This window comes from Triturus cristatus, chromosome 2_2 (genome assembly GCF_964204655.1).
Source record: "Triturus cristatus chromosome 2_2, aTriCri1.1, whole genome shotgun sequence".
Classification (NCBI taxonomy): Eukaryota; Metazoa; Chordata; class Amphibia; order Caudata; family Salamandridae; genus Triturus; species Triturus cristatus.
Window position 1 is genome coordinate 1,254,119,403 of NC_140582.1, and position 72,089 is coordinate 1,254,191,491.

General features: G+C 47.5%; 1 protein-coding gene across 1 annotated transcript; it reads left to right on the forward strand.

The window, feature by feature from the left end:
- Positions 1-27,373: 27,373 nt before the first annotated feature.
- On the forward strand, positions 27,374-31,861 carry PDCL (phosducin like). Its single transcript, XM_085642987.1, has one exon. It carries the CDS (start codon positions 28,249-28,251, stop codon positions 29,158-29,160), a length of 912 nt encoding a protein of 303 aa, XP_085499113.1. The 5' UTR covers positions 27,374-28,248; the 3' UTR covers positions 29,161-31,861.
- Positions 31,862-72,089: the final 40,228 nt, after the last annotated feature.

Here is a 72,089-nt window from a genome sequence, read left to right on the forward strand (position 1 = left end):
ACTTCACCCCTTCTCCTCACTCTTCTCAGTGGTGGTGTTCCTTGGGGATGCCTGTTATGCCAGCTCACCAGACTCTTGTTTGTTTTCTACCTGTGTCCATCCATCACTTGATTAACTGCTTTGGGTCATTATTTCACCATTTTGCAACCAATACTTTATCTTCAACTTTTTACTTTTGGCCAAATATTCTCCTGCCAAACTCCATGCATACCCACCTCTTAATTGTTTTACTCATCAACTCATTACCAGGACATGAGCAGTCACTCTGGGTTACTCTGTAATCAGCAGGTCTCCCCGCCTTCCCTATAAAGATAAAAGGTCCACAGAGAACAAAAATAGAGCCTCTTATCTAATTCACATTGAAGATGATAATGTCATTAGTGAAAGACCTGCCGATGTAGTACGTTCAAATGTGTCTAATGGTTTAAGTCAAGACGAGTTGGAAAAACATTTATAAAAAAATATAATATTCTCAAAACAGCTAAAGATTATATAAAGAATGGATGGCCTAAATTGAAACCTGAAATTGAATAACCTAAAACTATGTGGGACTCAAAGGCTGAAATGAGTGTGCAGGTGGACAAGGTACTTACAGGTTCCAAGATTATACCAGCGTTAGGTCTCAATAGTAAGACTGTAGATTTAGCCCATGAAGGGCATCTTGGTAGAGGCTTGATGAAGAGTCGAGTAAGGGAACACTATTGGTGGCCAGGCACGAACACCACTATTGAGTTAAAAGTAAGTACTTGTTGGGAATGTGCATCTAGTAACAAAGTCAATGTTACCTACAAATAAAGTATTGCTTTTACCAGATAAGCCCTGGTGAAAACCTGTATGGGACATTATAGGATGTAAGGTGCAGGGGTGGATGGGAAATGTATGTGGAGCTTAATTGATTATCATACTTGATGGATTATTACTCGCATTGTTCAGAATACCACAACACAAGCAGTTGATTTTTTGACTTACATATGTAATGATGAAGCATTCCTGCAATATTAGTAACTGACAACAGAGTAAAATTTACATACAAAATTATGAAAGCGTTTCCACAAAACACATTGAATTGTTCACCGTTAGACAGCATCAGACTCCATCAGAGCTAAGGGTCTTGTGGAAAGAATACATAGACTAATAAAAGAATGGTTACAACTGCAAAGAATCAAAGGTAGACCAGAGAAAAAGCTTTATCTGACATGTGGGCTTACAGAACAACACCTCATTCAATCACAGAGGTTTCTCCTTTTGCATCCCTAAAAGGGAGATATCCTGGTGCCAAATTGATGGCTTCTTAGTTATTGCTTGAACAAAAAGTACTTACTAACACAGGCCTCAAAAATCATTAAAATGTTGCTAGACTTGCAGGTCTAGTGAGGTGACTAATCTACTTGACCTAACTGTAATGTACTTGACCCCTAATCAATTAATCAATCAATCATAGAATTTGTAGAGCGCACTATTTACCCATGAGGGTCTCAAGGCGCTGGGGAACAAAAGGGGGGGGGGATGCCGCTACTGGTCGAACAGCCAGGTCTTGAGTAGCCTCCTAAAGGTCAGCAGATCTTGGGTCTGTCGTAGGCTCAGTGGGAGGGTGTTTCATGTCTTGGCGGTGAGGTGGGAGAAGGATCTCCCGCCGGTGGTTGTTCTTCAGATGCGCGGGACAGTGGCGAGTGAGAGGTCGGCAGAGCGTAGCTGGCGGTTGGGGATGTAGAAGGAGAGCCGTCTGTTGAGGAAGGCTGGGCCGCTCTTGTGCAGTGCCTTGTGTGCGTGGATGAGGAGTTTGAAGGAGATTCTCCTGTCGACCGGGAGCCAGTGCAGGCTTCTCAGGTGGGGGGTGATGTGGCCGTGGCATGGTACGTCGAGGATGAGGCGTGCAGAGGCGTTTTTAATGCATTGAAATCGTTTGATGGGCTTGGCCAGGGCTCCCGCGTAGAGGGCATTTCCATAGTCGAGTCTGCTGCTGACGAGGGCCCGGGTGACTGTTCTTCTAGTATCTGTTGGGAGCCACCTGTAGATCCTGCGTAGCATGCGGAGGGTGTTGAAGCAGGAGCAGGAGACGGCGTTGACTTTCTTGGTCATTGAGAGCGTTGAGTCAAGGATGATTCCCAGGTTGCGTGCGTGGTAGGTGGGTGTCGGGGCTGTCCCCAGTGCCGTCGGCCACCAGGAGTCGTCCCAGGCTGATGGGTTGGAGCCGAGGATGAGGACCTCCGTCTTGTCCGTGTTCAGCTTTAGTCGGCTGCTCTCCATCCAGTCGGCGACGGCCTTCATTCCTTCTTACTGGTTGGGTTTGGTGGTGAGGGGGTCCTTGGTGAAGGAGAGGATCAGTCGGGTGTCGTCGGCGTAGGAGATTATGTTGAGGTCGTGCTGTCGGGCGATGCGTGCGAGCGGAGCCATGTAAATGTTGAATAGTGTCGGGCTGAGGGAAGAACCCTGGGGTACGCCGCAGATGATCTTGGAGGCTTCGGATCGGAATGGGGGGTGGCGGATATCTGGGTTCTTCCGGAGAGGAAGGAGGTACTCCATTCCAGGGCCTTGTCTTGGATCCCTGCGTTATGGAGGTGTGCGCGTAGGATACGGTGGCAGACCGTGTCGAAGGCAGCAGAGAGGTCCAGCAGGATGAGGGCTGCGGTCTCGCCGTTGTCCATCAGGGTCCTGATGTCGTTGGTGGCCGCGATGAGGGCAGTCTCTGTGCTGTGTTTGCTGCAGGAACCCTGCCTGGGATGGGTCCAGGATGCTGTTTTCTTTGAGGTATCGTGTTAGCTGTCTGTTGACTATCTTCTCGATGACCTTGGCTGGGAACGGGAGCAGGGAGATGGGCCGGAAGTTCTTGAGGTCCCTCGGGTCCACCTTGGGTTTCTTGAGTAGGGCGTTGATCTCGGCGTGCTTCCAGCTCTCTGGGAAGGTCGCGGTCTCGAAGGAAAGGTTGATGACGTTGCGTAGGTGGGGAGCGATGGAGCTGCTGGCTTTGTTAAAGATGTGGTGCGGGAAAGGGTCTGACGGGGAGCCGGAGTGGATTGTGCTCATGGTCTTGATGGTGTCATCAATGTTCACGTTGGTCCATGCTGTCAGGGGGGTCGTGGTCGATGATGAGTGGCGAGTCCGGTGTGTCGGTGTCTGTTGGGACTGTCTGGGTGTTGAAGCTGTTGTGGATGTCGGCGATCTTGCGGTGGAAGAAGGTGGCGAGTGAGTCGCACAGGGCTTGCGACGGCGGGATGTTGTTGGTGTTGGAGCTGGGGTTGGAGAGTTCCTTCACGATGTTGAAGAGCTCCTTGCTGTTGTGTGCGTTGTTGTCAAGGCGGTCTTTGAAGGAGATCCTCTTGGCGGACCTGATGAGGTGATGGTGGTTGCGGACGGCGTCTTTGTGGGCTGCGTGGCTGTCCGGTGTCTTTTCGCTGTGCTATTTTTTCTCTAGTTTCCGGCAGGTACGCTTGGATGCTATGTTCGCTTGGATGCTAGGAGTTCTAATCTGGTCTCAAATTCAGTGATTCTAGCAAATATTTTATTTTACAGAGCACTTTTTTCTTTAATATAGCATATGAGAGCACCTTCAAATATACAAGATCAGTATTTTTGTGGTACAAATAATTATTTTCTTTAATTTAATAGACAAAATGTTTGCTCCCTATATAATAAGAATCAAGCCCACATATAGGGTACACATATCCCCACACCTGCCTCTTAATTCATTAATAGCATTGTCATCAGGCCACGGGGGGCTAGGAATATTTCACTTTTAATAAATGTATGATTGAAGCATTGATTTGGTAGCGCACTGTAATTTACAAACTGCATATTTTTCATTGAAATGGTCACAAACGTTCCCACTAACATGCAGTTTTACTGATAAAACTATTTAGTCTATAATCAATAATCTGTGGAAAATGGTTTTCAGCAAAATTGTTGATCATGTCCACATCACCAAGTACAGTGTTCTGATTTGTTCATCTGTTTTCATCCAATTAAAATCGTTTTTTCATCACCCAGAATTACAAAACAGTGATTTTATAACTACTCACTACTAAAATATATTTTGAAGTGTTTGTACAGTTCATTTCAAATCTATTTCAATGTTGTGCCCGACATCCTAGAGCCCTTCATTTCCCAATCTTTGTACAGCACGATCGTCGGACAGTTCACTTCCTAATCTTCTAACTTAGCTGCTTATTTTATCCCGGGGGCTGTGTTTACTATTCTTTCTCTGACTGCAAATTGCAAAACATAAGCTGACATTTGACCTCTGTCTCTGAACGCAGAGCAAATGTGACGAGATAAAAGCAATATTTAAAGGCATCTTTATTGCTCATTCACGTTCCGAGAGAACAGAACACCTGATCTTTATCAGCTCGCCAGAATGGGCTAGTAGCCTTGATAAAATCTGGCTTGCCGTAACGAGCGGGCGAGTAGATTTCTTGAGGCCTGTAACAGAAACACTTTAATTGAAAAAATAAGTAGAAATCAAAAACAATATACTGCCATGTACAATGCAGGATATGGTGCAAAAAGCAGAGAACGGAAGGTTGGGGATATCGTGGGATATCGTGCAAATTAAGTGGACTTTTAAGCATGATATGGAATTATTGGTTTACTTTTCAACAAGAAGGATTGTAGAAGGTAGAAGAAATGTGGTGAAATTAGACAATGGACAAAAATGGAGGGTCCAAGAAAAAAAGTGATTTTGCTAAAACAAATAAAGTACACAGAGCAGTGAGTGCTATTAGGAAGTCAAATAGAATAACGAAACCACCAAAATGGTTGGATGAATATACGTCATAATTCCACTGTACTTCGGGTGTGGGGTGTTTCATCCTATACTGCTTATGATTGATTCAGTTCACACTTGTACAATTTTAATTGTCTCATTTACACTTCTAGTTTCATTCTACTATATACATCAACATTCTAGAATTGCTATACATTGAATTTGTTCAGTATATGTATACCTTGTTAATTGTTGCATAATTTTAAAGTTAGTGTCATACCTTTCATATTTATTGTATATATTGATTTACTGTATTACCTCCTTTGTTTATTTTATCCATAGGAAGGAGATGTGTTATGTTCTATTGTATTTGCCATGAAATGTTTACTTGTATAGCTGGATTCCACTCTACATGTATGCTACCGTCACCCTTAGAACTCTGTGTACCTGGAGATCTAAATGTGACGGTTGGAGCGGGAGGCTGCTGGGAATGGGAACTTTTATGCACACCTGATGTCGTGTTTTCTACTTAAATAAATCTACTTTTAAAGACTGACTTAAACTAGGAACGTATTTTTATAGCACTAAGAGATAATATGAAGCCCTATAAAAAATGATTCACTCTTCACAGTATGTGTATAAAACGTGTTTTCTGTCATAACCTCATAACGTTTTGTAGCCATTAGCTCTTTCAACTGTGGTTGCTGTAGTTTTAAATTGATACATTTTAAATATGTATTTCCAGTAAAGTGGAAATGGGTAAAGGAAAGACTAATGGAATTACTGTCCTAGAAGCCAACATGCCACCATATCTTGCAGCTCACCCTAAACACATTTCATAAACAAAAGTAAGTGACACAGCGGCCATCTTTTCAGTGAGCTTTTGTGTGACATTTAACTGCCACAGGTGAAACTCAATGAATGATAATTTTATTTTAAATAAAAGGAATTATGATCAGGCTACACTTGCATCACCTTCTGTGTAACATGGACAAAAAGCTCCTTTATTTGGGATTTTTTAGCCTGACTGGTGGTCTAGCTGTTGGCCTCATAGAGGTCCTTCTCCGCATTCTCCTTCGGTGATGGATAAAAACCATGGGGTCAAATTTGATGATCAGTTGTCTCCTCTACCCTAGGTGTCTGCAGTGGTTGGACCCTCTTTTGGTCTGTTGTGCTCATAACCCTATTACATCCAGGCTGGAAATGCCAATGTTCTCTACCTGGGCCTTCCAGATTACTTGATTAAGCATTTCCAGACTGTCATAATGCTGTTGCTCGGCTCATTCTCAAACTTCCTTTTAGGACACCGGTTTCCGCTTATCTAAGCTCTTTGCACTGACTACCTGTAAAAAAGCATATTCTTTTGAAATCTTTGGTACTGGCCTACAGGGACTTTTTGTTTGATTGATTGGAACCCTATATTCAGGCTAGAGATGAGGGCTCGGCTCTCCTCTGCTGGGGTGCTGAGAATTAGGCAGGTTGGAAGGGTTGTTTGCACCTTCTTCCTTCTTGTTGCTCTTGCTTGGAGCAAGCCCCCACTTGAGCTTCATTCACTCTCTTCGGAGCCTTCTTTCAGGAAAAAACTCAAGACTTGGCTTTTTGGGCAGCCATAACTGCAATTCCTCTTATCTATTAGTCTTCTAGCGCTAGGATACTCTTCAGAGCGGCTGTGCGCTATATAAGATCCTTTGATGATGATCATGCATGTAATCGGACAGATTTCACATTTTGGTCCCTTTTCAGGTCTCGCCTAGGCAGCGCTTGCGCTGTCTCTGCGAGACATGCTGTATTCAGGATATGGACATTTAGCTCCGCCTATTTTTGAGGACTTGCCATTTTACATGTGTTGTTACTCAGCCAGTTTGTGAGCACTATTTTCTTCTCTAAGTGAAGCACTCCAGACCAGTGCTCATGGTTCACAGAGCTCTGTTGTAAACAGGGCTGTTAATCTGGTTCAGCTTGGCCTCTCAATTAATCTCTCAATCTCCCACATCCACCCTTGACACCACTACCAGGTCGTTGTTTGTTTGCGACATTTTATTCAGCTTTAGCCCCGCTGTGCTGCTGTTAATCTCACTGTGCCATTCCCCAAACCACCTAACCCCATTAAGCGTGTCTTTATGTATTTTTACGGCGCCTCTTTCACTTTAAGCGTATCATTATTTATTTACCAACGGCGCAGCTTTCACTTTAAATTTAAGCTGATGAGCACCGCCCTTCAATACACGCTTTCATTTCTGCACGACACCGTGCAACTCCTCTCATGCCGTGACTGCTGCCTTCTATCCGCTCCTTAATTGTGGCTACATTGGTAATATTCAAAAGGTGACGTCACCCGCGCCACCAGCATTGCCTTGTTCAAAGTGGGAAAAGGTTGTGGCCGCTTTTGTTCTAAATTTGGTAACGACTGGAAGATTAAAATGCCAGACATGGCCATTTAAAAACAGCGAGGTGACACCCTATGATGGACAGACTTTGCTGCAACATTTTCACCTCCTCAAACAGCAGGCTAGGAAAAACTACTGGCGTAAACAGTTAATGCGAGCCTACTGATCAGGGGCCACCCAATTATAATTAGCTCGAAAGGTCATCCAGGAAAGTTAATTTGGTCAAAATTGTGATCTTGCTTGGGCGAGGATCCTGAAGACAAAAGGCAGCTCGACGGAACAGTTTAACCTTCATCTGCAAATGTGAAAAAATATATGCGAACAAACTTGAAATCAGCGTGTCGCTTTACAAAACAGGTAGAAATTGTTATGAATATCTGTAGATCTGGATGCGATTATTTAACACACTTAGAAACCTATTTATGGCACAACGCGAAGACTGTTTACCACTATCCAATTCAATGGCACTCATTTTGTTATTCACAGAAGAGCGAAAACCTGCAATAGCTCAAGTTTTGCAGGTTATATCCAGACGTTGCAGCGCATGCACAATGTGCTAACCATTTTACAAGGTTTGACCATAGGACCGGCAGGCAGCACAAAAATATTTGTAACGCTCACTTTGACCCACTGAGCTAGATTACTGGAACACAAGCATGTGCCTTAGAGGTTGTACAATGTTCTGCAAGGTTATATTCCATATAGGTACCCTGATATAGGCCCAGGTAACATAGTAAGCCTTCACCTATATTCTTCCCTACATTACACTTATAACAGATTACAGGGACTGACCTTTTACCTAGATAAGACACTGCATTCAGAACGCAGGTTTTTACCTAGTTTGAAAATCTCACACATTATGCATGAAGGTTCTTGGAAGCGCAGCAAGACTACCCTCTCCTGTATAATATCTATGTATAAAGTTCATGGCCGACGTCATCCTTAGGCCAACACAGTAATACAGCGAGGTAGGACACCTGGGGAGACCTATGGGTATATATACATCACATCTAGCTAAGATAGACAAAGGAGACCAGGACTTCCAGGCCAACACACTGACGTGAGACGCTGAGGTTCCTGTATGCAGATACTCCAGCTCACAGTGGTCTAACATCGCTTGCGGGGTGTCCAACCCAAGACCTGGACGGGGTCCCACAGTCTCTCACTTCAGGTAATGGGGTTGACTTTATCCTAGAGGGATTTTTGGCGTAACACCTACATATATGCTAGGTACAATTAGGTACATCTAGTTAGGGAGGAATCGTAGGAGTACGCATCTTTTTATCATGTATTTTATATTCTTGTATGTATCCATGATTACTGCAAGATGGTAGAACTCTACCATCTGTTTACTTTCATAATACTGCTAATAATTTATATCTTTTCCTGTCTAACAGTTGTTGCAGCTCATCTATTGTACACCAGAATAACAACTGTTCAATAAATACTTCTTGAAAACGCCCAGACTGTTTATTCTGTGCATCTCTCTGAGACAGACTAAGTAAGCACAAGTGACTGAGCGAAAAGTAGTACATTGGTCCTAAGGGATCAGGGTTGTCATGTTCGATGGTTGCCAAGGTAAGAGGAGATTATAGTGGCACTGTGAGCTAGCTGATACAAGAGGCCAACATACTCGGTGGGGGTGTTCAGAATCCTACAGTGTATGCTGTCCGAACGCGCAGATACTGTATAGTTTTATAGGAACTACACAACAGCAGCACTCATGTTCACTCGAAGATTTTTTATGATTCACAGCTATAACTAGAGCCGACAGACACATCTCTGCAGCAAATCTCTCAAAACATTCTCTTTGTTATCTGTATTATTTCTGAAATGAGCTTCCTTTTTTCATACGAGTGACAGGAATTTGGGCCCGAAATAGAATCAAAGACAGAACAGCAAAGATATTCTAGGCGCTGCTATATACCTGTCTCTGTGAACTACTTGGGCTGGAGTTCCTTGCAACTCCTCTCTTGATTACATTTTTGAACACCAAGAGGAAAGAAATTTGAGTCTGGAAAGTCTGTGACCCATGGTAAAACAGGAGCTGCTCTGGGTTTACTCTCACCTGCTGAGCCCTGTAGAAATATTTCCCTCTTCACTGCTCCTTTTTAATTCTTCTTCAGCGTTGGACTGTCCCTTTGGGCAGAATTTGATTTGATTTGATTGTGGAATTTATATAGTGCACAATTGCCCGGGGCGTCTAGGCGCTTTGTGGAGGAAATTGCCGGTGATGGTATATTTTAGTTTGAAAAGAGCCATGTCTTTAGTAATTTTCTTAAACCAAGCAGTGTTGGGCAGCTTTTGATATTTAACAGAAGCAGGTTCCACAGCCTCACATTACCCAGCTCACTTTCTTGAATTTTGGTGTCTTGAGGAGTTTGCCTTGTGCTGAGCGTAGGTGCCTTAACGGATGGTACCAGGTGATGCGTTGCTTGAAGAATGCTGGTCCGTTTCTGTGAACAGTGTTGTATGCTAGACACAGGGCTTTAAAGTCTATTCTTTTCTTCATAGGAAACCAATGGAGCTTTGTCAAGCCTTCAGAGATGGGCTGGAATTTGGGAACGTCTTGCAGCAATCTGGCGGCAGCGTTTTGTGCTCGCTGAAGTTTAACCATGTCCTCTTTCTGAATGCCTAAGTGTAGTGCATTTCCGTAGTCCAGTCCAGCCATAGCTAGGACCGTCACTAGAGTTTTTACTGCTTCAGGGGGAATGAAGGAGCGCACTTTGCAGATTGATTTTAAAGTGAGAAACACTAATGAGACAACTTTGTTGACCTGGTGTTGGAAGGTCAGTCTGTCATAAAAAACGACACTCCTCAATTTATGGACTGGGGTAGGTGAGCACCCATCCTGGAAGACCACCAGTTCTGTGACCAGAAGGATGTGTCAGAGCCCAATAAGAGGACCTCAGTTTTGGTTCCGTTAAGCTTTAGACAGTTTGTTCCCATCTATTGGTTTATGTGGGACATGCACTGGTTAAAATGCTCAGCTGTTTCCTCGGGCTTGCTAGAGATGGACACCACTATTTGGGTGTCATCAGCGTAAGATATGAGTGTAAAACCGAATTGCCTGTTGACCTTAGCTAAAGGGGTCACATAAAGGGTGAACAGGGTGGGTCTTAAAGAGGAGCACCGCAGCACCCCACGGGGCAGCGTACACTGTTCTGAGCAGGAGTCCTATATCTGAACACATTGGTATCTGTTGTTCAGGAAGGATTTGAGCAGTTTTTGAGCAGAGCCTTCTGATTAGAATGTCATGGTCCACGGTGTCAAAGGCTGCTGACAGATCTAACAGGATCAAGGCGGCCCTGGCTCCCATGTCCAGTATTGCCCGCATCTGCTCTGCTGCCATGATCAGGGCGGTTTCAGTGCCATGTCCTTGTCGGAAACCATACTGCGAGGAATCCAGCAGGTCTGCCGAGGAGGTGAAGGTCGTGAATTAGGAGTTCAAAATGTTTTCAAGGTTCTTGGCCGGAAAGGGGATCCTTGCTATTGGTCTGTAACTGCTGTTTTCAATGGGGTCTAAACTGGGTTTTTTCAATAATGGGAGAATGGGTATTGTCTTCCATGCATCTGGAAAGACACCTGAGCTAATTATTTCTTTTAAAAGTATGCTAAGTTGTTCACTGATTATAGTCGGAGCCACATGAAATATGTTGGGAGGACGGGGGTCTGATGGTGCTCCTGATCTTATTGATTCAATTGCCTGCTCTACCTGGTCTATGTTTGGTGGCACGAACGAATCCAAGACATTGGTAGGGCATGGCGAGATTGAGGCGGGAGTGACTACCATGTCGTCGTCCCGGTCTGAGAGGGATTCGAAAATTGGTGTACTTTGTCCTTAAAATGCCCTGCTAGTTGGTTGCAGAAAGCCACGCTAATGTCCGTTTTTTTGGTTCGAGAAGCTTGACTAGCTTCTTCAATGTTGAAAATAGTGCTTTGCTGGAGTTGGCTGCCTGCTGGAGTTTGCCTGAAAAGTAGCTACTTTTCTTGTCCAGTAACATCTTTTTAATGATGCTCAAGGATTGGGAATATAGAGTTTTATCGGCTATTGAGTAGTTGCTTCTCCAGCGTCTCTCTGCCTTTCTGCAAAGTTGTTTCTGTGTGCGCAGGGCATCACAGAACCAGGGCTCGGATTGCTTCGTGCGCTCGCCAGTGATGCTTTTTTCGGAAAACAGTCAAAATATCGAGAAAAAAATATCGACTGGACAGAATATCGAGTTTTTAATATAGAATGGACAGAATATCGAATTGCCAAAATATAGTAGTGAAGAATATCGAAAATCAGGTAAGAAATATCGATTTAAATAATATCGAAGAAAGTAATATCGACAGTCATAATATAGTTGTTAAAAATATCGAAATTTTTTATAGTGTTTTAAGTGTTAGTATATGTGTTAAAAGTATGTATTAATTTTGGAATGTATGTTTGAATATTTTTAAAGTAATGAATTTTATGTTATTTAATTATTTTGAAATTTAATTCCGTAGCGGGTTGTGGGTTTGTAGGGGATTAGGGTGGGAAGTAATTTAATTATAGTACAATAAATAAAATATTTTAGGAATTATTAATTATTTGTAATTTATTTTTGTATTTTACTTCTGTAGCGGGTTGTGGGTTTATAGGGGAATAGGGTGGGAAGTAATTTAATTGTTATTAAGTAATTATTAATTGGTAATAACTAATTTATTGTAATTAATTATTCATTGGTAATTAATTTGTATTAATTGGTTAATTGATAATTATGTTAATTGTACTAATTTATTATTCGGAGCGGGTTGTGGGTTTAGAGGGTAATATGGTGGGAAGTAATTTAATTATAATTAAGTAATTATTGAAAATATTTTTGTGTATTGATAATTAATTTACTGTTAATTATTAATTGGTATTTTTTATTATTTATCAATTTTTGGTATTGAAAATTAATTGGTTGTTGATTAATTATTAATTGGTAATTAATGTGTATTAATTGGTAATTAATTTCTATAAATTGTTTAATTGCTAATTATGTTAATTGTATTAATGTATTATTTGTAGTGGGTTGTGGGTTTATAGGGGAATATGGTGGGAAGTAATTTAATTGTAAATAATTATTTATTGAAATTATTTTTGTATATTGATAATTAACTTATTATTAATTAATTATGAATTTGTATTTGTATTTATTAATTTTTTTGTATTGAAAATTAATTGGTTGTTAAATAATTATTGATAGGTGATTAATTAAAAAAAATATTTATTGGTATTTATAAATAATTAATTATTAAAGGTTGTGTGATTGGTAAATAATTTTAATACATTATTTTATTACTACTAATAATTAATTTATTTTTAATAAAATATTACATTATCATTTTTCCTACTATTGCACTCACTGGAGTAGGAATAGTAATTGTTACCCCTACGCTATCCAACGCTTTCCCTACTATTGCACTCACTGGAGTGGGAATAGTAATTTTTACCCCTACGCTATCCAACGCTTTCCCTACTGTTGCACTCTTTGGAGTGGGAATAGTAATTTGTACCCCTATGCTATCCAATGCTTTCCCTACTGTTGCACTCACTCGAGTGGGAATAGTAAATTTTACCCTCCCGCTATCCAATGCTTTCCCTACTGTTGCACTCTCTGGAGTGGGAATAGTAATTTTTTCCCCTACGATATCAAACGCTTTCCCTACTGTGGCACTCTTTGGGGTGGGAATAGTAATTTTTACCCCTACACCATCTGATGTATTCCCTACTGTTGCACTCACTGGAGTGGGAAAATAGTAAATTTTGCCCTCCCGCTATCCAACGCTTTCCCTACTGTTGCACTCTCTGGAGTGGGAATAGTAATTTTTACCCCTACGCTATCCAACGCTTTCCCTACTGTTGCACTCTTTGTAGTGGGAATAGTAATTTTTACCCCTTCGCTATCCAACACTTTCTCTACTGTTGCACTCTCTGGAGTGGGAATAGTAATTTTTACCCCTACTCTATCCAACGCTTTTCCTACTGTTGCACTCTTTGGAGTGGGAATAGTAATTTTTACCCCTACGCTATCCAACGCTTTCCCTACTGTTGCACTCTTTGTAGTGGGAATAGTAATTTTTACCCCTTTGCTATCCAACGCTTTCTCTACTGTTGCACTCTCTGGAGTGGGAATAGTATTTTTTACCCCTACTCTATCCAACGCTTTCCCTACTGTTGCACTCTTTGGAGTGGGAACAGTAATTTTTACCCCTACGCTATCCAACGCTTTCCCTACTGTTGCACTCACTGGAGTGGGAATAGTATTTTTTACCCCTACTCTATCCAACGCTTTCCCTACTGTTGCACTCTTTGGAGTGGGAATAGTAATTTGTACCCCTACGCTATCCAACGCTTTCCCTACTGTTGCACTCTTTGTAGTGGGAATAGTAATTTTTACCCCTTCGCTATCCAACGCTTTCTCTACTGTTGCACTCTCTGGAGTGGGAATAGTATTTTTTACCCCTACTCTATCCAACGCTTTCCCTACTGTTGCACTCTTTGGAGTGGGAATAGTAATTTTTACCCCTACGCTATCCAACGCTTTCCCTACTGTTGCACTCACTGGAGTGGGAATAGTATTTTTTACCCCTACTCTATCCAACGCTTTCCCTACAGTTGCACTCTTTGGAGTGGGAATAGTAATTTTTACCCCTACGCTATCCAACGCTTTCCCTACTGTTGCACTCACTGGAGTGGGAATAGTAAATTTTACCCTCCCGCTATCCAGCGCTTTCCCTACTGTTGCACTCTCTGGAGTGGGAATAGTAATTTTTACCATCCCGCTATCCAATGCTTTCCCTACTGTTGGACTTACTGGAGTGGTAATAGTAAATTTGACCCGCCCGCTATCCTACGCTAAAAATATAGAATATTTTTTATTAATATTACGTTAATATGTATAGGTATTAAATTATTTTTTTTTAACTTACATTAATTATTTATTAATTGTAAAGTTATTTAAGTATTTGTAAGTATGTTTTAGTTAATTATATTTATTATTTCATTAATTTTACATTACTTTTAAGACATTTAAAAAATTCGATATTTTGACCAACTATATTTTTTACAACGATATTTTGGAATCGATATTTTTGTACTTACCTGTTTGTAGATAGGGATTCGATATTTTGGCATTCTATATTTTTTCCTCGATATTTTTGTAGGTCGATATTCTTCTCCTCGATATTCTGTCAGTGATCCGCTTTTTTCTGGTGCCAATAGGTTCACTGCATCTTTAACCCAGTTGGCAAAATTACCTGTCGCTTGATTTGCCTCATATTTTAGGTCAGGTTTAGAGGATGATGGAGTGTATTGCACCTGCTGGGGGCCAATATTCCTCCAGTTGCGTCCTTTAATTATCTTATGGGGTATGTGCGCGCTGGAGATGTGATGAGTGGTGGTTATTGTGAACAGGATGGCTCTATGGTCTGACCATGGAATTGGCAGAATTTCTTGTATTTTAAGGTGGGCATTAGATGTGAAAAGTCCATCCAGAGTGTGACCAGCATCATGTGTGGGGTGCAATACTTTCTGTTCCAGCGAAGCTTTAGACATCATCTCTATTAGTGATGCTGAATTATGGTCTTCTAAATCCTTAAGGTGGTAGTTAAAATCACCTAATATACAGTAGTCCTCTGAGTTGGTGCTTGATTCTATTACTGGGCTGATAATTTCCTCGAATTTGCTTTTGCCTTTCGAGCTGGGAGGTCTATACAGTAGTGTTGCCATTGAAGGTGCAGTTAGTACTCAGGGTGATTCTGAAGGAAAGTAGTGCGCAATCAGGGCTACTTTCTGCCGGGGACCCTTTTAGTTCCAGGGAGTTATTGACTATGATCGCTAGTCCGCCTCCCCGTCTGTCTTGTCTATCATTTTTGATAATTGAGAATCCTTGAGGTATAGCTAGGGCCAGGTCAAAATCAGAGGTGCTATTTGATCAGGTTTCGGTTACGAAGGCCATATCTACTTTGTGAGCGGTCAATAGTTCTGCAAATTCTAAGCTGTGTTTTATTAGGGAGCGGCTATTAAGGAGCAAGCCTGTAACTGTCTTGGGGTCTGGTGATTGCCCACATGGGACTTATTTTTCTGTGGAACATGCCTTAGTTTTCGTAAAGAGAAACTTTGCGTTACAATGGGGGCATGACTTGGGATCATTGGATAGGTTGAGCTGAAGGCAGGGGGCTTTAAGATATGTTTTATTGAGGTTCATAAGAGTATCATTGGAGTACGTCAGTCTTGTCCCTGCTTTTGGAGTGTGGCGGACAGGGGTCGTGGGCCTGGGCCCGGTCAAGGCACGGACGCGCGTAGACGGGCTTGACTTAGGCGTGTCTGCTGCTGCATCCTGTATTTATGCAAAATGTGGCAGGGAAATTGGCGCGCACAGTCAGTCAGTCAGGAATTTCCGGTTCGTCTGCCCTCCACTGCAAAGGGCACCAGCCGCGGTGGAATGGGGCACAGAACACAGGAAATCAGGTAATTGCAATTCGCGCCAGCGTCACAATTAAGATAAAGAAAACAATTAAAAGCATTTTAAGAACATTTAAAAGCTTTACAATGGGGTCCAGCTTGTTGCTAAAGAACTTGGTGCAAATCGTGCTAGCGTCGCAATTAAAAACAGTTAAAAGCTATTTCGGGAGCAGTTTAAAGCTTTACTACAAGAGTCCTGGTTGTTGCTCAAGTGCTTAGTGCAGTTTATTTAAAAAACAATGGCAGCATGCGCTTGAGAGCATGAGCGTGCGGCATAGACCTACCGCTGATATTGCTTTATGTATGGCTAATAAGCTGTCATCAGCCAGGCTATCTTGAATCCAGTGGCAAAGTGAGCAAGGGACCGACGTCTGGGCATACCCTGCCAACTTAGGGTGAACAAAGCGATTCCAAAGGGGATGATGGACGGAGTGTTGAACATTGCAAGCACTCACCCCCAGTCAACTGATCTGGGTTTAATCCATCACCGTTCTTTAGCCCACTCTGCCACCCCAGTTCAGACATGGCCATATGCAAATCAGTCTGACCCTGTGCCTCATGGGAACAGTCCAGCCCGAACTGCCAAGCCATGTCTGCCCTGGACCAGAAACAAGCATCCTGGGACTGGTTTCAGGTTCATAACCCTCATCAGCCAGGCTATCTTGAATCCAGTGGCAAAGTGAGCAAGGGACCCCCGTCTGGGCTCACTGTGCCACTGGAATCAAGCTATCCTGGCTATCAGGCCCACACTGACAAAGGAAGAAGTTGTGCACTGGCAGAATGCACCCAGAACTGGTTTGGACTAGGTACAGACACTCTCTGCCTTCAGAGATAAAGGATTTGTGTGTATAAAAAGGGGGATCCAGACCCCAGAACTTTAGATCATTTCTGGGAAATCAAAAGGAACCTTTGCCAAGGAGAAGAATCCGGAGAAGCTGAAGGAGGATTACTGCCCCTGTGCTGTTTGCTGTCTGGGGTTGGCCTGCAGTGGTTACTTGTTGCCAAGGAAAGGAGAAAAGGACGTTGCTGTTTGCTTTGTCATCTTGAGGAAGATCTCCAAGGGCTTGAACTGAGCTTGCCTCCTGTCTGAATTCTCAGGGACACAAAGACTTCCCCACCAACCTCCCGTGAATTTCCTTGCTGGGAATTCTGACCTGCAGAGAGGTGCCTGCTGTTGTTTGGGCCCTCTGAGAGACTGCGTGTCACTGGGAACTGGAAGCGCCAAGTAACGAGGAGAAGCGTGTCGCCGCGGCAGCAGTTGCCGTTGCATCGCCGAAGAAGCGTGCCGCCGCCGCAGAGGTTGCCGTCGCAGCACCAGAGAAGTGTGTGGCAGGGCCTGTCGCGGCCCCAATGATCATCGATTTCGCCGCATGGCTGTCAGGCATGCACGCATCGCATCCTTGTTGTCGCATCGCATCAAAGACGCCATTTTGTCATATCGAACCAGATCGTCGTATCGCATCTAGGCGCCATCTTGTCGCATCGCACTGGATCACAGTAAGAAACAAACGCATCCCCTCCTGTCTGGTACGGAACCGACGCATCACCTTCCCTGCGCTGCAGTAAGGAACCGATGCATCACCTCCTCCGAAGCAAGGAACCGATACATTACCTTCCCTGCGACCCTTTTGTGTGTTTTGCGTGACGCATCCAAGGTACTTTGACAGTAATGTGTCGCTTTTACCATCTACATTGAACTAAGCTATTTCTACCATTTTAAAGTCATTTTTATTACAGCATTGTGGATTTTTGTCGTTTGGTCTTGTGTTAAGTCTAGTAAAGATTACTTATTTTTCTGAACTGGTGAGGTGTCCATTTGTAGTGTTTTCACTGTACTACTGTATGTGCTCACAAATGCTTTACACACTGCTTCTGAGATAAGCCTGTCTGCTCGTGCCAAGCTACCAAGGGGGTGAGCAGGGGTTATTCAGCAGTGTATCCCCCATTCCCTGACTAGAAGCAAGGGCCCCTATTTGAACAAAGGTGTATACCATTGCCAACTAGAGACCCCCATTTCTAACAGCATATAACCCGCAAAAGCTGCTGCAGGCAAAGAACAGAAGTCAGACCTCAGTATGACCAAGTACAGATGCTAGGTACTCACTGTCATGTGCAGTAGGACCAGTGGGCAAAACGGAGGCACAGCCTGTGGTCGGTCTCTCACCCCCCCCCCCCCCCCCCCCACCCCAGAGTCACTGGTTGTGACAATGAAGCCTCAGGGTTTGGCGATGCTGTTCTGGGGCATCACAACTAGCACTAATTTGAAAGGGGGTTGTGCATGCAAGGAGACAGATTACAAATGGTGGCTATAAAAGAGGCTCTACTCTTGCTTCCAGCAACAGACAGATGAGCCTCGGGTGTCTGCTGCCACCTTGCCATCTTCAAAACTGCGAGGGGCTCCTGTTTTTCATTGAGAGAAAATATAAGAAATAAGGCTAACAACTACATTGAGCAATAAGAAAACATTTTTGGCAACTCAGAACAATTGTTTTTGACTGCATTACTGTGAAAAATATTCATCCTGGGACAAAATGGCAAAGGGAAGGTAGTTAGAAAACTGAATAGGCACAGAGTGTAGACAAAAGTATGGTGTTCTCAGAAAAAGTGTCTGCTGTGGGTAACGCGAGTGCATCGTAGTCCCACTCCCAGTTCTCCAGTGAGTGCATCACAGTGGGACATCTTCCTGTGGCGGCACTCGCACGCTGTAGAGCTTCAACCCTTGTCTTGGAGCTGGAGTAAAGCACGCTCTGTGACATCATTCCATCACGCCAGCGTGCGGACATTTTGGGAGTAGAAATCTTAGTCTGGCTACACCGGCTAGGATTCTCATCGCTGAAACTGCTCCCTGTTGCGCTCTGGTTGACTGAGAGGCCGAAGTTTGAATTCAAACATTGTGAACTTTTTTATGCTCAAGTTTCTGTGCTTTGCATTTCTTTGGAATTCTGGTTAGATTTTCATTACTTACTGTTGCTGATTGAGGTATTTGCTTGCTTCGTTTGGCCTTTTGCAGGATTACTTTAGATTCTTGTTTGACTGGTCATGGCAACTGCCCAAGGTGTCATTCAGCCTCCACCTTTCCTTCCAAAAGCTGGAAAACCTGAAGTAAAATAGGTGGAGTGGCTCAGGAACTTTAAGAACTATTTGATTGCCATAGATGCGGACAAGTACTCTCCTCCTAGGAAGATGGTTTTATTATTTAATCATTTGGGTGTGGCCGGTCAGAGGGTTTTTGACAATCTTCCTCCAGTTCCTGCACCTGGAGGAGAAGGTGCTCCTTAGAATCCTTATCTTGAAGGCAGATAAAGGTTGAAGAAACAGTACTCTGACTAATCAAGTGTTTTGCTTAAGGGGTTTAATTTTGCAATGTGCAAACAACCCAGTGATGAATCAGTTGAAGACTATGTGGCTACCTTGAGAGTCTTGTCATCTAAGTGTGAATTTGGGGCAAATGTTGATGTTTATATACAAGATCAATTTGTGTTCTATTGTTTTTCTAAACAAATTCAGGAGCGCCTGCTCAAGTGAATAATCCCACTTTAGCTGAAACAAAAGATATAGCCAAAAGTATTGAGAGATCCATTGTAACCACAAAGGTGCTGGCCAGTCACCTAGGGCAATTGCAGATGGTCATCAATTATGTTACTAAAGAGCAGGTAGTATTTTCTGGGAGTAATAAATTCTCGAATGACAGGAGACCTCAGAGAGGTCAACAAACTCGTGGGCAACAGATGTGTTTTAGGTATGGGTCCAGGAATCACATTGGTAATAGTGCATCTTGCCCCGCTGTTGGCAGGAGGTGTAACTGGTGCCGTAAAATGGGCAAATTTCCAAGGCGTATGTAGGGGAGCGGCTGTTGGGGGAAGTTATAATAACAGAGTCAAGATTAGCAATGTAAATGTGGAAGATGTTAAGAATGAAATGTGTGAAAACATCAACTAATTTTCGAACGTTTTGTTAACTGTGGAATTGCATGTAGTGGCATCTGTTACTGCAAAACAAACAATTAAAGGACAAAGTTCATGTGGTGGCGGATTCGGGAGCCCCTGTCACCATATTGGCTGACCACACGTTTTCAGGTTATGGCAGGTTGAAACAGCTTTATGGTCTCCTCACTCCCAATGCATTTGGGGAGCAGGACATTGACCTTCTGGGATTTCTTTGGTCCACAGTAGCATGTTTGGGTAGGTCCATCACCACGAAGGTGTACATGGCAGTGAAAGAGAGAGATATTGTTCGTTGGAAGGATTTGGCAAAGCTTGGCATAATCTTGTGTCCGGGACAAGATCATCCCATTATTTTGGGTGAACCACCTCTAGATTTACTGTCCATGGGGGTCAAGTCTGATGTAACCAGGTTGTTTGAGTCATATCCCACTGTCTTTAAGGATGCGATTGGTACTCTATTGGGGTTTGAGCACAGCATTAGAATCAAGAAAAATGCCCTGCCTGTAATACAAAAGGCTAGGCCTGTGCCTCTGAGTATCAGAGAGGATCTTAAAGTGTTACTAGCCAAACTTAATAAGGAAGAGGTTATTGCACCCATTCATACGTCTGAATTGGTATCTCCCATAGTTTTGAGCAAAAAGAGGACTTGGGACCTCAGGCTTTGTGTAAACTTGAGATCACTCAACCAGAATATTGTGGTTGATTGTCATGCTCTACTACGTATTCAAGAGTAGCTAGCCAATATTGGGTCTGCTAAGTTCTTTTCTATCATTGACTTGCTGTCGGGATCCTCCGTCCAAATCCTCAGGATCGTGTCTGATGCTCAAAGGGGGCCCACCTCTTAACTACCCCAAGTCTGGATTACAGATGAGCACAGAGACTGTTGAGGTAATTGAGCGGGGGAAGGAAAGGGAAGGAACTGCGGGGAGGGAGATCTATGAAGGAGACAAGAAAATATCGTGAGACCTCTTTTGTCTACTTTCCCTCTCAAGTAACTTATCTCCACACAGCCTTCTCCTTTGAACTACAACCCCTACCTGTAACAAAGAAAAGTGAAGCGATGACCTCAGAAGAGAGCAGAGGGAGTTTCAGAACACCTTCTATATATGAAATATAAAACGAGAGAGAACACAGTTTAGTAAAGGCTTCTTGTTCCCTTCTAAGCCCTCTCTGTGCTTTCTTCGTAATGGATGAAGAACCACCTACCAAGACCTTATGTCCCTTGCACTGTGTGATGTCAAGTCATGCCCCCTGTAACCGACCTCTCGCCTGAAGGAACTAAAAAGAAAGAAAGAACAACCAAAATGGCACAAGTCAGAGGGTTTTCTCTGGACTCTGGATCAATCACAGCTTGACTTCTTTTTCCATTAGTGAAAAGCGCCCAGGGAAGTCACATGGATCCCAAACGTTTGACCAGCCTTTTAGGATTAATAAGGAAGTTCAAGCAATAGGAAAAACATGGCGTGAAATAGGCTCCTATAATGTTTCGGAGCTTCCCAATAAGCCGTGAGCATAAATAAGATTATAAACAATCCTGCTATATTTCACTCATTCTCTGGATTATCGCGGGTGCTATGTCTTCCCTGCATAAAACCGGTATGCAACTCACGGTTTCGCCAAAAGGGAATGAGCTAACCCAAGTGCCTCAACCGGCACCTAAGCTCCCCTGCAAGAGACCGCAATTCAGTTGGCGAGTCCCGTCCAACAGGGGAGTACTTGAAGTAAACGGTGTACTCGCCACCGTTCTGATGCTGAAACTGACGGCTCGAAGGTTGGTGCACTAGCACTCTTACCGCCAGACTAAACCCGTAGGTTTCTCGGAGGAATCCACATCTGCGTTCCCGGTTGAATAATCGGTGGCGCTTTCAGGCTTCCGCCGTTCTTATTCCTTCCGGCGTAACGTTTGAGTCACGTGATGCGTGACTTCGCATGGTATGCCGGGATATGTAGTTCTATCGCGGGTGTCTCTAGACAGGTACACGCTAAGAGCCAGACAGTGCTTACCGGTGTGCTGATCCTGACACTTGCACTCAGCTTACCACCAACTACAGGGTACAGAGAAGTCTTAGTCACTCACTGCATTTGTAACTCCGTTTGGTGCTTTTAAATTCTTGAGGCTGCCTTTCGGACTCGCATCGGCGGCGAGTGTTTCAAAAATTGATGGATAGTTGGTTTGGAGATATTCCGCATGTGCAGGCGTTTCAAGATGACATACTCATTTACACAGACACAGAGGAAGAACATGTTTTGGCTTTGCATAATGTGTTACACACTCTTCAAAATAGAGGTATGACTGTGAAACCTAGCAAGTGCAAGCTCCTAGTGCAGGAGGTTGAACTTAAGACATCTCATTTCAGACAAAGGGATAAAACCTAAGTTCGGCAATATGCTCCAGCTCCCATAAATAAAGATGAGTTGTGTTCTTTGCTGGGGCTTTGCGGATATTATGCCAGGTTTATGCTAGGGTATCCATTGAGATCGCTACTCAAGAAAGGGTCAAGGTTTGAGTGGAATGATACCCTTAATGGTGTGTTTGAAGAACTGAAACTTTAGGTTGTGAATGCTCCCACTCTACTACCATTTGTATCCACATTTGTGAATACTTTTGAACAAAAAATGAAATGATTTATTCGAAAAAAGAAAAATTGATTAATAATTCTATATTTTTATAATAAAAAACTAAAGAATGTTATAAATTACTATTTTTTTTCTGTGGTCTTGAGAGGTTATCTTTCTAATAGGGGTTCTTCTCTTGTATTTTGAATCTCTGTTCATGGGACCCACAGACAATGAACATCTTGGAGCGGTTTCTCAAATCAGACCCATAAAAATCTCGCACAGCTTGAATGGGTCCTTGACTCATTGGTGTGTCTTCAGACTTTTTCCTTGCTGTATTAAGTTTCTGAAACCTTCCAAATGTTACTCTTGTTTAGATGTCTGCTGGGAAAGGACAGCGCTGTGAGCAACGACCTGAAACAACAGCTTTCTTGCATGCATGCTTGTGTATTTCTACACTTGTGAGTTCTTAAGGCAGGAGATGACCATCATCAGATTGGATTTCTATCTTGACAGTGTACTCATGGGGGGGTGGGAGGATAAGTTCATTTGTTTATTTTGTTGTTACCCTATGTCAGTTTGATGCACTGACCAGTCATATGGCATGCTACTGGGGCAGGTGCCCCATCTACTGAGGGTGAAGATGTATTTATTGTGGGTCGTTCGGCCAATGGAAAAGGACTTGGCATGTCACTTGTGCGTTGAATGGAAATGCGTATTATCAAAATTGCTAATAAAAATATATATTTTTTGAAAGTCTGTGTACTCGTGTGTTAACCCTCCGTGAGGGTCAGATGCCAGACTGAAAAAACTGATTTGAGCTGCACACGTATTGCTTTCTTTTGAACACAATTTTCCAACTTTCAAAGACAGTACTAGTACAGTTCATTTTTGATACAATAAGATCAATTCAACATTTTTAACTACAACAATATGAAAGATCTAAAAAGGTTGTCAGTTTACCAAAGAATCAACAATCTCCAAAAGATATCAGCCAGGGAAAAAGAAAAGAGCACTTTCCATTAAAACCTTGGAAATCACCACTAATTGACTAATGCAGAGAAACTTATGCATTTTTTATTGCATATTCAGAACAAGACTATTTTCAGATAACCCTGCATGAGGACAAAAAGGGTGTGTGTGTGGGGAGATGTTCCCTGCTTATCATGGTGTCAGAATAACTTCATAGTCCTGCACAGGTAGCCACGTGACTCCAGGGTGGGATAATGTGATATCGCAAACTGGGCATGCAGATTTAATAACGAGGTAAAAGTTGCCAGAATGGTAAAATATAGTTTTATCGAACATCAAAGACATGTGTGCCATGACCCATTAGATAAGCAGAGAACGTAGGACGTTCAAGTTTGGGTCACTGAACATTGCAGCTCACTGCGGGATACTGCAGCAAGATGTTTTTGCATGTCTCACTGGATATTGGCGCTATACCTGTGGCAGCTATTGAGGCTTTGCACAACAGAGGGACAACATTTGCTGCTGTCAAGGAACAGTGTTCAACTACAGCATAGCTCTGTATTATGAAAACAACACTGACACCATTGGAAGGCCAAAACGCAGAGGGAGCAGAGGATGAAAAGTTTACCATACAGCTCTCAAAACGACATGTTCCTTCCAGAGACTAGATGAAAGAACAAAAACAAATTTAACAAGTTACATGTTACTTTCTGCAAAAAAGGCACATTTTCTTGTATGTCAGTTCTTCAAAGCTGTTTCACATTAATAACTAGCCAATGTTCAGCTCTATTACCTGGTTTATTTAAGCTACATTTTTCTGTTCTATCATATGCACCTGGAAACATTCCTTGCTCGCTCCTGCTAGCAATGCTATTAGTGAACAAAGGGCAAGTCAGTTGTCATGTGTACCTTATAAGTGGGCTATGTTATGTTAGGCAACCTGGTAAAGTGCACTGTGATCCATTCTATGCCGCTTCACGCTATTGGTGATGAGGTAATGCAAGCTGATAACTGAAGAATGATAAGAAACTAAACACTGTTTGGCATAAAGAAAAATGTTGAAGGCTTCCCTAAAGGAAAACGCATCTTGCAGTTTATGCAAAGAAAGAGGAAAAGTTCCAGACATAAGCAGCTATCTCTGCGAATGATCTGCCTCCCAGTCGTTCCCTCTTAAACTTTGGGACAACAACCAGGTGACAGTTGGAGGAGCACAACCTACGGGCAGGAGTATATCGTACACATTTCTGCTGGAGATAGCAAATTTCTTTCGCATCGAATGCCTATGTATACAACACAGAAACTGAAAACAAATCTAGGTTAGCGATGGCAACCAAGATATGGAGCCTAGAGCCGCTGAAGCATAAGTATGATAACCGACATCATAGTGTAAGTCAGTCAGCAGCATTTTAAATTGGCTGCAGCCGTTTAAGAAGTTCTGCACATTAACCTAGCTAGAAAGAGGGAGTTACCAAAATCCAGACAACTAAGAATTGTCAACTGGATGTAAACGCGCAGAAGCAGCAGCAGCAGGACTATACATTGCAACTGCAAAAGCGAAACAAGTATTTTGAAAGAAAATCAAATGGCCCCAGCGCGCGCCGCTGTTTAAAACAAGTCCGGCAGTAGTGCGTGCGCGGTCCGCTCTTCTTGGAAGCACATACTCGTGCTTGTGGCGCGCCGCCGCAAGGTGGATGCTGCCACAGGCACGAGTATGTGCTTCCAAAAAGAGCTTAGCGACGGCTAAAGGTCTCCTATGCAACGCATGCGAGCTGCGTAGGCGAGAACTAACAAGCATTTACAATGCAATAGGTCTCGCATTTGTTAAAGTTGGAGCTATTGGCATTGAAAATGGCAATGTTTTTTACTTTTGCTGTTTTATTTGCAGTAAAGTAATTATATTTACATAGTGCTATTGCCATTGGAATGACCTTGCGGCGCTGGAGAACGAGTTAATGGGAAATAAAAAGAGAGAGCCTCTGATGAAGGGAGGTACAGGGTAACGAGGAGTGCGGGGGGACAGGAGGACAAGGAGAGGGGAGGGACAGACCGTGAGGTACCGGTGGGGGGATGCCATTAGGAGAGATGAAAGGCTTAGTTGAAAGGAGGAGTCCGGAGTGAAGCAGAGACTCTGGTAAAGGAAGGGGCAGGATGACAAGGAGAGCCCATGAAGTGCCGGTGGGGAGCGCCATAATGAGAGACTGAAAGATTGTGATAAAATAAGTGACTGGGTGAGAAATGGAGAACCTCTGGTGAAAGGAGGGACAGGATGACGTGGGGAGAGATAGCCCGTGAAGTTTCGGAGGGGAGTGCCATTAGAAGACAGTGAAAGGCTGAGGTGAAAGGAGGAGCCCACTAAGAAGCCCCGAGTTTCTGGTGAAAGGAGGGACAGTGTGACAAGGCGAGCTGAGAGACTGCCATGAAGTACTGGTGGGAGAGCCGTAAAAAGAGACAGAATGGATGAGATGAAGGAGAGACTTAAAGGCTGGGATGAAAAGAGGGACTGGCTGAAAAACAGAGAGCCTCTGATGAAAGGAGGGGCAGAATGACACGGAGAGCGGAGAGACAGCCAATGGGGAGTGCCATTAGGAGAGATGAAAAGCTGTGGTGAAAGGAGGAGTCCGGTATGAAGCAGAGACTCTGGTGAGGGAAGGGGCAGGATGAAAAGGTAGAGTCCAAGAAGTGCCAGAGGGGAGTGCGCAATGAGAGACTGAAAGATTGTGATGAAATAAGTGACTGGGTGAAAAAAAAGAAAGCCTCCGGTGAAAGGAGGGACAGAATGACGAGTGGAGAGATAGCCCGTGAAGTACTGGATGGGAGTGCCACTAGATCACAGTGAAAGGCTGAGGTGAAGAGAGGAGTCGACTAAAAAGCTGAGAGCCTCTGGTGAAAGGAGGAATAGTGTGAAAATGTGAAAGGAGGGACTTTGTAACAAGGTGAAAGGAAGGACAGTGTGACAAGGAGAGCGTAGAGACAGTAATGAAGTAGTGGTAATGTTTTCACATATGTTATTTTGTTTACAGTGGAAGTTTTTTATTGTAAATTAGAGTTAAAGCTATTGAGGCTGTAAATCAAGCGATCAGAGCTCAGGAGACAGCGGGAAGGAAAGTGGTTCAACGTGGAGGAGGGGTGGGGAGATGAGATGCTGGGACAGGAGAGCAAGTTGGGTTAACAGTGAACAGCGGGAGGGGGGTGATCTGGGTACAGGAGAACAACGAGCTGTTGGCCCGGAACTTTCAGAAAAGCAAATCAATTGGGTTGCCAGTGTGAAATAAAGAAATGCCAATTTATAGTGAAAGTGACTCTGTTCTTAGACAATGAAAGGCGCGCTTAAAGTCAAAGCGTCGCCATTTAGAAAATAAATAAAGATGCAAGGCGGTGCTGATTGCTCGCTGCCACACATCCCTGTCCATTTTTCCATGTGTGTACTTACTTCAACGTCTGAGTCAAAACACATCAGTGGGTATATGAGCCTTTTGGATCTGACAACAAAAGGTAACAAGACAAGCCCGGCGGAGCGTGGCGCGCGTGCTTAGCGGGGGAGCGCATTCCAGGCGGGTGAGCGGACCCTTTGAAGTGCGATGCCAAACGGATTGCATGGCGGCACGATGCGCGTGATTGTGCGCGTGCTCGCCATGCAATCCACTTTTCGGAGCACTTTTAAATGCCCCTTACTATAGTCTCGCTTTGCGATCGCTTACGCGATAGCAAGGCGAGACCTAAAAAGGAAATGTGAGACTACAGAGTGGAGAACAATGACAAGAAGAAGAGGAAAGGAAGAGAAAGGAAAGTAACTCCCCTCATACTAAGTGAGCCGCATTTAAAGAAATCATGTCCAGAAGTGGGGGCCACCTTACGTTTGGGGCCCGGGGCTGACTTCGGCCCCACGCCCCCGCCGCCCGATCCCCAGGGGTGTAACATGCGGGGCCCAGCTCATGGAGTCTAGCTCTGATGGTGCATTCTGGGGGTTGTAGTCCTCCGCGTGTAATGACACCCTTGGGACTACAAGGCTCAGAATGCACCGGTAAAGCCCCGTGGATGACACGTGCGCGGCCCCCGCTGAGAGCTCTGTTCAGGGTCCAGAGTCCGAGTGAACATCCGCCGGCAGCCCCCGCGTCCTCGCCCGCTCTGCCCCGGGTGCGGAGCCCCTCTGTGGGGCGGGGAGAGGAACAGCCGCCACCCCAACAATGATAACGCCCCCTGCGGCGGTCCCTGCCGCGGGCGCAGGAGGGAAGCAGCCGCCTCCCCCCTCTCTACTGCGGCTGTCCCGCCCTCGGAGCCCCCGGGCGGCACTTCTTGTGCTGCCGCTGCCGTCACTGACCCGGAAGCGGATCCAGCTCTTCGTCTGGCCAATCACAGCTGAGATAGGCGCAGCCAATCAGAGGCCTCGGGGAGCGGAAGTGACAGCTGCGGGCGTAAGCCGATCAGGAGCGGCTTAGACAGGGTCGGAGGGACCGAGGGGCCGCGGGTCTGTGTCTGTACCCCCCCGTGGAGACAAAGAGAGCCCCCCCCTCGGACAGGAGCGGAGCCCTCCCCGAGACGAAGAGAGCCCCCATACCCCGAGATAAAGAGAGCCGCGGGTCTGTCTGTACCCCCCCGTGGAGGCAAAGCAACCCCCCCCCCGACAGGAGCGGAGCCCCCCCCGGAGACAAAGAGAGCACCCCCGGACAGGAGCGGAGCCCCCCCCGGAGACGAAGAGAGCTCCCCCCGGACAGGAGCGGACCCTCCCCGTAGACAAAGAGAGCCACAACCCGGGAGCGGACATCACTGCCCCCCTAAGAAGAGAGCCCCAAACAACTCCCCCATCCGGAGAGGAGCCCCGTCTCGCAGAGAGCCCTGCTTCATAGAGCACTCCCGGCCCCCCACAACAGAGGGGGACCCCTCCTCTCCCGAGAGCCCCCCAGCACAGAGATCCGACTCGAAAGAGCTGTCAGCTGCTCTCGTCAGAGATCCTGAGCCTTTCAGAGCGCCATCATCCTCTCACCCAGTGCTGATGCACTCCTAGGTACGAACATCCTCTTATCCAGTGCTGAGCGGACACTAAGGCGCTATCATCCAGTGCTGATGGACTCCTATGCTCACCCTATGCTGACGGACTCCTAGGCCGCAGCACCCAGTCCTAAGAAGCTCGAAGACTGTAGCTTCCATTGCTCTTGTGCTCAGGCGCCCTCCCCGCCCCCAGGAAGTGCTGCCAGCTCAGTGTGATCCATTTACACCATGACCACTCTTGACGACAAGTTGTTGGGTGAGAAGTCCCAGTACTACTGCAGCAGCAGTGAGGATGAGGATAGCGAGAAGGAGGAGGAGCATGAGATGGAGCCCGGGGTACAGGGCCAAGGCTCAGCGGAGCTGGAGCCAGAGGTCAGCCAGGACGGCCTGTCTATCAACACCGGTCCCAAGGGCGTCATCAACGACTGGCGCCGGTACAAGCAGCTGCAGACCGAGCAGCAGGCTGCACAGCGCCGCGAGATGGAGCAACTCATTAAGCGTCTGTCCATGACGTGCCGCTCCCACCTAGACGAAGAGAAGGATCTGCAGAAGCAAAAGGATCTGCAGGACCAGATAGATGGCAAGGTGAGCCCCCAGGACGCCAGCAGCCCCAACCCCCCAGAGGACGACGAGGACTTCTTGCAGCAGTACCGGCGCCAGCGCATGGAGGAGATGCGCCGGCAGCAGCGGACTGGCCAGTGCTTTGGACAGGTTCTGGATATCTCCAGCAGCGAGGACTTCCTCGATGCCCTGGACAAGGAGCCGCGGCACACCCTGGTGCTTGTGCACATCTATGAGGATGGAGTGCGGGGGGTTGAGGCTCTCCATGGCTGCATGGCCTGCCTGGCTACTGAGTACCCGGCCATCAAGTTCTGCAGAGTCAAGAGCTCCCTGCTGGGCACCAGTGCCAGGTTCACTGGCAGTGCCCTACCTGCCTTGCTCGCCTACAGAGCAGGGGAGCTGATCGGAAACTTTGTGCGCCTCACCGACCAGCTGGGTGAGGACTTCTATGCCGTGGACCTGGAGGCCTTCCTGCAAGAGTTTGGACTGCTGCCTGACAAGGACCTCCCAGTGCTCAGCGCCATTCGTGACACTGCGGACGAGTGCGACAGCGAAGATAGTGACCTTGATATAGACTAATATTCACCACCACTGCATCCTGAAGGCGACCCTAATACAGACTGACATGACATATCTGTTATGGGGCTGCAGCCTGTGTCCTCCTGCAGGAAGGTCATCAAATGCTCGATAAAGACCTCTCAGAGCTCCGCTCAGTCCGTGAAACAGAGACAGTTTGCGACAGTGACCTCAAAATGGATAAATATATCAAAGCATCACTTCCAGCATTAGATGCCTATAGAAGATTAGCATATTCCTTTTATGTGGAAAGACTACAACCTCGATGTACACTAACGTGTTCCTACTATGCAGCTACTGCCTGTAACGGCAGACCGCACCCTACATAAAGACGGACAAGTTCCTTTTACAGAGCCCTGGCAGTGGGGATTTTCTGCAGGAATGCAGTCTGCTGCATGAGGAAGAACTCTAAAAACTCTGTGCCACCTATAACACACACATGGTTATGGGTCCAAGAACATCTCAATGTTGACATCTACTAAAATATTCCCAGATGGCAATCCATGCCACTGCAACATAGCAAGACTTGTGTCCATGCAGATGGACGTGGTGTTTTTCAGTAATGTGCAAAAGGAAAGGTTGCTGTCTCCAGAGCTGTCAGCCACATCCCTTTAATCTGGCCTTCACTTGTGACATCAAGAGCCGTGATCCAGAAATCAACAGGGATGTGGCATGTACACTGACTGTGGTGGTAAACCGACTCCACATCACTTTCATGGTTTGAGCGAGAAGGCAACTTATAGACTGAGACATTTTTTTTGTGGACTATTTATAATGTACTTTTTTATAGGATGAGATGACGTAATCAGCCCTGTACCAAGCTGAGCAGCTGATGGCGGATGTCTGTTACTGCTATAAAATCCACTATTGAATTTGAATTTATTGGGCAGTTAATTAAAACCTTTACAATCATACAATACACATTTTGTTTCCTTATGCTTAAAATTGATCAATGTTAAAACACACTAAAATTAGTAAATCTCAATAAAGGGGGAGCCTAAAAGTAGCATTAGATTACAAAGTGCAGTAGCGAGCAGCTAGGGGAATAGAGGAGGGCGGTACAGGGTGCGGAGTTGTGAGGTATTTGAGGGGCTTTCCACCTAATATTAGCATTTTAGGTGCATAGCGTGTTATCGTTTAACATTTACTAAGGTGAAATGCACTAGATTTTTAGTTGTTTGACATAGAACGATTTCTATCTATAGATTTTGCTTTACTGCCCTTTGTTCTTTTTATATGAGATTGTTCCGTTGGCCAAGCAGCGGTAGAATCAATACTCAAAAGGTTTTAATAAATATTCCCTACAAGGGAGTAATCCTTCTTGTGTTTTTTTTCTTTTTACACAAATTAAAGCTTCTGTAGGTGGTCTCCTGACTTATAGAAGGAGAGAGGTCGGTGTCGTGCTTTTCAATGATAGGTAGGGTAGGGCTGTCCTTAAACGTTTACTGTGTAACATTGTATCGATGTCCCAAGTTACCCCATCCCATGCTCATTTCCTGCCCTTTCAAACCCAAGCTCCTTAATGTGGACTTTTTCACAAAGCCTTACATGCTGTTTTGCTAGCAGTACAGTACTTTACATTCTTTCACACTGAATTTTCTCGAATTCCATTATTGCAAATTTATTTTCTTAGCTTCTACTCATTTATTATCTTCTATGCAAGCCCAGACACCATTTTTTGCTTTTTAAGCTCATTGGTCAAGTAGCTGATTTATGCCCACCATCTTTGTAGTTAAATCATTACTATAAATAGCAGAGGGCTTTGCTCCTCCGTAATGTAGGCCCCATGTTAGGATCTGCATACAAGAATCTGCATGATTGAAAACTGCATAATTAATTACTATAATGTCAAAAAAGAGTGGCCCGCGTGGTTTGCCTCACCGAAGGCACTTTTAAAAAACAAGAACCTTGTTTAGTAGAGTGTCTCTGCAATCTGATAGATGGGTTTCTGGGCCCTGCGATGATGCGCATCATGGGAGGTGGTTCCCGAGCAGAGGTGCTCTGGGTCCTGCTATTTAGAGCTCTTGCACCCTATAGTTGAATTTGTCTAATGAGTTTAAGCAATAGTGAAACATAATTTCATAAGATAAATAGTGAAACTACAAATACCGTAATTCCAAGCAAACCACACCTGTCCCACCGCACACAAGACCCACATGTGTGTGAAGCAGCAATGCACCAAGACTAATGGTCATGAGTTCTACACCTGGAGGCACTGTGGCCATGTGGGAATGCTGTAGGATTTAGAGGCAGCAGGATGTATTTCCAGGACTTGGCTCATGAGTTTGACTTGTGTTGTTAATTTAAAAGTCTTCACTTGAGGTCAAGCTCAGCATTATGACAGACCCGGTGAATATGTGGCCCCTTTGTGAGGATTGCTTGTGTTTGGGGCTTTTCTATGTTGCAACTTCTGTGTGTTCAAATTACTTGATTCAGTGTGTAAATGTCTTTATGGGCTCCAGTGAATGCCCCGTAGTTTGACCTTCTGTCCTGTATAGCACTGTTGCTTGTCACTGTTATGTGGCACAATACACAGCTTAGCTCATGACTTTCTTTCACTGTGGATTATATTATAAGAACGGCTCCCGGTTTTATGGGATTTATTTTTTAACATTTCCATCTGTATTCATCCGTGTTTCTTTTTTTTAACATCTCATTGTTATTTTGTTTGTGTTTTGAGAATAAATGGAGTCATAAAATGGTATATTTCCGCATTTATTTTACTCTTGGACGTGCACGCATATGTGGATGCTTGTGGCGTTTTAGCAAGTTAAGCAGCCACATAAAACAAAACACTATATCCACATGGTCATATTCGCGTTATACTAATATATGTTCGCATGTGCCTGTATGTAAGAGATCTCATCTTGGTTTTTTTAACTCCCCATGCTGTTTGACTGCTCAGCTTTTGCCTTTGAGTTCATGAAAGACCGCATAGGGATTCGCTCAACAGGAACCACACTTTTCAGTATTTTCAACTTTTACAGATAAATACAGTCAGGAAACGCATTGTTTTCTGTCTGTATTTATCTGTAACATTCAGTGAAAACAGAAAACTGGGAGCCTTAATTATAACCCAGATTTCGGCTCTAATGTGTTTTTTGTTTTTTTTCATTGTATAACCATTTTCTCCTCTGGATATTTGTGTTTCCAAAGCTATTAAATTAATATTTACTAAAACTGTGCTCCTAAGTTTGGAAAAAAAAATCTTATTTATATACTATAGGTGATCAGAACCTACACTAGTAATGTATTTCAACCCAGAACTAAGAGTTCATGTTGATATGAAATGTAAAAAAAAATTGGAAACACAAATGTTATGAGAAAATAAAGATTATGCGATGAATTTAAAACACATGGAAGTAAAACTAATTGTGGCTACAATATGACAGCAAAAGCTGTGCACCGATACAGCTGAGCTCAGCGAGGCGCGCTACAAGTAGGTGACTGCCTTATATGTACCATGGTGGGGCTCCATGTTTACTTCACTAGGCCTAAAGAGAAACAATACAAATTTAGGTTTTGCTGGTGTACACGTTTCGTAGAGAAGGGGAAGGTAGGATATAACGGAAGCAATTTAAATGCCTCCAGGGTATAAATCCAGCAGATGTGGGGTGCATAAGAAATAAAGGAGATATTTAAATACTAAAGTGCTGTTAAAATTATTTTTTCCATGTACTTTTAGTTAGGCCCCTGCCCTTCATCCTCCTTATGTTTTTATTTTATTGCTTTACTTGTCTTCTGATACCCTTGCAGCAGGGATTTTAGAACCTTTTCTTCTATGCCTGGTTCTGTAGTGCATTTTGAACTTCCTGCCCTCATGCTCCAGTGCTCACCCAACCAGTTTGGCTGTGGAAACATACATTTGTGTTTCTCTCAAAACCCACACCTGTTTTGTTGCAACAGACATTGAAAAGCTGCAATCTCTACTACTGTTATTATTCTGTTTTTGCTTTTCAGTGTTTTCCAACTCTGTGTGTTTATGGCACAGCATGAGCAAAACAGCTAAAAACGGCCAATATAAATGTGGCACTGGAGCGGAGGTGGGTGGTAGTTGAGGGGGTGGGTGTGTCTGAAGCATGAGCTTCGCTGAGGAGGTGAGAAGGGGATATAACAGTTTTGAATTGCTTGGGAGTGTTGCGGCTGGAGGTGGATGTTTCTTTGCTTCACTTGACATCTACATTGGTACCCCGATGTCTGCCGCTAAAGCTGCCCCCCGCTCATCACCCGAATGGCCAGTTGCCTCTAGATTTCCCACTATCATTATCCTTCCCCAGGACTTGCCTACCTGCCCGTTTCCAGTCCTATTAACAGTCTCGCTGTATGACGAGTTCTGTGATGAGCCCTTTTGCAATGCTGCACTCTGAGCCCACTAAAACCATACTTCATGGTTCCAGCTTTTCAACCCTTTCCTTGAAAAGGGATATTTAAACCATCCTCCCTCCAGACCCCATGTTTATGTCCGAAAGCCTGGTCGAACTAACCCGTTATTAGTCAAACTGCTTTGTTGGTGCTTTAGTACGTCAAGTGCTGAAGTGAAGAGCGCCTTCAGCAGACTCGGACAGGGCATCCAGCGCAGAAGTCCTGGAATTAGAAGGAGAGGAAGTCATTGGAGTTTTGATTGGTAGGTAATGGGTTGTGGATAGTAGTGTAGCGGGATGGTTATCAGACGATAACTGATGTGTAGATTTCAGTTCCAGTATGCAGTTTTACTGTAGAGCGGACCCTGTCTTTTGTAGTGATGCAGCCGTCTCAATGACCAGAAAATGAGGTGGTCAGGTGTTTTTTTTGAAGTTCTAAAAGGTTCTGTTAGCGAAGTTCAGAACCTTCCCCGGTAGGAGAAACGAGTGCTCAGGGAGACCCATTAGTAGACTAGTCTGCCTCACTGAGTACAAGTGAGTTGAGGGCGTTGGCGGTGTGATAATAAATAAAAGGGTGTTTTTTTCATCTTTTTAGAAATCTCTAATCCACTTAAGGGGTGGTTGTGATCATAAAAAATACAGACGTGTGGGCGGGTTGAATAGAGAGCCGAAATATCTGGCAGAGGATAAAGGTCAGTGAGCCGCAAGGTAAGTGGATTGAGCTGGATAATGGAATATGTGCAGATGCAGAAGGAAACAACAGGACCTCGGTTTTTGGCGAGTTCTGCGTAGGGATTGTAGCTAACACAGTTAAAAAAAAAATATGAAGGACCGAGAAATTCTGGTCTGGTACACTTCTGACAAAATCAGTAAAGTGTACAGTTCCGTAATGAGGGTTCAGGTTACTGTGTTGGGGAACCAGGCCCCATCAGGTCAGTGGAAGGGTCAACTTGTTGGCGCACAAGCCCTAATCCACCAAAGTGTGGCTTCATCATCAGGCTGTTCAACCCAAGACTAGTTTAGCCCTGTTTGAGCCCTTTCAGTTAGCTGTGGCTTGTTTCCAGTGTGTAGTGAGCTCTAGAAAATTATATCGGATAGTGGCTTGTGACCATCCTCTTCAGTGTCAATGGACCTGAGTGACTGTTCGTTGCCTTATAATGTTTAAAATCTATGTAAAGTCCATGATGAACTTGCATTAAGCTCGGGATCTATATTTGGAAATGATGTGAGCCCAGTTCTTAAACTATGTTCTGCTAAAAAATGAAACTGCAAATAACAGACGTGCTGTTTTGAGGTCTCGTCTAACAGCGCGCATGCAGTTGCTGCAAGGGGTATTGTATATAGTAAAGGGCTTGAAGGCCGTCCGTTGCGTACCATTTGTTGGCTTATTTGCCAGTCTTTTTTGTCTGCCTCCTAATTGGCAGCATATGGTGCACATCACTCCCTTTTATTTCTCTGGAGCAGAGACCAAGTACTAATTAATTTAATTTGATTAGTGTCGTGTCCTTCCTCTTCTCATGCTGTGATTCAAGGTACTTTTTTTCATTTTGCTGTCCATTATTTCCACTTCTGTGCTACACATTTGGGTTGCTTTTCACTTCCGTCCCACAAGCTTGTTGTCTTAATTTCTTTTGGAATTTGGCGCTTCCTTTTACACCACCAAACGGATGGCATGGACTATTAAAGCAGTTTATGACTTAGTTTTACAGTTCAGCCCTCCCTTTTATAGCACCAAATAAATGGCATGGAATATTAAAACAGTCACTGTGACTGCATGTGCTTGTAGGCTGCGCCTCTTCTCTGCACATACAAAGTATGAGTGTTTAAAGCAAACACTATAGTCTTTCCAGACAAGCAGTCCAGTCACATACTTCATTCCGTGCTGCCACTAAGCAACATGAACAATTTGGATACATCTGTGCCTTTTCAAACACAAGTATGTGGCTTCTTGAAGCGCCTCAATTTTGGGCAATGCTACAGTCAATCCATTTCTCTTTAAACTCTGTGTCCTCAGTCTGATATGTATTCCACCTCTTTTCTGCACACACAAAGTTTTTATTTGTTTAAATCACTTCAGTTTTGTGCAGTGCAGCAAACACCCCAATTTACCGCACTCCTCCCCTCTCCACTCCAATCTAACTCACTCCACTCCAGCTGCTGCACTCCACTCTAATCTACCCCACCCCAATCTATCCTACTCCAAGCTACCCCCTCCAATCTACCCCACTGGACTCCAATTCACCCCACACTACCTCACTCCAAACCAATCTACCCCAGACTACCACAATCTACTCCAGTGTACCCCACTCTTCAATCTGCCACACTCAACTCCACTCCAACCTATCCCACTCCACACCAGTCTGTCCCACTCCTCTGCAATCTATCCTACAGCACTCCACCCTACAATACGCCCTTACACTCTACCCCACCCCAATCCACCCAGTGCACTCCAGTCTACCCCATTCCACTCAGCCCCACTTGACTCCAATTCACTGCACTCAAATCCACCCAACTCCAATCTAACCCAGTTTACTCCAATCTACCCCACTTCACTTTACCAGAATCCACTCCAGTCTACCCCAGTCCACTCTAATCTTCCACACTCTACTCCATCCCACTCCAATCTATTCCGTTCCAGTCTACCCCACTCCAAACTATCCCACTCCACACCTGTCTGTCCCACTCCACTGCAATCTACCCCGTTCCAATTTACCCCACTCTACTCCGCCACAGACCTCCACATCAACAGCTGCTGCACATCATTACGCATCCCCAGAGGACTGTTCTCCTTTTAGCACTGCCACTTCACCTGCTACAGCGAAGCAACCAACAACGCCGGAGACACTGCAAACACAACTGCGTCCACCACGCAGACCAAGACTGCTACAGCACATCTCCAGTGCATCCTACATATAACACAATTGCTCGGCTAACTTGCCACAGAGATCTGGGACACAATCTCATCCCTCACCCCAGACATTATCTTCTTCACAGAAACCTGGTTGAACTCTGCCTCCACGCCGGACATCCCCATCCCCACCCCTACTCCTGAAAGGCTACAAGATAATACTCCAGGATCGAACCAACAAACACTGAGGTGGAAATACCATAATCTACAAGGATTCCATCCACTGCATAAACTCCTCAGATGACCTGACCCACATTATGGAGCATTTAAACTTCCAACTCTACACAGACAAAAAATAAACAGTCCGAAGCACCCTCACTTACAGACCGCCAGGACCATGCCATAGCTTCTCCAACTCTATCCGTGAATTCATTGCCCCACTCACCATCAACTCTAAGCTCTACATCTTCCTAGGAGATCGCAACTTCCCCCTCAACAATCCCGGCAAAACCAGCTCAACTGACCTCCTAGAATGAGCAACATCGGCACTTGGCAACTTGTCACTTACCCTAACACACTTAGCAGGGCACATGCTCGACCCTATTTTCACATCTTGCGTCAGATTGAAGTACAACCACATCTCATCTGGACCGACCTCTACTCCATCCACTTCACCATCTCCGGACCTACCAACACTGACACCATGCCCCCAGCTCCACGCTCAAAAATTGGAAAAAGATATCAGACCACTAGTGGAATAACGCTCTCCGCTCCCACCTCCCAGACACAGCATCCAACCCCGAACAAGCTGTGAAGAATGCGCTGACAGTCGCCCTCACCAAGCCAGCCAAATCCAAAGGACCCGCCAGAAGAGCCAGCTGGTCACCACGGAGCTGAAATCTACCAAATGCAACTGCCGGCAACTAGAAAGGAAGTGGCGCACCAGCAAAGAGATAGGAGACCACACCACCTTCAAGACAACACTAATCCAGTACCACCGCCACCTTAAAGAAATAAAGAATGCCCTAGCAGACCGCATAGAAGTCAGCACAAACTGCAGCAAGGAGCTCTTTATCATCATGAGGCAGTTCTCCATCCCTGCAGCTGCCGAGAATATCACACCCTCTCAAGAACTGTGTGGCACCCTGGTGGACTTCTTCCACTACAAGATCTCAGTGAACTACGAAACACTTCAAACCAGTGCCACCAACAGCATCCGCACGCTCACAAACACGAACCCCTGCTCACCCTTTTGGGCCTTTTCACTACTCCAGCCACAATCTACATTATGAAATCCATACACTATGGGGCATCCATGGACCCCTGTCCCCACCACATCTTCAACCTTGGAAGCAAGACGATTGGTGACAAACTGAAAGTCTTGAACACCTCAGCCTGCTTTCCGGAAGACTGGATACATGCTGAAGTGAGGCCCTTCCTGAAGAAACCATCTGCCGACCTAGCAGAACCAAAGAAGTACTGGCCCATCTCTCTGCTCCCCCTGTGAGCTAAGGTTCTCGAGAAGGCGATCAACCAGCAACTCACCAAACACCTGGAACACAAAAACCTCCTTGACCCCTCTCAAATCTGGACTTTGAGCCAACCACAGCACCAAGACCGCCCTGATCACAGCCACCGATGACATCAGGTCCCTCCTGGACTGTGGCAAAACTGCAGCCCTCATCCTCTTGAACCTGCCAGCCGCCTGTGTCACCATCTCCTATGACATCCTGATCAACACACCCCACCACATCGGAATCCAGGGAGAGGCCCTCAGTTGGATCACCTCATACCCCGCCAGAAGAACCCAGAAAATCTGTCTCCCACCATTCACCTCGGAACCCAGGAAGATAATCTGTGGTGTCCCCCAGGGATTGTCCTTCAGACCCTCCCTCTTCAATGTGTACATGGCCCCCCTGGTCAACACCTTCCAATCACATGCACTCAACCTCATCTCCAACACAGATGACACCCAGCTCACCCTCTCCATCAGAAATGCCCTCCACTACCAGAGCCAACTTCCACAGAAGTATGATGAATGTCGCCGACTGGATGAAGAACGACTGTCTCTAGCTCAGCACAGACAAGACATAAGTCCACATCTTTGGGAACAGCACCTCGCCATGTAATGACGCATGATAGCCTGCTGACCTCCTCCCATCCCAACATACTACTCGCGCAACCTTGGTAACCTCTTGGACAACAAGCGATCTATGAAGAAACAGGTTAATGCGGTCTTATCCGCCTGCTTCCACACCATATGCATGCTTCAGAAGATCTTCAGGTGGCTCCTAGTCTACACCAGAGGGACTGTCACGCAAGCCCTCATCACCAGCAGGCTGGACTTCAGTAACACACTCTACATAGGAGTCAACGCACGCCTCCTGAAGAGACTACAGACCATGCAAATCTCAGTGGCAAGACTCATCCTCGACCTCCCAAGGTGGATTCGCATTACACCCCACCTCGAAACTACACTGGCTCCCCTTCCAGATGATGCCAGTTCAAGATGCTGACCCACACATACAAAGCCCTGCACAATGAAGGAGCGCCATCCATCAACAAATGCATGACCTTCCACCAACCAGACACCTTCAGTTCGCCTCCCTTTTCCTCACAGACACCTCCTTGGAGCTGCCAAAGTGACAGTGGAGGACACTCCTTACACCTGGTGACTAAAATTTGGAATGACCTTCCCTTGCACCTCAGGATCGCTCCAGCAATTCAGGAAAGGACTTTAGACCTGGCTGTTTGAATGAACAGATTACCACAAGGCAGTTAGCATCTACAGTGCCTTGAGACCCCCTGGGGTAATATGCAGCGCTTTATAGATCCTTGATTGATTGAGTGTACTCTAATCTACCACACTCCACTCTCCCCCACTCAGCTCCTCTCCAATTTACCCCACTCCAATCAATTCCACTCTACCCCAGTCCACTCCACTCCAATCTACCCCACTTGACTCCAGTCTACTCTACCCCACTTCACTCCAATGTACCCCCATTCCAATCTAACCCCATCTGCCCCACTCCAATCTATCCCACTCTGCTGCACTCCGCTTGTATCTTCCCATCCCAATCCACACAATCTGCCCCACTCCAATCTACCACACTGCCCCACTCCAATCTACCTCACTTGCCTGCAATTCACGTCACTCAAATCCACCACAATGTACCCAACCCCACTCCAATCTACCCCACTCCAGTCCAATCTCCCCACACTACACCAGCCCAATCTACCACATTCCAATCTACCCCACTTCATTCCACTCAAATGTATCCCAATCTACCTCACCCCACTCCATACCAGTCTGTTCCACTTCACTCTACCCCACCCTAATCTACCCTACCCTCTTCTGCCTCAATCTATCCCAATCCATTGTACCCCACTTCACTCCATGTCTCACTGGTGTTCATCATGGCTAAAACATATTGCCAAAGCCAAAAGCTCTAGGGTAGGTGAGACCTATTGGCTTTGCCAGTGCTTGTTTGCTGCTGAGATATGTTTTTGTGTAGTTTTATATAGTGCGAACTTGACCCGAAGGTTTCAAAGCGCTTTACGTGAGCGCCAGTTGCGTACGCAATGTATACACGATACTTCAGTCACCCAGTCAAGAAGACATCTATGGAATCCCTTTATATGACATTTTTATTTTTTGCAAAGCTCTCAACGACCTGTAATCTTGGACCACGCATGCCCGACTTCGACCACTTGCATGTGCAACTAGACAAACCTTCACAAGGACATCAAATCATACAAGGCGGCACCCATCAGAGCTGAGAAAGGCCATCTTAACATATTCTGAATCATCTTACCAAATAAGGGAGGAATGTCATTGGAGCTGTTTGAAGAAGCACTTCCCGGCCACACAAAGCAGTGTCTGGACTAAAGGTAAAACTGTGCCATCAAGAAAGGCATCTCCAAACCAGGGAACTTGATCATTATGTGGACCACAGAGAGGCAGTGCACCACATGAATGACAATGACTAGCTAAAGAGAGAAAATGTTCTGCATGTGGCAAGAGAAAGGTCTGCTGCTCCTTAACCAATTTGCTCTATGTAGGAAAGGGCCCCTTTTCCACATGGTCTCCCCCTCTTTTTGCCCACTGGTACTGATGCTTTTGACTGGATGTGCTTGGGTCCCTGCTAAATAGGCCCCTGTGCCAGTGTTCTTTCCCTAAAAACTGCAACTAGCGGCCAGAAAAAATACCTCCTCCGCTTCAAAGCCTCTGCTGCCTTTGATATGAGACCCTGGCTACCCCTAAGACCTGGGAATGCCACCCCCTGCTCTGAGGGCCATTTGGCACCAGAGCAGGTGGGAAATTAGATAGTCAGTAGGCTTGTTGCACTTTCAGACTAGGCACACCACTAGTGTTGCGCCACCTGAAGTGGACAGTCAAGAAAGGGTTTCACCATTTTGAATTTGGTGAAACTATGAATTCTGGATCATGATTATGCCCACTCTCGACAGGACGTGGTCATATGGGGGGGTCTAGTCACCCCAGGGTTAAGTAGCCCATTGGCTATTACCCAACACTCCCCTAATTTCAGTATTTAGGGGTCCCCCTGTCACCAGGAATTCAGATGTGCTTCCCTGGGAACCGAAGAAGGACCAAAGAGCCAACATCGCAGGAACTGTTGACCAGCTCCGAAATTGGCACCAAGCCCTGCCTGGCTGCTGCTGTCGCCACAATTGCAAAGACCCACCTTGTCTAGAAGCTGTGCACCCTCCTAAACTCTGGGAGGACTGTGTAGCGCTTCAACAACCTTACAGCATCTCTCTTGGGGTGGAGGAACCACTTGGCTGCAGGCACCAACCACACTTTGCTGACCACAGGGTCCACCGAGGGAGCATCTTGCCAGGAGGTCAATGTGGTTCTAGGACAGAGGTCTTCAATCTGTGCGGAGCGACACCCAGGGGGCCGTGGAGTCCTGGGAAGGGGGTTGCACATTCCCCAACCTCACTTGTGCCTGGATTCCAAAATTTTTGTTGTTTTGGTTTTGGAAAAATACAGCCCTCCTGGAACGGCTAATTTTGCTTGTTAAAATGCTTCAGCTGAGTCTCCTGTACTCTGAAAAGCTTTGGTGCCAGGGTGCATGTCACCTGAAAGAAATGCAAATGTGCCCTATTGGTTAATCTGCAAGTGCAAAGGGTGTTTGGGACACGTGAATCACTCCAACCTTTGTGATGAAATGAAATAAAATGAAACAATACTTATTAAGTGCGTAGCCACCCTGGGGCATCCCATCGCTGAAGGCAGTAAACCGAGAGGCATCATAGAAACACTTAGGGGAAGAGCCAAGTTTTTAGCAGTTTCTGAGAGCACAGATGGTTGGGTTCCCTTCGTAGGCAGAGAGGGAGGGAGTTCCACAGTCTAGCGGCATTATAAGAGAGTAGACGACCTCCACTTCTGGCTTTCTTAATCCTGGGAACGACGGTCGGATACCGATCGTCTGAGCGCATCCGTCTATTTGCCAGGTAAGGTTGGACAATGGCATGGTGGATCGCTGGTCCATTCCCTACTAACATCTTGTTTTTGCACTGTTTGGAGTTTTGCGAAGGTGGAGCTCGGAGCTCCAAGGTAAAGAGCGTTCCCGTAATCCAAGCAGGAAAGAATGAGTGCCTGTACCATAAGCTTTCTTGCCTGGAAGGGGAGAAATGGAAGCACTTTGCGGAGCATCCTTAGGATGCCATAGCAGGAAGCTGCAGCCTTCCATGCCTGGACCATAAAGCTGAGATCTTGATCAAGCCAGATGCCCATACTCTTCATCTAGGTCTTGGGGGCAGGGACGGGTCCCATACAGGCTGGCCACATTACATCCGTTTTAAAGAGAGAAGGATTGCCCAGGAGCATCAACTCAATCTTGTCACCATTCAATTTTTAAATATGAGTGGTTCATCCACTAGGCTACTTCTTCTAGACAGGGACAAAGGCCGATAGAGGCATTATCAGAGTGGTTCAATGCTACGACCAGTTGGGTGTCATCAGCGTAGGTCACTATGTGAACCCCAAAAGGGAGCACAATCTCCGCAAGCGGAGCCATATAAACATTAAAAAGAGTTGGACTCGGACGATCCCTGAGGGACTCCGCAGTGGAGATGCATGGATTTTGAAGTGACCTCACCCTCGAACACCTGGAAGGATCTCTCTTCCAGGAATGATTGTAGCCATGTTCAAGCTACTCCGGTCACCCCCAAACTTCGATGGACCAAAATTTGGTGGTTGACCGTGTCGAAGGCTGCGCTGAGGTCTAAGAATCACAGCTGTGGAACCTCCGTCGTCAAGAATCTTTTTAGACTCTTCGACAACTGCTAACAAAGCAGTTTCCGTTCCCTGATGCGGGCGGAAGCCGGTTGGAGAGGGGTGGAAAAGGTTGTGGGATATTAGACATGTTTCTCCGCTAATTTACTGATCCCTGGGATTTTGCGAAAAGTTTTGCGGGGGAATTGGCTGCCAAGGAAATTCTTTCCTAGTAATAGGAGGCCTGGGCCAATTTAATTTCAACCTTGTATGTTCTTATGGCCTCCCTGTATTCCGATTTCTTGATTAAAGAGAAATACTTTCTCCAAGCTCTTTCAAGTTTCTTGCAGCTCTGTTTTAATTCCCGGAGCTTGGGAGAATACCATGCCATCCTATTGGACCCTACTTTCATCTGGGTAATTTTCTTCGGGAGGACGTGATCTAAAGTGCTCTCAATCCAGGAGTTAAATCTTTCATTGGCAACAATTGGATCGATACCCGGGGCGGCTTGGAATTTTCTAGTTCTAATACCCACTTTTCTGAGGGAAGTTTAGGTCAGGGACGTGACATAATTCATATTGGCGTGGTTGAAGGGGCAACACAGGTTGGGGTCCAAGGGAAAGGTATCAGAAAATGATCTGACCAGGGTATTGGGATAGGTTCCCTCCCAGTTAATTCCTCCAGATTGGAGAATATGGGGTCTAGGAGGTGTCCCTTCGAATGGGTCGCGTTGGTGACCTTCTGTTTGAGCTGATAGGCAGCAAGATCCTTAGTAATCTCTGCCGCGGCCAAACATTAAGGATCATCGAAATGCAGATTAAAATCACCCAGTAGTGTAAAATTAGCAGGGGGACTGGCAAGATTAGCAACCACCTCAGGCAGTGATTAACAGAATTGACCCGTTGACCCGGGGGGAAGATAAATTAAGATGCCTGATGGGGAGAGCTTGGGGGTAAGTCCTATTGTGAATTGAAGGTTCTCACAATCTGGTATAGGACCATCAGAAGTGCGACAGCTGAGGTGACTTTTATACATGATGGCGATACCGCCACCTTTACCTACAGTGCTGTCTATCCTCTGAACTAGGTAACCAGGAGGGAGGGTTTGGACGATATCGGGATCCGGTCCTAAATTAAGCCAGGTTTCTGTAAGAAACAAGACTTCTGGACATTCCTCCATTAGCAGTGATGACAAAGATTTTTTTTCTTTTTTAGTGGTAGTGCAAAGAGTTAACAACTGGACTGTGAAGTGCTTGCTTTCAATCTTAACTGTATTTACAGAGCCCTTAGTACCCCTAAGGAGGTGTTTGATGGGACACATATGTAAAAAAATTAATTGCATTACATACCCCCTGGTATTATTAAAATCTACATTTTGGAAGCACCATTTTATCGTAAAGCTGTTTACACATTTTGTATCAGTCTATCTTATACTGTGTGTAATGCTATGCAAGTATAACATAATAACTTCCATATTCAGAGTGCTTTCTGTCACAGGCTGTGACCTCATAGCACTAAAAATACGCAAGTGGCTATTCTCCACTGCAACAACCAAGATTTCATTTTGTGGCTCTCTGGTTACACACAGACCTCTGCAGTGCATTAACTAATAGAGGTTTCATAATGTACTATAGTGCATTTCCCACTGAGTAACAACTTTTTAAAATGTATTTTTCATTTTCACTGCCCATTATTTTATATGTAGGAACCTGATTGAAAGACCTAAAACTGTACAGAATGTTTTGGAACTTATTTATGAGAGGCTGGCGCCACCAGAGCATCACTTCTTTTGACGCTCCGACGGCGCAAACGTCTCAGCCATACCTTAGAGGCAGCACAAAGTCACCCTATCTGGCTTTGCATGGCCCCATAGATATGGAGAAAGACAAAGCAGCAGAAATCACTGCGTTGCCTTACTCTGCATCAAGGAGGTGTTCCATAGGCGTTGCGTGGGGTTCCCACGCAACACCCATGGATTTTGATGCTGCCAAAAATGTACGCCTCCCCAGTGGAGGCGTAACAAGGAGAAATGTTTTCTTTTCTCCTTGTTTTTTCCTCTTTCCATGTGTGCTGCATTCTGCAGCCCACACAGAAAGAGGAAAACACCTCTTCGGATTGTTTTTGTGAAGGAAGATGCCTCTTCGTGCACAAAAACAATCCTGCCTACAGGGTGGTGTGACCGGTGCCATTGCACCGGGTGCTGACTTCTGGGGGTGCCGTGTTTGCAAGTATGTTATAGTTTTAAAAGCACCTGCTGCCGTGTTCCCTGCATCCAGCAATTTTCATACAACAATAAAAATGTCTAGATAACTCCAGTCATTAATATTCTTCCTGGAGTGAGATCAGAGTTTTGTTTAGTGGATGTTTTGACTCAACCAAAAGTAGCGCAGTGGGTAACATGCCTGCTGCAAAGTACTTGTACCGTGCAGCTCACAAAGTGCACATAATGTAAAGAGGTCAGTGCTTTTGTCCGAGAGATCCTTTTGTTCCTTGCAGTGTATAAGTTAAAATCCTACAATAGAACAGTGGGCTAATAACTGACATCAAGGAGCTGCATGCAAACTGCAAGGTATATTATTATTATTGCGTTATGCTTTTCCCACAGTCTTTCATTATTCTAACCTTGCAAAATAGGTTCATTTCTGTAAAAAAAAAAAAAAAAAAATTCTTATTAAGTGTAACCCCCAACTATGGTGTTATGTTTTAAATTCTGAGTTTGTGCTTCTCCAGACCAAGCACTCTTACACTATACTGTCCACCAGTATGGATGGCATGTGACTCCTACACCTTGTATTCCTCTGTCTGATGTAGCATTTACTGTACACTGATTTACACACGTGTGATTGATTGTCTCTGTAATGTGTGTGTGATGTAAAGTGCTCTGACACCCTACACTGGTATGAGCGGCGCTATAAACCTAATTAAATGCATCTCAGTGAGTGAGTGATTATGGAGACGTGGGGGGCACTGTTAAAGGGCGTGGCGAAGGTGGTCGATGGGGGGACGTCAACAAACATTGTCGCATAGGGCGCCAACAGTGCTACAGCCGGCCCTTCCTGCCTATGTTGGCGCTAGGCAGCAATTTGTGCGCCAATGCAAGGAAAGGGACAGGATTGCACTGTATTTCATACGGTGCATTCCTGCCCTTTCACATTGTCGTAGGGCAGCGCAGCAAGAAGACTTGCTGCCTTGCCCTACGCCAATCCCTCATAAATGAGGCTCTTTGTTTTTAGACACACCTGTGACCACGCCCCCACGCCCACAAACCTTTGATTTGCTAAACACTGTTTAATATTATGTCTGCACCGTAAAAATGATCTGCTGCGGGAATTGGGGGTGTTTATGGTGGTTGATGATGAGGAGTACCAGGTTCTAGAAATGTTTGTCAAGAGAGGGTCCTTATGCCTAAAGATCTTTGACAAGGGTGTCGCAGCATCAACAAGTTTGAAGACCTCTGTTCTAGGAGGTGAGCCCTGTCTCTCTGGCGAGTTTCGAGACACCAGACCCTCCATCAGCTTCTCAGCACCTATGCCCTGTGCATAGTAGCATTTGTCGCAACGATGCCTTGTTGAGGGTCTAGCCTGAGCAACAAAGCTGACCTGCCAACGAGGGACTTCAGCATCAACGAGGCCTGCACGGATAGTGGCCCTGCGGTCCTGTTTTCTTCCTCTCTCCAGGTCATTCAAGTAAAGTGAGATCTACCAACGCAAAAGATCCGCTGGACAAAACACCTGTGCACCCAAGTCCCCCGCCCGGGTCCACGGAAACTGGTTGTGTCCCCTTGCTCTAGAGACCACCATGAGGCGAGCCCCTCTTTGGGTTTTGTCGGACTTGCCCTCAAGTCCCCACATGCAGCCTTTCTTTTACAGGTACCCTTCCATTGACTTTGACGCGTAGCGCTTGAGGCTACCAATGCAGCCAGCACCTCTGCACCCGGACTCACCAGGGCTGGTAAAACCGAACCGCTGGTGGTTTCTTGGACCTTGGCCCCTAAGTCCCAAAAGGTCCCCTCCAGAAACGCTTGTAAGTATATGTATACAATGTATGTTTCTCCCATAGAGTAACATTACAGCTTCCGAGGCTGATAGCTTCAAAAACTGCTATTTGAGCATTTCACAGTCTTACTGTAAAAATCCTGTCTCCAAAAGTCCTTACCTGATTCCGATGATCTTGGTGTCTAAAATTATATTAAGATATGTGTTACTTTTCTAAATTGGTCTTGGAGTTTCTTCTTGAGTGTGTCTCATTTGTTGACTCTGTGTGTACAACAAATGCTCGACACGGCCCTCTGCTCGACCACTCTCCGCAAATAGAGCAATTTAAACTCTGTAAACGAATATGGGTCGTCATTACTTTTTACATGGTGTGCCCTTACGTTGGCACTGCCACATAACAAGCATCAGATGGCAGCAGGACAAAGCAACAAGACGGAGGCACCTCAGAGGAAAATAAGATGAAGAGCTATAAATGTAGCTATGGTGGCATGAGGTGCTTTAGTGCAAACTCTTTTCCCTTTGTACCACAAAGTCAACAGCACTCGATTCTCTATATGCTTTAAGACAGCGAGAGCAGCCACAGCTGGGCTCCAAAAGTTCAGTACCGTCCCAAAATGCAGAAAAAACTATTCTTGTGAGCCCTCTATACAGTCGAGCATTCCAAATAATCCTTTGGATTCCTTTATGTCCTCTTTTTTAGGCCTCTTTCTTCTTAACACTTCCTCAAGCTTAGACGTGTTTCATGATGCTCATGCGCCTTGACTTAGTCAGGGCTAGGACATATATCCCAGGGTAAAACCGTAACACACTGTACTGTTGTCACATTAGGAATCAACCTATCACCTCAGTGAATTCCACAAAACATGTCCAACAACATGCGACCCTTCCTGAAACAACTGTCGCTTTCAATATATCACATTATTGTTTTGAAGTGTTGGGTGAATTGTTCAAGGACATTCTAACCCCAGCAATCTTAAAACAGAATCTATCCCAGGGTGAAGGTGACTATTAAACGCCATGTCTTAGTCCTACTGTTCTTCTAGAAGAATGTTAGAATACCTCTGAGGTGTCTGTTGCAAATGTCACACGAGGAAGAAATATACCATACACTTCTACCAAAATAACACAAGCCACAGTAAATACAATTCAGATATAAAGTAACTGTTGAAGGCCTTGAAACAACCTTAAAGTTTTTTTTTGTTGTTGCTTTTTTCCAAACAAGTAAAGAAATAAAAAGAGCAAGCCAGGGCAGGCACGCCCGTCAGACATATATATTGCATAACGGTACATAATAAACGCAGGGCATCTCTCATTCCTGGCCAGAGTTTACATCTTGAGCTAACCCAGGGGTGTCTCCCTGGACAGTACTATGGGGAATGGATGCTCCAACCCCCGCCCCTAGGGGGAATACTGGTAACTGCCCCCATCAGGGGAAGGTCCACAGATATATAACATAAGAACAAAGAAAAAAACACAAAAACCCTGACGACTTCTGTCATGTCATCCGTTTGTGTCCACGTGCACACTGGTTCGGCCTATTAGGCAGATAATGAAAGGTAATCTTCCTAAAGGGTTTGTGTAGGTGGGGTGGGGAAGAGGGAGGCGGAAACAGAAGAACCACAAAAACAATGATGTGGGGGGCACCCTCGGTACCCCACTGGGGGATGGTCACAATGCAAACACCCAGGCTATGATGTGGGTCCCAAAGCCCCAGGGGCCTTCCTCCCACCATGGCCTACGCGTCGGTGAGGTCATGGGCCAGAGGCCCGTTCTGAGCTGCCAAAAAGGCCTCCAGTTCCTCCAGCCAGGCGTTGCCTCCCCACTCCGTGTCTCGCCCATCTCTCAGCGTCACTGCCTCCAGTTCCTCCAGCCAGACGTTGCCTCCACACTCCGTGTCTCGCCCATCTCTCAGCGCCGCGGCCTACAGTTCCTCCAGCCAGGCGTTGCCTCCACACTCCGTGTCTCGCCCATCTCTCAGTGCCGCGGCCTCCAGTTCCTCCACCCAGGCGTTGCCTCCACACTCCGTGTCTCGCCCATCTCTCAGCGCCGCGGCCTCCAGTTCCTCCAGCCAGGCGTTGCCTCCACACTCCGTGTCTCGCCCATCTCTCAGCGCCGCGGCCTACAGTTCCTCCAGCCAGGCGTTGCCTCCACACTCCGTGTCTCGCCTATCTCTCAGTGCCGCTGTCACGAAGGTTAGTGATGACGGACAGAGTTAGACACCACTAACCGTTTTCATAGCAGCCAGCAGGAACGATGATGTGCTGAGAGTCCTCCCAGCTCTCCTAAATGATAAGCCCCACAGTGCAATAACACGCAGCTATGGAACTCAGCACCCCGGGGAAGAAGGGAAGGGGACAAAATAAAAAATGTCACTGCCTGGGGAACGTCTGGCCTGAGGCTGCTCTGTGCTCGGATCCTGATAGCGGGAGCACCCTACAGAGGGGACGAGAAGAATGAACACAAGCATAAAACTACTAGACTGACTTTCATTCACCCGTCCATACTCTTCCCCCTCCCAAGGTCGACACCACGGCACTTACAAAATCCAGACAGTAACAGCTTGAAAATATCTCTCCGGTTTTCAACAAAGGAAGGAAAGCGGTCCACTCTCCACTGGTAACTCCTAATCCCTGGCAAATGTTTCTAAGGAAGTCGGTATCCTCTAGTCCTTTCCGAGGAGAATGGGGAAGAGGGAGGCGGAAACAGAAGAACCACAAAAACAATGATGTGGGGGGCACCCTCGGTACCCCACTGGGGGATGGTCACAATGCAAACACCCAGGCTATGATGTGGGTCCCAAAGCCCCAGGGGCCTTCCTCCCACCATGGCCTACGCGTCGGTGAGGTCATGGGCCAGAGGCCCGTTCTGAGCTGCCAAAAAGGCCTCCAGTTCCTCCAGCCAGGCGTTGCCTCCCCACTCCGTGTCTCGCCCATCTCTCAGCGTCACTGCCTCCAGTTCCTCCAGCCAGACGTTGCCTCCACACTCCGTGTCTCGCCCATCTCTCAGCGCCGCGGCCTACAGTTCCTCCAGCCAGGCGTTGCCTCCACACTCCGTGTCTCGCCCATCTCTCAGTGCCGCGGCCTCCAGTTCCTCCACCCAGGCGTTGCCTCCACACTCCGTGTCTCGCCCATCTCTCAGCGCCGCGGCCTCCAATTCCTCCAGCCAGGCATTGCCTCCACACTCCGTGTCTCGCCCATCTCTCAGTGCCACGGCCTCCAGTTCCTCCAGCCAGGCATTGCCTCCACACTCCATGTCTCGCCCATCTCCCAGTGCCGCGGCCTCCAGTTCCTCCAGCCAGGCGTTGCCTCCACACTCCGTGTCTCGCCCATCTCTCAGCGCCGCGGCCTACAGTTCCTCCAGCCAGGCGTTGCCTCCACACTCCGTGTCTCGCCTATCTCTCAGTGCCGCTGTCACGAAGGTTAGTGATGACGGACAGAGTTAGACACCACTAACCGTTTTCATAGCAGCCAGCAGGAACGATGATGTGCTGAGAGTCCTCCCAGCTCTCCTAAATGATAAGCCCCACAGTGCAATAACACGCAGCTATGGAACTCAGCACCCCGGGGAAGAAGGGAAGGGGACAAAATAAAAAATGTCACTGCCTGGGGAACGTCTGGCCTGAGGCTGCTCTGTGCTCGGATCCTGATAGCGGGAGCACCCTACAGAGGGGACGAGAAGAATGAACACAAGCATAAAACTACTAGACTGACTTTCATTCACCCGTCCATACTCTTCCCCCTCCCAAGGTCGACACCACGGCACTTACAAAATCCAGACAGTAACAGCTTGAAAATATCTCTCCGGTTTTCAACAAAGGAAGGAAAGCGGTCCACTCTCCACTGGTAACTCCTAATCCCTGGCAAATGTTTCTAAGGAAGTCGGTATCCTCTAGTCCTTTCCGAGGAGAATGCTGTTAGGTGCACAGCAGGGTCAAATGAAGACGAAGGGGGAACCGCCCCAGATACGGGCACGAGAGTCTGTACCACCAGGGCAGGGGATGCGGGAGCACGAGGGAAAGGAGAGAAGGGATCAAGAAGCAGAGGAAGATTGTTGCTGTGGGAAACCTCCGACAAGCGAATCTCCTTCTGAGGACTTACGGGCTCTTCGCAACCTCAGTGCGGGAAATACAACTGTCACTGGAATATCACGAAGGAAACTAGGATTTCGGAATCGCACACACTCAGGGAGCAAGTACTTGCGTGTACGCGGTCAAGGATTCTCTGCAGTCCTCGGTGATCGGAAAGTCTGGAACGAAGTCTCAAGAACGCCGTTTCGGTGTTCCGAGAGAAACCTCGAGGAAGTTGCAGAGGCGGTGTTTCTGGATTCCTCCGCGGGAAGGAAAGCGTCCGCCCCGTCTCAGGAAAGCAAAACGATTGTCAAGCACCTTCTTCCTGTATAGGAGGTGCTTATGAGGGTGTTTGAATCTGTGTCTGCCAATCAGCTGGGAGAAGTCCCGTCCCTTGGCATTCTGGGAGTTGTAGTGCCGCGGGCCCTTTTTCCATTCTCTCCCGTGCATTCATACCTGAAAGGGAGTGTGGGGGTGATTACTCACTGTGCTGATGGTAGGGATATGGGGAATCGTGACAGAACCCCTCCTGAAGGAACGCCGACTCGGCGGTCGTCCAGGTTTCCCAGGATTGTTTTCGTGGAATTGGTCTATTATCTCGGGGCAATGGAGATTCTGCTCAGGTTCCCATGTTCTGTCCTCCATCCCAAATCCTTTCCAATCTACCAGATATTGTACCCGTCCCCGAATCAATCGGGAATCTAATAACCTGTTTACTTCGTATTCCTCCTGCCCATCTACAACAATTGGAGGGGGTTGATCTAGAACTCGAACGTTGGCTGCACAGGGTTGGAGAAGGGAGACATGGAAAACTGGGTGTATTCGCCAGGAAGGGGGCAATGCCAATCTTACTGCTACAGGGTTGATGACTTCATCAATGCTGTATGGGCCTATGTATTTGGGTTTCAGTTTGTCGATGCCTTTCAAATGTATGTGTTTTGTAGCTAGCCATACCTTATCCCCGATTTTATATTCAGGTTCTTTGGTTCTTTTCCTGTCTGCGAATCGTTTGTGAGCTGCTTGGGCTTTCATCAGGTTGTTTTTTGCCTCTATGAGGATTGCCCGGAGATGAGCATGGTGTTCTTGGATGCTTGGAAGGGTTGATTCCATGGGCCACTCGAAGGGGAGCATGTTTGGATGGTGTCCCAATAAACAAAAGAACGGAGAGCATCCCAATGTAGAGTGTTCGGTATTATTATATGAGAATTTCGCTGTCCATAAGAGCTCTACCCAGTCCGTGGCATTCTGCATTGTAAAACAGCGGAGGTACTGCTCTAAAGTTTGGTTTAAGCGCTCAGTCTTGCCGTCTGTTTGGGGGTGGTAACTGGTCGAGAGTTTGGCTTCTACATTCATCGACGCACAGATCGCTTTCCAGAAGCGAGAGGTGAACTGTGTCCCTCGGTCTGTAATGATCACACAGGGAATTCCATGGGCTCGTACTACATGTTGGAGCATCAATTTAGCCAATTCGTATGACGTAGGGAGTTTTTCCAGGGGAATAAAGTGTCCCATTTTGGTCAGGTGATCCACAATCACCAGTATCGCCGTATATCCCTGACAAGGGGGCATTTCCACGATAAAATCCATAGATATGGTATGCCATGGGCGTGGAGGAATTGGGATGGGTCGTAACTGTCCTGTGGGTTTCGCATGCACGGCTTTACCCTGTGCACATACGGCACAGGTTTTTACGTAGTCTCGAGTATCCGCTTTTAATGTTGGCCACCAGAAGGAACGTTCTATCCCTTTTATTGTCTTCTGTATTCCCATATGACCTCCCAAGGCCGTATCATGAGCCCATGACATCACTTGCTCTTGTAATTCTGTCGTGGGGATATACAGAGCGTGTTGAACAAACAGCAGACCGTCATTTTCCGACCTCGTCTCTGGGGTATTCTTTAACCAGGCTTGAGTGTCTATCTTGGTCAGGGATGCCTGGATTTCGTTCAGGAATCGGTCTGCTGTGATTACTGCAATGATGGATGTCTCTACAACTCCATCTCCCAAAATGAACAGTGTTTCCGTGAATGCTTCATCTAAGTCTACCTCCTCGATAGGAAGACGGGAGAGGACATCCGCTTTCCCGTTTTGGGGTCCTGGCCGGTATTTTATAATGAAATCATAGTCTGAAAAGAAAAGAGTCCATCTTAATTGGCGAGGGGTTAGTGCTTTCGCTGTCTTTAAAAAGAGCAGGTTTCGATGGTCTGTATAGATTTCAAACGTATGATGAGCCCCCAACAGATAGTGCCTCCATTCTTCACAGGCCCTTTTTATGGCCAATAGTTCCTTATCCGATATGGAATAGTTGATTTCACTAGGATTCAGTTTCTTCGAATAGTAGGCCACTGGGTGTAGTTGCCCTGTCTTGGGATGTCTTTGGGACAAAACACCTCCAATGGCGTATTGTGATGCATCTGTTTCCACTGTAAAGGGAATTTGAGGGTCTGGATGGCGCAAGATGGGAGCTTGGGTGAATTTCTCTTTCAGACTTCAGAAGGAGTGTTCTGCCGCCTCACCCCAGACAAAAGGAGCGTTCTTTTTCAGGAGATGTGAGATGGGTTGGATGATCTTCGAAAAGTCCTTTATAAAACGCCGGTAATAATTCGCAAAGCCTAGGAAGCTTTGTACTGCCTTGAGGTTCTGTGGGGTTTTCCACTGTATGATAGCGTTGACCTTGCTCGTATCCATTTTGAATCCCTGGGCGTTTATTATATAGCCCAAGAAGGCGACCTCTTGTACGTGGAATAGACATTTTTCCAATTTTGCGTACAAGGAATGCTGACGGAGCCGATCCAGAACTGCCGTAACGTGGGTAACATGGTCTTGGAGTGTGGTGGAATACACGAGAATATCGTCAATATAGACCACACAAAAACTGTCCAGATATCCCCTCAATACTTCGTCCATGAAGTATTGGAACGCTGCTGGGGCGTTACAGAGCCCAAAGGGCATCACCCTGTATTCAAACAGGCCGAACTTTGTTCGGAAAGTGGTCTTCCACTCGTCTCCGCTTTTTACCCTCACCAGGTGGTATGCTCCACGAAGGTCGAGTTTGGTAAAATAACGGGCCCCTTTTATTTGGTCTAGGAGTACCGGTATCAAGGGTAATGGATAACGGTTCTTCACCGTAACGCGATTTAGCGCGCGATAATCTATACACGTGCGGAGTTCGTCGCAATCCTTCTTAGGTATAAAGAAGAGGGGAGACGATGCAGGAGAGGATGAATGTGTAATGAATCCTGAGGCTAGATTCTCTTCCAAGTACTTCTGTAAATAGTGGGTTTCCGCCTCCGTCAATGCATACACCCTACTGCATGGAATATCCGCTCCCGGAATCAGCTCAATGCGGCAGTCGTAGACTCGATGTGGAGGGAGTCGTGTCGCAGATTGTTTGTCGAAGAGGGACTTGTAGTCAGCGTATTCTTCTGGTAGCAGGGTTGCGTTAACATAGGTTTCTGGGGTGCTTGCGCTAGCTACTAGCCTTGCCTTGGTGTTCTCGACGGAGCCGGCGGGGAATTTGTCATGCGTGCAATGTTCCTTGCAATATTGGGAGTTCATGGTAACTGTGCGGGCTGCCCACCGGACTTCAGGATCATGCAGAGTTAGCCAGGGCATGCCCAAAATGAGACAGAATTGCGGTGCATCAATGAGGTCAAACTGTATGCATTCTAGATGGTTCTCCCCGAATTGCATTAGTAACGGTGGCGTATGTGAGGTAACTGGTCCTGATGTTAACACGGAGCCATCGACAGCCTTTACACATTCAGGTTTTTCTTTTCTTTCGCTGGTTATTCCTATTTTTTGAGCGTAGGCGATGTCCATATAGTTCCCTGTTGCCCCGGAATCCAATAAAGCGTCTGTTTTAAGGGGTGAACCACGGTTTACCCATATGGATACGGATACATTCAGGTGAGCCACTGCGGGTTGTAGGGTATTGGCTATGACGGAGGAGATCTGGGTTCTTCTTCCGCCCGGTCCAGCGATCTCAATCTGGTTCGGGCTCTTCAGTTTTCCGCCGTCTCTTTGGTTCCCATCACTGCAGGGCTTCTTGGAGACAGGCTCTTTTCGGGAAGCTGTGCTCGAGCTCTACATTGTCAAATGAAATGGCCTCCTTTTCCACAGTATAAACATAATTTTATCCTTCTCCATTTCTCTCACTCTTCTACGGAGAGAGGTCCTCGTATCCCTCCGATCTGCATCGGTTCCACTCCTTCCGAAGTCTTGGGTCTCGTTTCGGTAGCCTCTTTTGGTTTGGGGTACCAGAGGTGTGATTCCCCCTGTGTCTTATCTCCTTTGCGTTCTTGTAACCGGTGGTCTAATTGCACGGCTAATTCTATCATCTCTTCGCACGTCGGAGGTAATTGAACTACTTGGGACAGTACACCTTTCAATTCCCCTCTCAGGCCCTGGTAGAACAAGGAGGTTCGTTTTTCAGGTGGCCAGTCGGTTTCTACCACCAGACGATTGAATGAGGTGATGTAGGTAAGCAAATCTTGTGTTCCTTGCTTTAATGTGATTAGCTCACGGTCCAAGGTTAACATATGAGTCTTGCGATCAAAGAGTTTACGTAATTCAAGGCAGAAGTCAGGGAACCGGTGCAACACTGGATCGTTTCTCTCCATCAAAGGGATGGTCCAGCTAGCGGCGTTTCCTCCCATATACGACATCATGAATGCCGTTTTTGCAGTGTCATCCTGGAAGACAGCGGGTTTACACAAGAAGTGCAGCCTGCACTGATTTAAAAAAGTCTCAAACTTCTTTGGTTCGCCATAGAACCTTTCAGGGGGTGCCAACGGGATACTAGGATTCTGAATCACATGAACCGTAGGTCCTGAATCACTCGACTGTACAGGTCTCGAAGAGATGGTGAAAAAACCCCCACCTGCCTGTTCCTCTCTGGCTGGAGGATGTGCGGTGGCCCCTGGGGGGGGGAGCGTTGCTTCTCTAATGTAAGGACCTCTCCTCATTAGACCTGCCACCTCTCTACGCAAGGTCCCCATTTCTTTTCTGAGGTCTTGATTTTCTAAACGCGTAGTTTGCACCTCTACCTGTAGCGCGTTTAGGCTCTCAAGTAAAGAGGACAACACTACGTTCGTGTCCATCGTTCAGGCTGGTCGTCGATTCGTGGGCTTGACAATCTGTCACGAAGGTTAGTGATGACGGACAGAGTTAGACACCACTAACCGTTTTCACAGCAGCCAGCAGGAACGATGATGTGCTGAGAGTCCTCCCAGCTCTCCGAAATGATAAGCCCCACAGTGCAATAACACGCAGCTATGGAACTCAGCACCCCGGGGAAGAAGGGAAGGGGACAAAATAAAAAATGTCACTGCCTGGGGAACGTCTGGCCTGAGGCTGCTCTGTGCTCGGATCCTGATAGCGGAAGCACCCTACAGAGGGGACGAGAAGAATGAACACAAGCATAAAACTACTAGACTGACTTTCATTCACCCGTCCATACTCTTCCCCCTCCCAAGGTCGACACCACGGCACTTACAAAATCCAGACAGTAACAGCTTGAAAATATCTCTCCGGTTTTCAACAAAGGAAGGAAAGCGGTCCACTCTCCACTGGTAACTCCTAATCCCTGGCAAATGTTTCTAAGGAAGTCGGTATCCTCGAGTCCTTTCCGAGGAGAATGCTGTTAGGTGCACAGCAGGGTCAAATGAAGACGAAGGGGGAACCGCCCCAGATACGGGCACAAGAGTCTGTACCACCAGGGCAGGGGATGCGGGAGCACGAGGGAAAGGAGAGAAGGGATCAAGAAGCAGAGGAAGATTGTTGCTGTGGGAAACCTCCGACAAGCGAATCTCCTTCTGAGGACTTACGGGCTCTTCGCAACCTCAGTGCGGGAAATACAACTGTCACTGGAATATCACAAAGGAAACTAGGATTTCGGAATCGCACACACTCAAGGAGCAAGTACTTGCGTGTACGCGGTCAAGGATTCTCTGCAGTCCTCGGTGATCGGAAAGTCTGGAACGAAGTCTCAAGAACGCCGCTTCGGTGTTCCGAGAGAAACCTCGAGGAAGTTGCAGAGGCGGTGTTTCTGGATTCCTCCGCGGGAAGGAAAGCGTCCGCCCCGTCTCAGGAAAGCAAAACGATTGTCAAGCACCTTCTTCCTGTATAGGAGGTGCTTATGAGGGTGTTTGAATCTGTGTCTGCCAATCAGCTGGGAGAAGTCCCGTCCCTTGGCATTCTGGGAGTTATAGTGCCGCGGGCCCTTTTTCCATTCACTCCCGTGCATTCGTACCTGAAAGGGAGTGCGGGGGTGATTACTCACTGTGCTGATGGTAGGGATATGGGGAATCGTGACAGCCGCGGCCTCCAGTTCCTCCAGCCAGGCGTTGCCTCCACACTCCGTGTCTCGCCTATCTCTCAGTGCCGCGGCATCCAGTTCCTCCACCCAGGCGTTGCCTCCACACTCCGTGTCTCCCCCATCTCTCAGCGTCGCTGCCTCCAGTTCCTCCAGCCAGGCGTTGCCTCCACACTCCGTGTCTCGCCCATCTCTCAGCGCGGCGGCCTACAGTTCCTCCAGCCAGGCGTTGCCTCCACACTCCGTGTCTCACCCATCTCTCAGTGCCGCGGCCTCCAGTTCCTCCAGCCAGGCATTGCCTCCACACTCCGTGTCTCGCCCATCTCTCAGTGCCACGACCTACAGTTCCTCCAGCCAGGCATTGCCTCCACACTCCATGTCTCGCCCATCTCCCAGTGCCGCGGCCTCCAGTTCCTCCAGCCAGGCATTGCCTCCACACTCCGTGTCTCGCCCATCTCTCAGTGCCACGACCTACAGTTCCTCCAGCCAGGCATTGCCTCCACACTCCATGTCTCGCCCATCTCCCAGTGCCGCGGCCTCCAGTTCCTCCAGCCAGGCGTTGCCTCCACACTCCGTGTCTCGCCCATCTCTCAGCGCCGCGGCCTACAGTTCCTCCAGCCAGGCGTTGCCTCCACACTCCGTGTCTCGCCTATCTCTCAGTGCCGCGGCCTCCAGTTCCTCCAGCCAGGCGTTGCCTCCACACTCCCTGTCTCGCCTATCTCTCAGTGAAGCGGCCTCCAGTTCCTCCACCCAGGCATTGCCTCCACACTCCGTGTCTTCCCCATCTCTCAGCGTCGCTGCCTCCAGTTCCTCCAGCCAGGCGTTGCCTCCACACTCCATGTCTCGCCCGTCTCTCAGCGCCGCGGCCTACAGTACCTCCAGCCAGGCGTTGCCTCCACACTCCGTGTCTCACCCATCTCTCAGCACCGCGGCCTCCAGTTCCTCCAGCCAGGCGTTGCCTCCACACTCCGTGTCTCGTCCATCTCTCAGCGCCACGGCCTCCAGTTCTTCCAGCCAGGCGTTGCCTCCACACTCCGTGTCTCGCCCTAGCATTCCCACCCCTATCCCTTTGTTATCTCACGTGCGTACGTTGTAGGAATCTTACATGGAGAAAACACAGTTATTTGTTGCATTATTGTAACGCCCTGAACGTCTCAGGATCGTTTAACAGACACGATAATGAGGACGCAACCACTTGTGAAGGGTTAGTTATTTTAATGAAGGCAAAAACAATACAACGAATAAACAAAAGTTATAGTCACTGGAATCCTCCAGGCTAAGTACGTTACCAGCCCACAGCACGGATGGTCCTAACCGTCCTCTGCATATACGCCGATCCCGGCGTATGCCAACAGAGGGCAGAAATGAAATGGCCGACAATGCCAATCGGTAGGCTGTGAGGGGCACGACGAGTGTTGGGGAGAATCGAGGAGTCAGGGAAACACCCAGCCGGGGTCTCTACCTGAAGGGAGCAGCCGCTCAACCTCTTCCTCAGACTGCACCGGGACGCGGAGTCACCTCCTGGTGATGCGTCACCGATACCCCAATCAAAAGCAAGAAGACTGAACCGAGAGCAGCCGCTCGATCGATCCTGTGGACTTCCGAGTCTGTAACGCGGCAAACACCTCCTGGTGTGCGTTACAGCTGGCAGTCCCTGTATCTCTGGTCGGGCTGGGAGTTACGACTCCAACCAGCAAAAGCGCCACTGCGCTTTGACTCAGCCGAGTCAAAAAGCGAAGCTCAATGGTTGACCGGTAGAGCTTCCGGGTCCTTCACAGGTGACGATGGGGCAAGACACGGCCCAGGGAGTAACGACTCGACCTACCTCCGTTCTTGCCTTACTGGAGCACCACTCCGGAACACTGCTCTTCACGAAGCAGGTACGTCGGTGTAAACACAATATCCGACAGCCTTGTACCTCCCGGTTCCTCCCTTTATAGGGCGTGTTTTCCTTGAGTTATGTAACAGCTCTCCTGTTTACATAAGGGCGTGTTTTCCCTTGAGTTATGTAACAGCTCTCCTGTTTACATAAGGGCGTGTTTTCCCTTGAGTTATGTAACAGCTCTCCTGTTTACATAAGGGCGTGTTTTCCTTGAGTTATGTAACAGCTCTCCTGTTTACATAACTGTTGTAAATTGAAACAACGATGTGATTAAGCATTTACTAAAGACATTAATTCCCCTCTTATAGAGCATGTTTTCTCCGTTATGTTGACCGAAGTTCGGACTCCATCTTGTATTGTCATGCTTCCACGTGTTCCCCACGAGAAGAGTCCAACCTCTGTGTTAGTTGCTCTTGTAATCTGCCTAGTAACAGTCTATAAATAGCTTCTTTGTCCATCTGGCACATGCCCAGACTTGACCACATCTGTTATCAGTTAGCCTTGCTTGACCATGTTTTCGCGGGCTCAAGGAGTGTGTCAGCTCCGCCCACATATTGATCTTGTATCGAAAATGTCCATAAAAGGTAACATTCCTTGCCTCATGTTGTATCCGCCCACTTATGAGCCCCTCTGTTGTGTATAAAAGGGGACCGTGTACGCAAGTTCTTTGTGCTACTCTATGCAATACTGAAGAGTGTTGTGTGGATTGTAGGACCACCCTTAAGGGTTAATAAATGCTGTCTTTGTACTTTGCAGTTTCCGTGCCAACTTCCTTATAGATTCCATTACAGGAGAGCGAACCCTTGTGTCCTGCGGGCCTAGCTGGGGCCTGTATTCATCAATTGGCGCCCGTCACGTGGGGCTCATTGGCGACTCGGATGCTCGAAGGACTGGTCGCGACGAAGGTGAGGAACTTGGCCGGGGACGTGATCACTGCCAGCGGCGTCTTAGCCCTGGCATCCCGAGGTTTTTCTTCCTTCCCTTCCGAGCTGACCGTCTGGGTGGCGCCGGTCCCCGACTGAGACCTCTTCTGTCGGTCCTGCCGTGAAAGCCGTTTGGGCGATTGTGGAGCTTGGCAGTTGGAATCTGGACTCTTGATTGGTAAGAACCGGTGTACGGTACTTGCTCCGAGTTTTTGAAGCCTGGTCCGGCTATTTGAGTTTGATTTGTGATGACTAGTCATACTTTGTATTTGTCTTTGTGAAAATATATGCGTTGCAACACATATAGGCAGGTAATGTGGAGAGATTTCTCCGGAGCTGTGTAACTTTGAACGGCGCAACGATTAAGTGCCATTTTTCTATAATACTGCATATTTTGCATTATTTCTGAGCATGCCTGCTTTTAGCGCACTCCGTAAGTGGTGTTGCTGTTTTAGAAACCGGTTGAACCTCGAGGAATCTGCTCCAGCTCCCCCAGAGGGGACTCCTAATAGGGATATGTACGTGAAGCATGGTCTTTCTTCCATAATGTACAGCACAGTATGGAGGAAATATACAAAAAAAGATCCTGAGTTGCGATGGCCTTTGTATGGATCGTTTGATATACGCAAGATTGAGTATGTGGAACAGTGTATGTGTAAGCGGCGTGCTCGTCAGGATATGTTTGAGTGTGTACGGTTGTGGGTGAAGGAGGTGCGTGAGCGAGAGAAGCGCGAGAAAGCGCTGTTTGATAAGGAACAACGGAAGAATGATCATGTGCGAGCCCAGGAAGCGAAGCGTCGGGAAGACAGAGAACAGACAGAGAGACAAGAGAAAGAGCGTAGGCTGCAAGTTTCGGGTCAATATGCTGTTCGGCAGCCGAACAGTAGAAAGATCCGAAGATTAACAAGAGTGGTAGAAGCGGTGACAAATCAGACCGCTGCTGCACTTGGGAATCTTACGGAGGAATTGCAAATTACTAGAATTGTTGCGTTGCAGAATCGTATGGTATTAGACGTTATGCTAGCTGACAGAGGAGGAGCATGTAAAATTATTGGAAGTAGCTGTTATGTGTTTATCCCTGATCATACGCCATCAGTTTATAATGCCATCAATAAACTGCATAAAATCGCAGCTGAGATCCATCCAGAAAACGGCACTTGGTCCTTTTCTGGATGGTTTTGGGCGTTAATTACTGCCTGGGGATGGAAGGTTCTAACTGGTCTCTGCATTATTGTAGCGGTTCTGTTTTCATGCTGTATCTGCATTCAGTGTGGTCCTTTACTCTGCTCATTATGTGTATCATTTTGTATCCCCGATAAGAAAACTATTGCCAATGTTGCTCACCAGAAACGTTTATCTAAAGAAGTTGAGGAAATGATGACAATTGACATACATGATGATTATCCTAGCAAGCCGGATGTCTTCAGTAAATGCTGAAAGGGTCGTCTGTTGTAAATTGAAACAACGATGTGATTAAGCATTTACTAAAGACATTAATTCCCCTCTTATAGAGCATGTTTTCTCCGTTATGTTGACCGAAGTTCAGACTCCATCTTGTATTGTCATGCTTCCACGTGTTCCCCACGAGAAGAGTCCAACCTCTGTGTTAGTTGCTCTTGTAATCTGCCTAGTAACAGTCTATAAATAGCTTCTTTGTCCATCTGGCACATGCCCAGACTTGACCACATCTGTTATCAGTTAGCCTTGCTTGACCATGTTTTCGCGGGCTCAAGGAGTGTGTCAGCTCCGCCCACATATTGATCTTGTATCGAAAATGTCCATAAAAGGTAACATTCCTTGCCTCATGTTGTATCCGCCCACTTATGAGCCCCTCTGTTGTGTATAAAAGGGGACCGTGTACGCAAGTTCTTTGTGCTACTCTATGCAATACTGAAGAGTGTTGTGTGGATTGTAGGACCACCCTTAAGGGTTAATAAATGCTGTCTTTGTACTTTGCAGTTTCCGTGCCAACTTCCTTATAGATTCCATTACAGGAGAGCGAACCCTTGTGTCCTGCGGGCCTAGCTGGGGCCTGTATTCATCATAACCTCTCAACCGCTAAGCATCCTGGGAGATGTAGTCCGTTTACGCTGGTTACCGTTTTCCTCCCCTCGCATGACAGGAATTCTTGACAGTACATCCTCCCTCTCAGCGGCTCCCCACGGGTCCAGCGCTGGCAGGAAAACGCCGATGGAACAAGGAGACCAAGCGCGGAGCATGAACCCCTTCAGCCGGTTCCCATGATTGCTCCTCCGGGCCATAGCCTTTCCACGCAACCAGGTACCACAGCTTCCCCCTGCGCCATTTGGACGCCCGTATGCCCAACACTTCATACTCCACCTTCGACTCCACGCATACCGGCCTAGGTGTCCCAGACGGCTTGGAGGGTGCTGGTTTGAGCAATGATACATGAAAGACAGGGTGTATCCGCAATGACTGGGGCAAGCACACCTTCACGTTCACGGGACCCATACACTTGGTAATTCGATAGGGGCCCATGTACTTGGGATGGAACACACTGTTCTTTCGAAACCTCATGTTTCTTGTGGATATCCAGACGTAGTCTCCAGTGCGGTACAGTGGCCCGGGCCTTCTCTTCCTGTCGGCCGCAGCCTTGTATCGTCTCTTGGCCTCTATTAGGACAGCCCTTGAGCGCATCAACGTGTCTTTTATGTGTGCCACCCTGTCCGCTGTGGCGGGAATCCTGTCCTCTCTGAACGGATGTAGAAATGGCAAGAACCTGGGATGTTGGCCATAGTTGCTATAGAACGGAGATGACTGTGTGGAGCTGTGAGTGGCATTGTTATAGGCTATCTCTGCAACCCATAGCAAGTCGACCCATTCTTCCCTGCCCTGGTCCACAAAACATCGCAGATACTGTTTGAGCGTTTGGTTCAGGCGCTCGGTTTGGCCGTCCGTTTGAGGGTGGTAGCTGGTGGACAGGGCGGTCTTAACATGCAGCGCAGTGCACCAAGTCTTCCAGAATTGCGCAGTAAACTGCGACCCCCGGTCCGACACGATCACCCCAGGTAATCCATGCAGTCGTACCACATTCTTTAGGAGTAGTGACGCCAATTCCCCGGCCGTAGGGACTCTCTTGCAGGGGATGAAGTGCCCCATTTTCGTCAAGTAATCCACCACCACCAGTATTGCCGTCATCCCCTGGTCTACCGGTAGGCCCACCACGAAGTCCAGTGATATGCTATCCCATGGTCTATCCGGGGTCGGAAGTGGATGTAAGAGCCCTTGGGTTCGGCCATGGTCGGCCTTCATGGTAGCACACGTAGGACACTCCTGTCCCCACCTCCTGACATCCACTCTCATGGTTGGCCACCAGAAATGCCGTCCCATGCTAGCCACCGTTTTTTCAAAGCCCAAATGACCTGCGCATGGAGAGTCATGGCACCAGATGAATGCTTGTTTCCTTAGCCTAGGCGTGGGTATCAATAGGCACCTGCCCTTCAGGGGTATCCCGTCCTTCAGCTGCCATTCTCTGTGACTGAGGAGCCACCTCCGCCATGCGAATGACCTGATCCCTCTCTTTATTCCCCTCAGGAAAGTATCCGGTTGGATAACCCCCAATACCATCCTCGGGGAAATGATGGAACGCTCGGTCGCAGGCAATGGATCCTTAACTGCAGATTGACGGGACAGGGCGTCCGCCTTCCGGTTTTCCGTCCCCGGCCGATATGTGATGCGGAAGTTGAACCCCGCAAAGAAGATCATCCACCGCAGCTGCCTGGGAGAAAGGTGTCTTGTGGCCGTCATGAACTGTAGATTCCGATGGTCCGTGTACACCGATACCACATGTCTTGCCCCCATCAACCAATGCCTCCATTCGGTGAAGGCGTCCTTGATTGCGAGAAGCTCCTTCTCCGCAATATGGTAGTTGCGTTCGGCGTCGTTGAGTTTGCGGGACATGTACGCAACGGGATGAAGCACCCCTGTGTCGTGGTTGCGTTGGGACAAGATAGCCCCCAGCGCCACATCCGAAGCGTCTGCTTCCACCACGTAGGGGAGATCCGGATCGGGGTGAGCCAACACCGGCGCCTTACCAAAGGCGCTTTTCAGGGCCTCAAAGGCTGTGTTCGCTTCAGGGGACCAGACAAACTCCTTGGACTTCCTCAGTAGCTGTGTGATTGGGGCCACCAATCCTGAAAATCCATCTATAAACCGCCTGTAAAAGTTGGCGAAGCCAATGAAACTTTGGACGTCCTTCACGCTTTGGGGCACCGGCCATTCTTTCACCGCCTTGATCTTTCGTTCTGCCATCTCCTGTCCCTCTGGACTCAGCATCACTCCGAGGAATTCCACGGACGTGACGTGGAAGTCACACTTGCTGAGTTTACAAAACAGCTTGTTTTCCCTCAGCTTTTGGAGCACAGCATTGACGTGGTGTACGTGCTCCTCCACACTGGACGAGTAGATGAGGATGTCGTCGATATATACGACCACGTAGATATCCAACTCCTCTCTGAATACCTCATTCAAAAAGTACTGAAAGGCTGCCGGGGCGTTGCACAGACCGAACGGCATGACGAGGTACTCAAAAAGGCCGAACCTGGTCTTAAAGGCGGTCTTCCACTCGTCTCCGTCCCTCATGCGCACCAGATGGTATGCCCCTTTCAAATCCAACTTGGTGTAGATACGAGCTTTCTTGACCTGTTCCAGCAGTACACTGATGAGAGGCAAGGGGTACCGATTCTTTATGGTTATCGCATTCAATGCCCTAAAGTCCACACAGGCTCTCAGCTCCCCATTAGCTTTCGGGATGAAGAAGAGTGGCGAGGCGGCCGGAGACTTGGACGGGCGGATGAATCCTAGCTTGAGCAGTTTATCCAGGTACCCCCGGAGATGCACATTTTCAGGCTCCGTCAGGGCATACAGCCTGCCGCTGGGAACGCTGGCCCCTGGCACCAGGTCGATCTGGCAGTCAAACTGTCTATGTGGTGGTAGCACTTCCGCCTTTACCTCATCAAATACATCCTCAAAACTGTGATAAGCCTGGGGGAGAGCCACATCTTTTTCTGCCGCTGTAGCCACCGTCTGACTCCCGCTCTCATCTGCGTCAAGGGATTCCGTTCTTTTTCCACAATGCAGGATGCAATACGGTGACGTCATTTCGACGCGATGTGTTGGCCAATCCACAGAGGGGTTGTGTTTCTGTAGCCACGGCAATCCCAATATGACGCCATAGTGGGGCGCTCGGATGATGTTAAAATCGATTTGTTCCAAATGGTTCCTCCCATATCTCATCGGAAGGACCCCCGTGTGCTGCCCGATGGGCCCCGTCACCAATTGCCTTCCGTCTACAGCATAGACGTCTTCGGGTACAGCTTTGGGAAGAAGCACTAGCCCTAGCCTGCATGCCTCGTTGTGGTCCATAAACATGCCAGTGGCCCCTGAATCCACCATGGCCACAACGGGTATCCACTGGTCATGCACTCCCACGTGCACCGTGAGAAACAGGTGTCGGTGTCCCTTAGTGACCGAGTTGGAGAGTGAAGGGATGGATGAGTGACTCCGAGATGCCCCTTCTTTGGTCTGGGAGTCCTCTAGTTTTCCGCCGGTATGTCCACCACGGCTGTTACCGACCGGTTGGCCCGATAACGTGACGTCTTCGGTTTGGCAGGGCATTCACGTACGTAGTGGCCTTTTTTGCCACAATATAGGCACAATCCTTGTTTACGGCGTGACTCTTTCTCCGTGGCTGTGAGGCTCGCTCGTATTGCGCCGATGTCCATGGGTTCTCCCTTGGATGCGGTGGAAGTTTCAGGACTTCCCACCGTCACATAGGATGGAAGGGATTTTCCTTTTCTCCCATGATCCCCTTTTCTTTCACTCAGCCTATGTTCCAGCCGTAATACCAGGTTGATAAGGCCCTCACATGTCTTGGGTTGAGGGTCAATATGAGCCACGGCGTCTTTGAGCTCATCGCACAGCCCGTGATGGAAGAGCGCCGTCTGTTTAGCAACAGGCCACTTGGTTTCCGCAACTAGCCGTCGGAACGCGTTGAGATACTGCACCAGGTCGTTGGATCCCTGTCTCAACTCAAGCATTTCACGGTCCGCCGTGTACGAGTCAGCCCTTCTGTCGAATACCTTCAGGAATTCCTCGCGAAAAGCACCCCAATCACATAAGATGGGGTCGTCCCTGCTCACCAGAGGTACGGCCCATTGTGCCGCGTTTCCAGCCAAATAGGAAATAAGGAAAGCCACACGAGCCTGACTCGTGGGGAACGCCTTTGGTTTGCACGATAAATGTAGCGCCACTTGTGTGAGGAATACCTGCACTGTGTTAGGATCCCCACTGTACCTCTCTGGTGTTGCCAAGGGGATGGCTACCGGCATTTCCACTACTACCGCAGGGGTCTGGTTCGTGAGGGAGGTGCTGGGCGTGAGCGGGTCCAATTGGATAGCATCCAGTCTGGCTTTTACATCGGCTGTTTCTTGCCTAGAGGCAGCCACTTCAACTTGCACGGTCGCTAAAGCAGCCAGCACATCATCAAGTGTTGCCATGTCAGTTATCGACCGGGAGACAGTTAGTGTTATTAAGGTCGGATATTTTGTAACGCCCTGACGTCTCAGGATCGTTTAACAGACACGATAATGAGAACGCAACCACTTGTGAAGGTTTAGTTATTTTAATGAAGGCAAAAACAATACAACGAATAAACAAAAGTTATAGTCACTGGAATCCTCCAGGCTAAGTACGTTACCAGCCCACAGCACGGATGGTCCTAACCGTCCTCTGCATATACGCCGATCCCGGCGTATGCCAACAGAGGGCAGAAATGAAATGGCCGACAATGCCAATCGGTAGGCTGTGAGGGGCACGACGAGTGTTGAGGAGAATCGAGGAGTCAGGGAAACACCCAGCCGGGGTCTCTACCTGAAGGGAGCAGCCGCTCAACCTCTTCCTCAGACTGCACCGGGACGCGGAGTCACCTCCTGGTGATGCGTCACCGATACCCCAATCAAAAGCAAGAAGACTGAACCGAGAGCAGCCGCTCGATCGATCCTGTGGACTTCCGAGTCTGTAACGCGGCAAACACCTCCTGGTGTGCGTTACAGCTGGCAGTCCCTGTATCTCTGGTCGGGCTGGGAGTTACGACTCCAACCAGCAAAAGCGCCACTGCGCTTTGACTCAGCCGAGTCAAAAAGCGAAGCTCAATGGTTGACCGGTAGAGCTTCCGGGTCCTTCACAGGTGACGATGGGGCAAGACACGGCCCAGGGAGTAACGACTCGACCTACCTCCGTTCTTGCCTTACTGGAGCACCACTCCGGAACACTGCTCTTCACGAAGCAGGTACGTCGGTGTAAACACAATATCCGACAGCCTTGTACCTCCCGGTTCCTCCCTTTATAGGGCGTGTTTTCCTTGAGTTATGTAACAGCTCTCCTGTTTACATAAGGGCGTGTTTTCCCTTGAGTTATGTAACAGCTCTCCTGTTTACATAAGGGCGTGTTTTCCCTTGAGTTATGTAACAGCTCTCCTGTTTACATAAGGGCGTGTTTTCCTTGAGTTATGTAACAGCTCTCCTGTTTACATAACCTCTCAACCGCTAAGCATCCTGGGAGATGTAGTCCGTTTACGCTGGTTACCGTTTTCCTCCCCTCGCATGACAGGAATTCTTGACAATTATGAACAAAACACACAACACCTTTGTCTTGTGGGAAAACTGTCGCAGGTTTATTAGCATTTCGTTATGCGTGTATATTTAAACACAGGTAGGGTTATCTTACGGGTGATCATCCGAGTGCAGCGCTGTTCAGGACTAACGCTGGCACCCATCCTGAAACACTATCCAGCCACCGGGCATTGCATTGCCATCGTATTCTTTAACCGGTGCTGTATCTTACATATTGGAGCTGTGGCCCAGAGCTTTTTATAAATGCTTGCTGAACCCGTGCCACCGCGGAGCGAGGTGAGGCCAACCCCCAGCTGTCAGGATACCAACTGTCCCTTACGGGATGAAGGGGTCACCGTTGCATTCTTGTCATGGCCCCCTATGGCCTGAGGATCTCATATTATATTGGCGGCCCATCGCCCTCTGATGGGGGTATTGCTCGCCTTTTTGCATAAAGATCACCTGTAAGACCCTCCAAGGCTCAGGGTTGCTTACTGCGACCCTGAGCCCCCCACCTGTAGCTCTAGGGTTCTTTGTCACCATTAACTGACTGTCAAATAGGTAGGTACTGATGAGACTGGCCTTTGCCCCTTTGGTAATGTAGGCCCTTCCATCATGGTTTGCATTCTCCTCTACCACCTGCAGATTTGTTTTTAAATCTCTGCCTATGGGCGGCTGCCGCTTTGGGCTTCTGAAGTGCTGCCATTCTTGAGTCGAGCAGATCCCAAAGCACAACCTGGGAGTTGAACTTCTCACTGTCTGTGTGAGCCTGCTGTTATTGTGGACTTTCTGCATATGTTACTGTCTGCCCACTTATGGTATAGTTGACACTCTGTACCTCTACCATGTCAGTTGGAATTCCTTTGCCCACGTTGTTACCCCTAGTTGAGCCGTGGTCTTGCCGCCTAGACTCTTTACCTTTTATTGCGCTCTTGCCATTCAATTGATGCCATCTTACAGCATCGCATTAGGTCTTTTTGTCTGCTTGGGTGGCATAGTCATATGACTTGTGTTAGACCTGGCACCTTGGCGTGAGTTTCCCTTCCACTTTTTGATGGTGTGCCTCGATTGTTTTGCTGGTGTTGTCCGCTCAGGGCACTGCGCCACGGCTAATCCGTGCCGCAGTGCAAGTGCTCCCGAGGTAAAGTGTACCTGTAATTGATGTCCATGATTGGTTTATTGGATTCACTGTCAGTCCCCAGTAAAGTGCACCAGGGGTGCCAGGGCTTGTGGATGCCAATGCTGCTGGTGGGCTTGCAGCGCTGGTTGCGCCACCCACGGAAGCGGCCTTGTAAAGTGTGTCTAGGGTCTGCCACCGCAGACCCTGTGCGCGGTCCGGGACCGTCGCGCTGACTGCGCAAGTGCCCCCACTTGCCAGTCCCTGAACCTTCCCTTACCTACATATTAGCCACCCCTCTGGTAGGCCCACGGGCAGGGTGCATTGTAGGCATAAGGTAGGACATGCCCTGATGTGTGTGGCATGTCTTAGTAGTGAATTACAGCCATTTTCGTTCTTCACTATTGAAGGCTACCTGCTCTCCATAGGCCAGAATGGGCTGCCGGGATCACGCCAACGCTGTGACCCCAGTGGACTCAGAGAGCATGGTAGAAGTGTCAAGTTTAGTATGCCTGAACTCAGAATAATAAAATACTCCTTGTAGTCAAGTTTATTTTAATATCCTGGGTTTGTAAATGCTACTTTTAGAAAGTTAGTATTTACTGACCTGACCATCTCAGTCCGCCTCTGCTGTGTGTGTGTGTTCTGCCTGGCAACAGTAAGGAGCAGGGTGGGGGGGGATCCCCCAGAGACAGGTTGGCTGCCAGGTGGTGGGTAGAGAGGTGACACCTGGATGGGTGGGAGGAGTACACCTTGACTCTTGAATAGCCCTGTGCTCTGCCACCACAAAGCCGGCGCCGCCCCCTGTGGGGCGGCTGATGTCTCTGCCCTGCTGCTGAAAGGAAAGAGCAGAGTCACCATAACAAAGTGCTCCAGAACTGGACTGAGCCAGGCCTAGGCCCCCTGGCGCTAAAGAACAAAAGAATCATGGTATAAAAGTAGGAGCCTGGCTCCTAAGAAATCAGAATCCTGTTTACCACAAAGAACCTCTGCCCGACTAGAAGGAGAAGAAGACGCCGGAGGAGCTGGCCTGCTGCTTGCCTTGCTGAGAAAGGAGAGGAAGAGACTTACTGAAAAGACTTTGCTACTTTGTGCTTGAACATTCTCCAAGGGCTTGATCTGAGCTTGCCCCTTGGACTGAACCCCAGGACCAGTGGGTTCTCTGTGCTTCTTGCTCATCCTCCAATTCGAGCCGTGTGGGCATCCCGCTGGAAAAGAGACTGCGCCCCTCACCGCCCCTCCTAGGGCCGTGACACTCAGAAGCTCGCCTGCCTCAAACCCGTGAGAGCCCCGCTCTGTCCCGAGCCGCTCTCTGTCCCCGGGCCAGGCCGCCTGCATCCCTGTCACCGCCTGCTACTGGAGCGCGCTGACCGCGCTATCACCCCTCCCGCCGGAAGCCGTCCGACGACTGTGATCTACGCCGGGTCATCCAGCTGCACTGACCGTGCCCTGCGACCCCGCTTCGCTATCCCCGGACATCTCAGGCCGCGCCGCCCCCGCTGTGGAGACCCTCCTGCACCGCCGTGCTAAAGGGTCGCTGGCCGCGCCTGCCTACGTGCCCACACCTGCTGATTGAGGACCCAAGAACACTTCCTAAGCCGAGAGTCGCACCGACCTGTGCCGACTCTCCCCATCACGAAAGAAGTTCCAGCATCGGGCTCTGGGGGCCGCAACGCCTTATTTCCCCGTTCGCAGGAGTCGATCCCTGTGAGTACTGGAACCACAAGTAACATTTGCAAGAGACTACAAAGTATCCATTTGAAGCTACGAACAACGAACATTTGCCCGCTTTACAACCTGGTGGCATAGCGAAAACGTTATTGGTCTTGTGATAAGTCTGCTGAGATATATATACCTATTTTTACATAAAGAATCGTATTTTTATATATATCCAAGTCTGGTGTCCGTTTCTGGGGGGATTGATGTATTTACTGTGTGTATGATTGTAAGTGCTTAACCAACAACGCCTGAGGAATCGCCTTGGCTGCTCACGCCACGCACCTAGAGGGTGAGCAAGGGTCATTCGCGAGGGGTTATCCTGCGCCCTGACGTGGAGGAGAGGGTTCCTGCTTGACACAAGGGCAACCTTGCGCCAACCAGAGATCCCCGACTCTAACATTGGTGGCAGCGGTTGGGATTTCGGATTTGCACTTGTAATTTGCATACAGTGAATTATTAATCACCAGATAGTGAGAGCAGACCAAATAACGCAGCCACAGGTTTTTAATTGTTGAACTTTGTTGAGACATCTGCCATTACTGCAACCATGCCTGGCTCACTCTCTGCTGGAAGAGCGCTCTCCGTGATTTCTGGAATAGATGAGGTGGATTGGGAGAGACTGGAAGGCTACACGATGGAGCAATTGAAAGGCTACAGTGTAAAATTCAGAGTCCCCCATGCTGGATTCAAGAGGAAGCCCCAGTACACCAAGGCGTTGAGAGCCTGGAAGGAGTCACGAGACCCACGGAATGCGGGGGACATCGTTCTACCCGACAACCTTGAGGAGCCCAGCAGAGTCCGGTCGCCAGAGGAGCTGGCAGACAGGGCAGCCGACAGGGCGCATGCAATGGAGATGGCAAAGTTGACCGGACAAATGGAAATGGAAAAGCAGAAGTTGGCCCTGGAGGCACAACAACGCCAAATGGATCATGATATAAGATTGAAGGAGTTGGAGCTGAAGGCGAAAAGTTTGGACACCGCTCCTTCTGGTGGCAGCACTCCACCAGCGCAGGTAGAGTCCAAGGTGTACATCCCCAAAGATGTAGTAAAGGAGTATTTTAGAAAGGATGACATAGGGCAGTGGTTTAGAGCCTACGAGGTGGCCATGTCCTCACACCGGGTCCCTGAGAAAGACTGGGGAGCGGGGTTGTGGGGAAGGTTCCTTGCGGAAGGGCGGGACACACTGTTAGATTTGCCCTTAGAAGTCCAGACCTCATACCCCCATATGAAGGAAGCTTTAATGACCAGGTATGGGTTAACTCCTGAGCTATATAGACAGAGGTTCAGGGAGACCAAGAAGATCCCTGAGAGTACGTATGTGGAGTATGTGACCTTTTTCTGCAGAGCGCTGGATGGTTGGGTGAAGGGTAGCAAAGTGAATGATTATCAAGGGCTGCTTGATTTAATTGCATGGGAGCACTTGTCCAGTCAATGTTTTCCTGAGCTACGCCAGCACCTGATAGATAGCAAGCTGTCCAACCCGAGGAAGCTTGCTGAGGAGGCGGACCGCTGGCTCAGCACCAGGGTCCACAAGGGTCAAGTGGGAGACTCCGCCAAAGGTGGGCAGGGTCCCCAGCAGAAGAGTGGGGGGGACAAGGGTAAACAGAAGGGGTTCCAAAAAGGCCCCCAAAGTAATTCCCAAGGGAACCAGCAGAAGGGTTCTCAGCCTCCCCCACCCCCGCAGCAGAACGGGGCCCCGACAGGTAGACCTGTTCCAAAGGGGCCCTTCAATTGTTATAGGTGTGGTGACCCGGGTCACATTGCCTCTGATCCTAAGTGTCGCCTGTTTGGTAAGACCGCACCCACTGGTGCTCCACCCCGGCAAGTAGCTAGT

Coding starts and splice junctions, on each gene's coding strand:
- PDCL (XM_085642987.1), top strand. CDS start 28,249: ATGACCACTCTTGACGACAAGTTGTTGGGTGAGAAGTCCCAGTACTAC.